The 72,089-nt window shown below is 42.7% G+C and overlaps 1 protein-coding gene across 1 annotated transcript; it reads left to right on the top strand.

The window, feature by feature from the left end:
- Positions 1-20,310: 20,310 nt before the first annotated feature.
- Positions 20,311-66,062, top strand: LOC145392707 (hatching enzyme 1.2). Its single transcript, XM_080267011.1, has 8 exons — positions 20,311-20,417; positions 43,543-43,706; positions 48,894-49,039; positions 51,095-51,194; positions 54,795-54,924; positions 60,253-60,449; positions 65,294-65,393; positions 65,888-66,062. The coding sequence occupies exons 1-8, from the start codon at positions 20,311-20,313 to the stop codon at positions 66,060-66,062; spliced, it is 1,119 nt and encodes a 372-aa protein (XP_080123137.1).
- Positions 66,063-72,089: the final 6,027 nt, after the last annotated feature.

Below are 72,089 nucleotides of genomic sequence, written 5' to 3'. Positions count from 1 at the left end.
GTAGGTTCATCTTCAACCCATTATTTGGTTATACGGTTACTATCCAGCGCTGTAAATAGTTTCCAGGGATATAGGAAACCATTAGGCTAGTCACTCAGTATAGAGCCACCTTAAGTTGAAAGAAGAGCAACAAAAAATGACAGGAAGGATGACAGAAATAGGAAGAGAGGAAGGGCAGACCCAGAAAAAGAATGACAAGGGTGAAAGAAGAGTATGACAGCACTACATCAAGCGCGGGGATAATGGCCGCCACCGCCTACCACCAGAGTTGGATGGTGAATGAGTGAAAAGAAAAAGAACAATGTTTAACATACGAGTAATAACATTATAAAAAAAAAAAAGTGATGTAAAATTATGGTGGCGAGTGAGTGGCTGAAGGGACTTGGTGGGAGTAGAGAATTGACGGGACGAAATACCTGACTTCCCCCCATGAATAAGTGCTGTATTTGGTGACCCTCTTCGGCCCCTGCACATGAGATGTACACTCCACACAGGGGGAAATAAGGCCTCTGTTCAGTCAGTTGTTGGGCATAGTTGAAAAGGGCACGGGGTCGGTTCAGCACACCCAACTTTTTGTATATATAATTATTGGTGGCAAGTAATCTTCATGGAATTAATATTTCTATTCTGCAGTTGTAAATATTGTTGTGAGTGTTGTTACTGTTGTTGTGGATGAAGACAAAACAAAGCTCTTCTCACGCACTGCGGTCACAAACATTTTAAAATTCAGACGCCACACCGATCTGTGCGTGAAGATTAATGTTCTGCCTCCACTGACAAACAAGTCGTTTTTGTAGTCTGCATTTTTTTTTCCCCTGGCTTTCAGCATTGGAAAATCGAGGAGATTGGTCAAGTGCAGATTAAAGTTGGAAGATCGATATTTTGAAATCTAGAAAAATACTTATATCTGTAAAGTTTGAAAACTCATATTGCATGCAAGAAATTATTGATAATTTACTGTGATGTATGTATGCTGAACGTTAAACAGGCATGTGTGAATTTATGAAACGATGTACAACCTACGTGTTTACACGTGAATAATCATTCACTGCCACGGGTCTCTCATAAACTGAATAAAAAATCAGATGGCAGCCAAAATAAAATTCTGTTAAAAAACATCATCGTAGAGAAAGGGATAAGGTTGTGTGATGTATTCAAGCGTTAAACTGCCGGTACTGGAATGTATACACACATGCAAGACATCGTTGATTATTGTACAGACATCCGTTAAATCTTGACGGATATTTACACATGCATTTAGTGATGAAAATAATTTACATCCTCATCATTAAACCTCTAATTGTAATCAAAGAAAAGGGATAAGGCAGGATCCGCACACAAAGGAAAACAGAAAAGTATATGAGCCATTAGACGGCAGGATCAGTACAATGATCCACGTTGTCATTAGGATATATTACCTAAGCCTCCGAATCCCTGATTTATGTGAACCGCATAACCATTCCTACTTTTTTGTTTCATTTTGTTTTTAAATGCTCTTCGCACACATCTTTGAGAGCAATTTCGTCGACTTAAATTCTAAAAATTCGTACAACCCTTCTCATGTGCACATCCATACATTCTTTACTCATCCGTCTATATCTGCCACGGCTCAGAGGGTCAGAGTACACTCTATCAACCAAGAGGTCAGGCTTTCCCCCCACCCATGGGCCATTGATTGACGTCAGGAATGGCATCCAGTCACAAAGTGCTACACGGTCCAACAAAAGTCCTTTGCACAGGGTCAACGCCTGAGTCCACCAGGGAGGGGAGTGCATGGCGTGCACCTGCATCATCTTTACATATCAGTTTCAGTTCCTTACAAGTTTCTTGATGTAAAATTTTGATAACCACTTAAACTTGAATGAATACTAAGCAACGGCTTTCTCCAAAGCTAAATAAAGTCATGTAACTCACTGATCACCAACTTGTGTTCGACGTAGCTGGAGTTTCGCCAAGAGTAGTCTCCGGGGAAGTGAACAGTTGGACTCAAAGACTTTCGTTTTATTTGATACTTTGCACGAGCATTGCAGCTAAGTAATAGCAACGTTGGAGTCAATGAAACAAAAGTGAAAACTATCCAGTAGTTAGCAATGTTTGGGTCACTGGTAAACGGTAGCTGAGAGAGAGAGAGAGAGAGAGAGAGAGAGAGAGAGAGAGAGAGAGAGAGAGAGAGAGAGAGAGAGAGATCATTATTCTGGTAGGGTTGAACCCCTGCAGAGGCTGTCTGAAATCCTCAAATGACACTCACCCTCAGGACTTACTGAGCACAGGCTCCTTTAGACTGGTATTACTGATGATAGTGACTTTTTTTTTTTTTTCATTTGAGTTATGAGGAATTACAAAAGGCATGGGAACTTGGAAAGGTTCACCACTCTCTTCTCTTTATTTTTGCTGTGAGAAGAACTTGTTACGACAGGAAACTAATTGTAGGTTTGTTTGTGAATCTCTGCCCTCGACTCCAGAACACAGGTTTGCCTCATCCCAGAATTATACATCATAGTTTTTGTTTTGTTTTCTTCCCATGGTCGCTTGAGGTCGGTGGCAAGACCTGTTGGGTGAGCAGCAGTAAGTCAGGTGTTGATGCCACAGCGCTGACGGGTGCTGGGGGGAGGCTGGGTGAAGGTGGGTGAGGTGGAGAGGGATGAGAATGGGTGAGAGACTTGTTGATTGGGGTGAAAGTTGATGAGTCAGAATGGAATTTCTAGTCGGTATAAGGACGTTTTCTTACACCACTTTTTTTGCGATTATTGGAAGTAGAAGATCTTTATATTCTCAGGTATGTTTTCCGTGTCTTATAAATATTCGTACAGATTGCATGGTTAAGATACAGTAGACTGCCGTATTAATGTGCTGTACGTAGAAATAAAATGGCAAGGAAGAAGTGTTAGACAGCCTTCTAAGCAGACGAGAATGCTGCCTTTAGTGACGATGGTTGATGATGAATGGGCCTGGGTGATGATGGGTGAAGATGGGTTACACTGTGGATGGTGGATGATAGTCAGGGTAGACGAGAGGGGTCGGGCACAGCTGGATGAGATGCCGTGAAGATGGGTGATTATGAGTGAAGGTGAACGATGAAGAGTGAGTTAGTGATGCTGGGCGAGGCTGGTGAAGGTGGGGAATGGTTGGATGAGGCTGGGTGAACGTGAAGCATGGTGAGTGACTTAATGTTGTTGCGTAAGAATGGGAGGAGGTGGGAGATGTTGGGTGAAGCTTAGTGAGGGTGGTTGATGGCTGGGTGAAAGTGCTGCATGATGGTTGGATGAAGGTGTTTGGCGAGGATGGGTGGTGAAGATGAGTGGTGATAATGAGTGGTGGGCGGCTGGTGAAAATGGGTGATGGATGAAGGTGGGTAAGGATGGTGACAAGTAACAATGATGCTACATAAGACTAAGCAACACATCACAGTAGACAAATTAATATGATAATGTTAGAGATGGTATGCTGGCTGGACCTGTGTAAGGGTCAGTAAAGCCTGAGTGCAGGTTTAAAAGGATGAGAAATAAGGGTGAGGCTTTATAAAGTTGGGGAGGCTTTATAACAGATGCTCTTAACCTCTTTTAACTGCGAAGCACAGAATAGATGTAAGGCAACCTCTACCACTCATAACTTCTGACATTATAATTTACTGCAGATATTGATAACTATTACTAATGATAATATGATGTGCTTATCATGAAAAAAATAGTGGATGACTGGCTTAAAATTATAAAATAATAAAGTAACTCATAATTTCGTGGCTATGCATTTCTTGACCTTTATGGTCAGTTTCAAACACTATATGATGAAGACCATACTGTATTTGCTTGGTTTGCTTCTGTCCTTGTGTCTTTTTTCTTTCAAATACTTGTCAAACTGGAAGTCAGTCCTTCATTTCTTCACCAGATCACTTCAAAACATGGTGTACTTCTCTGGGGAAGTATTGCCGGACACTTCCCTCACTTCATTCAGTTTTTAGTATGGGTTTTTATGGGATCAAATGTCAAATCATACAAACACATATATATATCATGAAATGCTGGAGATGTGGCAACATGTATCTGTAAAATTTACCAACTTTTCCGAGGATGTCTTTTAGTGTTTCAGATGTGTGTGTGTGTGTGTGTGTGTGTGTGTGTGTGTGTGTGTGTGTGTGTGTGTGTGTGTGTGTGTGTGTGTAGATCATCCTGCGATCTTTCGGGATTATTGTCAATCTTCAGTTCAGTTGATGCATACAGTGAGACACTGCTACAACTACTACTTCCACTATTACTGCTACTACTACTACTACTACTACTACTACTACTACTACTCCTACTCCTACTACTACTACTACTACTACTGGTACTGCTGCTACCACTACTACAACACACACACACACACACACACACACACACACACACACACACACACACACACACACACACACACACACACACACACACACACACACACACACACACACACACACACCATCACCTTGTCCCACTTATTCAGTTACAGTCACGGTTGGATCCTCCTGAAGAAGAAGAATCTACTTGTTGAGAGGAAAATCAGTCACTGCCACTAATAAAATCTACCTAGAATCAGTTACGGTGCACCACAGTCCCCTCAGTGCGGCCACGTCTTGACCACAGAAGTAAGTTAGGAAAGTCACTTGACATCACTGCCCACCCACTGGATAGGCATTAACGAGCAAATTGTGGGTCGGCACCCATGAGTTAAAAACCACTGCTTTATAAGGTAGCGTGAGGCTTTATGAAGGAAGGAGAGACTATATGGGAGGATAAGACTTTACAAGGTAGGGACTTGCCTACACCTCTGTGGTGATCCTCCATGTGGTGCGAATGGAGAGTGGGAGAGTGACTAGGAGAGCGTATGACTGTTGAGTGGTTAGGGGAAGAGACAAACTGAGGACGAGATGGGGAAATAAAGAGTGAGATTATGTAAAGGAGGTCGGTTGTCATGGGAAAAGAGCTTGTTACCAAAAGGGAACAGAAACGTGTGGAGATCATTTTGCTGAGGGCGCACCTAATAGCTCTAACAGGACGAGGCGTCAGGCAATAGACACGAAGCATACACCTTAATCTGACTGCGTCTAGAGAGTCTGAATGCGTACTTACAACCCTTCCAGTCCGGTAATTCCATCTTGAGATGCAGGCAAAGTTAGTGGGAGTCAGAATTATGTGGAGACATCGCCATGGCAGAGAAAAGGTAAATGAGGACAGTGTCTTACATTTCAGTGTGATAACTCACTGATAAACTGAACAAAATCGCTTGGCGTTAGTCACATTAAATTGTAATAAGACAGAGCACCCAAAGAATGCAACATCCACGCTCTGCAAGTGACTCAGTGGCCGAATCTTCGACTTCATGCAGTGACGCTGATCTGCGACTGATTGTTTTCAAAATCAGATCACTTCATTCTTGTCTGACCCGCAACCCTTCCACCCAGTGACCTTGACTCGTGGCTTATTGCTCTAGAAATCGCATCACTACGTCAGAGTCTTTCCTCGAACCCTTCCACGAGGTTCTATTTAAGCAGGATAAAAACTGCTTAAGATAACCTTGCCGCATTGCCTTGTCCTTTGACCTATTTTTCCCAAAACAAATGAGTCGACTCTTCGACTGACCCTCAATCCACCCAGCAAGTCTGATCCAAAATTAAAACAGTCTTAGTTATTTCCTTCACACACAGATACATACGAGTCAAGCTTTGGCCTTCCTCTGTGACCTGATTTTGTGACCTTGACCTTTGATAGATTGTTCCCAGATCCGAATCTCATCCTTCTTGCTTTACGCTTAACAATTTCACCAAGTTTAGTCAAAATCTGATGACAATTATTTACGTTAACCTTACGATATAACCTTGATTACACACACACACACACACACACACACACACACACACACACACACACACACACACACACACACGTCGGACCAAAAAAAAAAAAAAAAAATCCTGTGGCACTTTGTATGTACGAGTCCTCAAAATGAAGGAGATAACGGCAAGTAGGAGTGACTGAGACTTTATAAGGCTTGTTAGTGTAAAGCTGAATAGAGACAAATCCACCTGTAGTAACAACAGCACGAACGTGGGTCATAAAGGTTTAAGGAAGCTGATACGGCTGGGTAAGAAAACCAAAGATTACGAAGTACCTAGCGTACACTGGGAAATGTCTGTTGATTGGCTTCCTTGCCTGTAACGTTTCTCTCTCTCTCTCTCTCTCTCTCTCTCTCTCTCTCTCTCTCTCTCTCCTATTCTCCCTTTCAATGCAAAGTTTTTCTTTACTAGTTCATCCAGAAGGCGTAGTTGTGGTTATTACTCTTGCTGCTACCTGAATGGGTCAGTGAAGGCTGTGTCTAACTCCATTTCAAAAGTCTCTCCGTAGCTGAGTAACGTCATACGAGCGTAGCAATTTTCTCGCCTGAACTAAATGAAATCGCCCGCACATAGCAAGAACAAAATGTCAGTTACGTCATCTGAGTGAAGGGTTTAATATCAACATTCTTTGCATTACTCACATACTTGAGAATCACACATGTTAACTCCGTTTGCTAATTGATATCATTTATTTAATTACTGCATGTTGTGTGAAATAGTGTCTCACAAACTCAACCTCCTATGACATCCGCAGGTGAATGCAGTTGCCAGGAAAGGGCCACAGCAGAATACTGAAGCTGTTTCCAGTATGACAGCGTTAACTGATACTGATATTAATGTTCTCAGTCACTCTCAGCCGAATACAGCCTGTAAGGTGCGCTTTGTGAGCGCGTGACGAGCGAACGAGCGTCATGTTATCACAGTTTCCCTCTGATATATTATTTCTTCTTGATGGTATCTAAACAATGACAGTAATACTGGAACGAAACACATTCTCTTACATATCCCCCCACACACACACACACAATCTCCGCTGCCAACCTGCCGAGACGACGAAACTGAAACGATGAAGACTTGGTTATTGATGAGATGATTAAGGCCAAAAATGGGGTGTTTTCCCTCGGTGATTTCACCAACAAAACATAGCAAAAACATTAATGTAATATCATAGGCGGAATGTCCGGTACTTAATTGCTAGAGCTGATTCCAAAAAGCACAGTGTTACGACGGAAAATCATTTTAAGTTTGATTTCGTGATTGAGGCGTTCACCGATTAGAGGCGAACACTCTCTTGGAAAACTCGAGATTCCAAGGGGTTCCTACGCCTTTATGGGTGAGTTTTTAGTTGATAAAATTTATTTAATGAATGTATGACATGCGGAGAGAATTACGGGAGTAAAGTTATTAGCTTCTGCTTAGCGTGACGGGTCGGGTCGGGCCGGGCAGCTCATTTCCAAACTTAAATTTGTTTACGTAGCTCTCTTCGCTCACTCGCTCATAACCATCTGATAGTTAAAAAAAAAAAAAAAACGAACATTTTACATCATTAAATATTCAGTCTCGTAAAATAATTAAATAAAACTTTTGTGTTTACCGTTGTATTTGCTTCTTATAAACAATTTCAGTATTTTGTTCTGTATAATCTGATGACTTCTTTTTTCGAAGTCTATTGTTTTTACTTCATGACAGTTATATTCAACATGTCACCTGCATTATTAACGAAGGGTTAATGAAGGCTACATCTAACCAATCCGGGTTCAAAAACCTCTCGTTAATAAATAGTAGGCACTGCCATCGTAGTAAAGTAGTGCCCCTTTAACACAACATGACCTCTTGTATTCTTTAAGTCTTGCTGCCCCACACGACTGTATCGTGACAGGGAAGGGGTTGGAAGCTAAATACTGTATATTACCCCTTCAGGATCGTGATTTTTTTTTTCTATTTTACCGTTGCCACCAAATGACAATTTCATTCAGCTTGAGAAATAACTCATGAGATAAAGGGGTCTATGAAGCTTATGTTTGACTCTTCCTGATCGACAATCCTTCCGTTTAACTTAGTAAAATCGCTTGGTGGCAGTAAAAACAATAAAAAAGGGATCATCCTAGTAAATGTTTTAATGACCTTCCTTCAAGCTGTTTCCTCTTTACTGAATGAAATCGTCTGGCATTTGTGGGACTCACAAAACGGTGGCGCAATCCAACTCCATTGGTGAGGTGGAATCTAGTACTCTGCATGCAACAAGAGTAAATTAAAGACGACTTTGTTTCTGTCCCCTTCACATGTCTTCTCTAAAAAAAAAAAAAAAAAAAAAAAAAAAATGAAATCGTGTGCCAGTAGGAAAAATAAACTAATGACGTCACTGAATTGAAGGGTTTAATTGAGTGTTTCTGATCTCAGTACGGAATGTTCTTTGTAAATATTCAGTCGTGAGAGTAACGAAAATATACATAGGGGACTTCTGGATGTAGAGGCATTCTAGCTTCATTAACTTCTTCACTACTAAGAGACTCTCCTAAGCTGAATAAAATCGTCCGGTGGTAGCAAGATTGAACGAAGAAAGTCGCCATGGTACTCACGTGAAGGATGTGCAATGTTCTGTGATGGCTGTGCATTGCTTTTGGAACGTGGCTTAACCCTTATCTAATATACTATAGCAGTAGCCGTGTGTGTGTGTGTGTGTGTGTGTGTGTGTGTGTGTGTGTGTCTTTTGGGCAGCCAAAACTACGCATTCAAATCGCACCGAAATTGGCAAAAAAAATCGCTGATTTGAACAAACTTCGTCCCATCACGATTGAAAAACTATTAGTATATTTAATGAGCGATCAAAGTTTGACCAAAAAACACCACTCCCGGGGTGAGTGCGTGAAAATAGGGTTGCGTTCACCGTAGAGTTTTTGATGGCTTTATATGTGCAGTAATATACTATAGCAGCAGCCTTGTGTCTGTGTGTGTGTGTATTTTGGGCAGCCGAAACTACACATTCAAATAGCACCAAAATTGTCACAAAAATCGCAAAAAATTTGCTGATATGAAAAAACTTGGTCACATCACGATTGAAATTTTTTTACTATATTTAATGAGCGATCAAATTTGGACCAAAAAACGCCGCTCCCGGCGCCCGGTCGGTTGCCGTGGCTGAGTGGTTAATATCTCGGACTTGCGTGTGGACAACTTGGGTTCCATTCCCGAAGCTGCAAATAACACGACGAATTGGTTAGCTGCAAAAAATCCAAGTGACAACGTTAGGCTAGAACAGCACATAAACGGACCATCATGGGCCCTTCGATGTCGCCTTGACGGCTGATAGTGATAACGTTAGACTAGAACAGCACATAAACGTGACTCTGATTACCTGAGATGATCGCAACGCTCGCGCAAAGCGTGAGGAATCGAGTGAGAAGCACGAGGAGACGAGTGCGAAGCACGAGAAAGTGAACTCACAACGCGAGAGCCCTCCACAGGAGCAAGTGCGAGAGGGCCCGAGGGGTCCACGAGCTCATGTAATATACTAGAGACCTCCATCACTTCACCCACCTAATACTTGCTTATTGTTCAAACCACCCGTAGACGATTGTATTAAGCTTCAGAAGGACCTCTCTTACTGTTGGCGTAACTGAAGGCTATACTTGACCAGCACCGCCTCAATAGAATATACAATACATTAGCTTAATGGAGACGTTAAGCTTAGTGGGCTCATCCACTCTCTTGCACATCCTCTAACATACCCTCTTACACCCCGTCACCCACGTTCTTGAACACACGCTTACACACCATTGACACACACCCTTACCCTGTCACTCACCTTCTTACACATCCTCTTACTCCCCCTCTCACTCACCCTCTCACTCACCCTCTAACACATCCTCTGGCTCACCCAGTCACCCACCCTTTCACCCGTCTATTCACCCAGTCTGGCCAACACCTGAAGTCCAGTTCTAGCCATTATAAACCATTACTTGCACTCTCGCCCTTGTCCGCAGAAAATATGAAGCTTAGGCCTCTATGGAATGTGAGAATATATTTTATATGTGTCTTGTGCATAATCATGCTTCAGTTTCTGCTTGTGTGTGTGTGTGTGTGTGTGTGTGTGTGTGTGTGTGTGTGTGTGTGTGTGTGTGTGTGTGTGTGTGTGTGTGTGCTGAGTGGTGTGAGGGTGAATGGAGTGATATGAGGGTGTTTAGAGTGGTGTGAATGGTGAGGAGTGGTGTGAGGGTGTGCGGAATGGTGTGAGAGTGTGTGAGATGTGGTGTGAATTGTGTGGAGTGGTGTGAGGGTGTGCGGAGTGGTGTGAGTGGAATCATGTGTTGTGGATTGGTGTAAATATATGTGGAGTGGTGTGAAGTAGTGTACGGTTGTGTGGGATGGTGAGTGGGTGTGTGGAGTGGAGTGAAGGTGAGTTTGGAGAGGTGTGAGAGGATGTGGAATGGTATGAGTGGTGTGGAATGGTGTAAGGGTATGTGGAGTGATGTGGAGTAGTATCAGGGTGTATAGACTGGTGAGAGGATGTGTGGAGTTATTTAAGTAGTGTGGATTGATGTGAGGATGTGTGGAGCGGTGTAAATGGTGTGGAGTGGTGCAGAGTTTGTGGCGTAGTGTGAGGGTGTGTGGAGTAATGTGAATGTGTGGAAGTCGTATGTGAAGTGGTGTGTGGAGCAATGTGCGAAGTGATGTGAGGGTGTGGAGTAAGTGTAGGGTTGTGTATGGAGTGACGCGCGCGCGTGCGTGCGTGTGTGTGTGTGTGTGTGTGTGTGTGTGTGTGTGTGTGTGTGTGATGTGTGGAGTGGTGTGATGAGGTATGAAACGAGGTGATATGGAGTGGTGTGAGGTTGTGCGGAATGGTGTGAGTAGTGTAAAGTGGTGTGAGAGGTGTGCAGTGGTGACAGACGAGGTGGTGTGGAGTTGTGAGAGGATGTTTGCAACGGTGTGAATGATGTGGAGTGGTGTGATGGCATGTGTTTAAGGGTGTGTAATGTGTTGATATGTGGTGTAGTGTGTGGATGTATGGAGTGGAGTGTTGTGTGGGTGTGTGTAGTGTGGGGTGTGGGTGTGTGGAATGTTGTATGGGTGTGTATAGTGTGTGGAGTGGGGTGTAGAATGGTGTGTGGTGTGGTGTGTGGAGTAATGTGTGTAATGATGTGTGGATGTGTGGAGAGCGGTGTGGTGTGGTGTGCAGATGTGTGGAGTGACGTGTGGATGTATGGATCGGGGTATAGAGCGATGTGTGGTTGCGTGGATATGTGAAGCGGTGTGGAGTGGTGTGTGGAGTGATGTGAGGAGTGGTGTGTGGATGAGTGGAGCGGTGTGTGGAGTGATGTATTCAGTGGTGTCTGGAGTGGAATGTGGAGTGGTGTATGGAGTGGTGTGGAGTGGTATGCAAATGTATGGGGTGGCATGTGGAGTGGTGTGAGTGTGTGGAATGGTGTGTGGAGTGGTGCGTGGATATGTGCAGTGGTGCGAGGCGAGGTGGTGTGGATGAGGTAGGTTGTCCGTCTCACTTGCGTCAGAGGGGGAAGACTCAGAAAGGTGGCGGTGTTTGGGTAGGGCGGTCAAGGCTGCCTCTGCTCCTGGCTTACATCTCTTGCCCTTTCTATTTCTTACTTCCCCACCCCGCCCCCCCACCCTTTCTCTCTTTATCCTCTTTACTGTCTCCTACTGTCCCATATCTATATACTCTCTCTCTCCCTTTCTCTCTCTCTCTCTCTCTCTCTCTGGTTATAACTTCAGGTATTAAACTGTGTATGTACAGTACCGTGAACTTTATTCTCTGCAAACTGTTTCCCGTCGTCGAAGCTGCTGTAATCATGCGTTTGTTGTGTTCTCCCGTCGTGTGTTCAGTGTTCACCCCACATGTAACCTGGTTTCTGACCCACGTGTTCCAGTGTTTTACTTTCGTGTAATTGAAAGATCTTTCTCAAGTGGTCTTCCGTCGTGTGTGTGTTAAAGCTTTTTCCTTGTATGCATTTAAAGATCTTCCTCGTGTGTGTTTAAAGATCTTCCCCGTGTGTGTTTAAATATCATGCCTCGTGTGTGTTAAAAATCTTGCCTTGTGTGTGGTCAGAGTTCAGTGCTTTACGCTCCACGTGTTCTGCAGTCCCATGTGAAAGAGAGAGAGAGAGAGAGAGAGAGAGAGTGTGAGTGTGTGTGTGTAAATGTGCTTTGTGTGTTATTATAAGTATGTGTCTAAGGTACTGCATTTATACCCAGTTATGGACACGTTTGACACACGCTTTTTGCTGGCAACTGTGTGTGTGTGTGTGTGTGTGTGTGTGTGTGTGTGTGTGTGTGTGTGTGTGAGGGCAGGCCACCTCGTCCCCTTGCCACCGTGTAAGGTCGTGACGGCAGCCCCTAATCAGCGTCTCCCCGACCCACTTACGTTCCCTCAGCATCGGGGCGCAGTGTGGGAGTTTCGCAAGAGTAACCCTGCTTGGGAAAATTGATGAAAAAACTGTACATATTTAAATTTTGAGTGGTAAATATCGAGTACGAAGGCATAACCAGGACCACTGAACCGAATCACTTGTATTCTCAATTTCAATGCGTAATGGGGCAGTTTGGTAAGATCCTTTAATGCCTTGATGCTCTGGTGAAGGAACTGTAATTATTAGGCCTGAGTGCTTATTACCGAGCCGTTATGACAGATACAACAGTGTGCCATTAAAACCAAGACACTTATTCTGTTGGTTTCAGTGTACAATGTGGCAGGATAACAGGAAACACAACTTCTTTGAAAATCATGAAACTGTTGTGGAAATCTGTATGCGTAGTTTTACAGAATACATGGACAACAAGTAGCCCATCACGTGCATCCTATAAAACCACGGCATTTATCCAGGCAGCCTCCGAGCAGAATGTGAAGGTGATACAAGATCCAATGGTGTCGTGAGGCACTGATGTGATAAAAACCGTATACGTAATATCTGAGTGTTTATTTATACAGCACGGACGCCATAAGTAAGTCACCACACGCACACTTATACCAAGACACATTCAGACTCCATGCAGAATGTAGAAGCTTCGCAAATATCACCAGTGCCTTCAGATTTAGTTGAAAAAATTAAATCTGCACACCAGTGTCCTTAGTGCTTAATTTATTCGAGCACGGAGGCCGCAAGTAAGCCATCACGTACACCATCAAAGCAAGCCTGGACCCATCACGCCTGCACGAATCGCATCTGGTGTGGCAGGTTGCAGGTATGTCAACAAACAAGCCTCCTTCTCTCTTTCTCTTTGTGTGTGTGTGTGTGTGTGTGTGTGTGTGTGTGTGTGTGTGTGTGTGTGTGTGTGTGTGTGGCGACGTTTTTTTGCTGGGATGGGAGAGGGAGTGGTGGTGTTGCGGTTATACCCTCGTGGCACATTTACACCCTGCATCATTCCAGCTTCCCTCCGCTTTCATGTAACCACAGTGACGCCCTTGCACTGTCGGTAGTAAAAGTCCTGTTCCTCTCTCTCTCTCTCTCTCTCTCTCTCTTCCACAGACTCATAAATCAATCTAGTGACTCTGCAGCAATGGTCTGTGGTCACATATCCGTGTCAGTTGCTGCGGTTTCATCAGACAGGTTTTCATAGTCCATGGAGAAAGCAGCACGTGAGGCGATATGACTTTTGCCACCGATTGTACCTCTCCCACACAGGTGTACAGCAAGGAAAAAGTACCGAGGTTTCCGTTGTGCATCTACATTTTGAAACTCAGAACGAAGAGCTTTTCTCCATTATATTGCCTATTTCAGTAACAGTGTATATATATCTTACCGTGTTACTCGTCTAGGTAAATTAAACTGGCATTAACCTACGTTTTTATGCACACAAAATTACCAGATACACTGAAAAATAGGAGGAATTATTTTTCAAAGTCAATTTTATCAAACATAAGGCTCCCATTTTGTTGACTGCAATTGCTTGTTGTCCATACCAGTTTCACCTCGTCCAGCCCACGCCTCGTCCCTCTCCCCACCACCACCACCTGTCTCTCCCTTTCTCTAACATCGTCTCATGTCTCTCTCTTGCCCCTGTGGCCGCCCCCACACTAAGCAGGCCATGTTTAAATCAACTTGACTAATGGTTCTGCATTGTCTTGACTCCAGCCTCGCCGTCCTTTCCTGCCTTCCCATGCCCTCCTGCCTCCTCCCTTTCCCTCCCTCTTCCCCTTCCCATTCAACAACCTCGGCACCTGACGACCATCGAATGGAAAATTAAGTTACAAGCGCCTACATTTGAAAGTACAGAACGTTCTGGAGCTTGCTGTTATTATTATTATTATTATTATTTTTTTAATATTATTATTATTATTATTATTATTTTTTAGTTTTCCAGCGATGTGCGCGGGTCCACCATGCCTTTAATATGTCAGCGATAATCCAGAGTCGGTGCTCAATTTGGCGCGTTTTTGCCATTTCAGCAATATGGTGCCAAATCTGGAGAAAAGCCACTTAAGTAACACCTTTTACTTTCCATAAGCTTTCTAACAATGAGCGTAGGTGCAGTGCTCTACCATCCATCAACATGTTCAAACGATTAGCTGAGTCTTTCACTGTTACAGAGGCACCGAAGTTAAAATTATTTACTCAGCTGAGAGAATTCCCAGCAATCAAAAGGCAATGAACCAGCTTTCAGTATCACGATAAAGGAACAAGATCACAATATTGACTAATAAGCAGACGCTACAAACACTCCCTGTCAACAGTAAAGGAACAAAATTGAATGTCTGTGAGATACTTTGTTACCTCTTGAATTAGCTCGAACGCTTCAGAACAGGCGACATCCAGTTTTTATTATTAATTCAGTGATATCTATGCAAGTGTTTTTACCTGAGGTGTCTGGCTGGTGGTGGTGGTGGTTATCATGGAGTTCGAACCACCAGTATAGAGGAGTGGTTGCTTAGATACGCCCACTCTCCCTTCATTAACAACAGTTGGTTTGGGTCAGAAGTTGGTTGGGGGTTACAGTTCATCATCAACTGCTGACTCCTGCTCTTTGTGGACAATATCGTATGTACGACTTGGTGCAACCCTTCACCTCCCCGTTTGTAGTTTTTTCTGAACGATATTTATTGGTACTGCACTGGAGGCTACATTTACGGACAGATTTTTTTTTTTTTTTTTTTTTTTTTTTTTTTTTTTAACAGTTGCTTCAAGTATGTTTGGGGTCACAGTGGGATAATTCACTGATTTTTCTTTTTTTACTCCCACGTTTTCTTTACTTGCTTCTATTTCCTCATTGCATGTACAGTACACAGAGTTGCCAACGGACAGTTCTGTCAGACCTCGGCAGATAGGCTTGAAAATCGCGACATATACTTCAGAAGTAACCCAAACGTTTTATCTGTTAAAATCTGTCCTTTTATTCTCTCAATGGCCTTAGAAATGCACTGGGATATATCTAGAGGACTTTAGATCCCCTTAAGTCTGTGTAGGCTTACGAACCCTTCAGTGTAAGTGTAGGCCATTATTAAAGGTCTCGACTTGAAGAATGATGCCTTAATATGAGAGCAAGTTGTAAATTTTGAAGATAGGTAACATTTGCTTGTTTAGACGTAATGCATGTCATGACTGCATCAGACATAAAAATTATATATATATATATATATATATATATATATATATATATATATATATATATATATATATAGAGAGAGAGAGAGAGAGAGAGAGAGAGAGAGAGAGAGAGAGAGAGAGAGAGAGAGAGAGAGATAACAAATATCAGCGTTTGCACATTTGTACTTTACGTAACCTTTAAAGTATATCATTTAGTTAATATCTGATATGCTGTGCAGGTGCAAAAAAACTTACTTTAAGAGAAGAGGCCACGTATCCTAAATAAGTACCGTAATATAACAATGAATTAATAACTGGCACCGCGGTCCAAGGACTTTTCAAAAGTATCCTCAAATGAGGCAAGTCGCGGCAGTATATTTTTAGGCCACGGCACGGTGTTCAAAGGTGGTCCAGTTGGGCGGGTATACCGTGGTGATGGCAACATGGCATGTGTACACGGTAAAATTCATAAGGTATTTATTTACACTGCGAAACAAGCGATTACCGCCTCGTTACACGTGCACATGCTAAAAAAAAAAAAAAAAAAAAAGTTAATTTACACTACTAAGCAATGTTCCTTGATCTGCCCTACCCTTTATGCGGAATAAATGGCGAGTTTCTTTCTTATTCATGTTTTAGTGAGATCCAAGAGCAGCCTTCTGTGTTCTCTGCCTAATTGAAATGTGTGGATGAGAGTTTGAATGTTATAACGGCATAGCCAGCCTCTGACTCCATGACACAACGGGACCTCAAGAAACCAAGGCCACCAGACCATGTGTAATGTCCCTGCTGCGGTAAATGGCACTGCTGGTTACTGTTAAACTTAATGACAGTGTTACTAAATTGTACTTTTCCCTCAGGCATACCAGTTCTTCTGAAAGTTAGTGTTCACTCCGAATTCATCGTGTCTCGTTGTAAAGATGATTATTCTAGAGCGTCTCGTCTTCAATTAACGTTATTTTAATCGTGCTAGAGTAGCGAGAGTAGGTGTTATGTTGTGTGTGTGTGTGTGTGTGTGTGTGTGTGTGTGTGTGTGTGTGTGTGTGTGTGTGTGTGTGTGTGTGTGTGTGTGTGTGAGAGTGTGTGTGTGTGTGTGTGTGTGTAAGCAAATAGCTCAAGCAATTTTAATTGAATTTTAACCAAACTTGGAGGAAGGGTTAAGGGTCAGCCAATGAGTAATCCTAATATTTTGTTAGAAAAACTCAAGGTCACGGGGCAAAGTCAGCATTGGTCTGCTAAAATTAACTTAAACAGTTCTTATACAATATAGACCAAACTTGGGAGAAGAGTTGAGGATGAGGCAGGAATGAAATGATTCAGTTTTGAGAACAATCAGTAAAAGGTCAAGGGCGCAGGGCAGGTCCATAGTTTGAACCATGTGTGTGTCAAAAAAAAAAAAAAAAAAAAAAAAAAAAAACACGCTCGAACTTTTCTTCCAGTTTTATCCAGACTTGTCGGAAGTGTTGAGGATCAGCCAAGGAATAAGCCTAATGTCACAGGACAAAATCATCTTTAAAAATTTTTATCCGCTTATACTAAACTTTGTGGATGGGTTGACGACAGCACAAGAAGAAAAGGATCAGATTTTGTTAAGTCAGTCAAAGGTGAAGGTCACAGGGAAGGTCAAAATCCAAGGTCACAGGACAAGGTCAGCCCAGACAGTTTTGATCCAAGCTGAACCAAACTTGGTGGGAGGGTTAAGGAGGGTCAGGCAAGAATGAGATTTAATGATGCGAATAATCAAAGTTCCAGGTCACACAAAGTTAGGAAAAAGTGGCCCAACTGAATTAACATAAGCAATTTTCATCCAATTAAGACCGAACCTGGGGGAAGGACTGAGGATAATGTAAGAATGATGTAAATCAGTTTTGAGAACAATCAATCGAAGGTCAAGGCTACAGGGCAGGATCAAAGTTCGAACCGTGTGTGTGTTTGTTAACAAAATAACTGAAGCAGTTTTGATCAGATCTTGCCCAAACTTGGTGGAAATGCTGACGATCAGCCAAGGAGTAAACATATATTTCAGAACAATAGGTAAAAGGTCAAGGTCACAGGACAAAATCAACTTTAACAGCTTTGTCAAATTGAGATTAAACTTTGTAGAAGGGTTGAGGATAGGGCAAGAGTAAAAGAATTTTATTTTTATAGCACTCAGTTAAAGGTCGTGATCACAGGGGAAAGGTCAAAGACTGACGCCACAGGACATAGTCGACTGAAACAGTTTCTGTCTGATGTGAAGCAAACCTGGTGGATATAACTTGAGGATTGCACAAGATCTCTCTCTCTCTCTCTCTCTCTCTCTCTCTCTCTCTCTCTCACACACACACACACACACACACACACACACTAGAACAATAGGTCGAAGGTCAGATTAGCTTGAGGAGTTTTTCCCGATGTAACCTAAACTTTGTGGAAGACTTCAGGTTAAAACGAGAATAAAGATATTCGAATTTGAGAACAATCAGGCAAAGGTTAAGGTCACAGGGAAAGGTTAAGGTCATCTTAAACCGTTTTGATCTTATATGATTCAAAGTTGGTGGAAGGGTTAAGGGTTAGGCAAAAAAATAAAGTCACTCGATTTTGAAGGTAATGTTTTGAAAGCCAAGGTCACAGGGCAAAGTCAAATATACGGCTCTTAAACTTGTTGGTGGCTGCGGGTATTGCACCGTCTGAGCGTTCCTTCATTTTACGTCTTGTCATTTTGTTTCTGCTGCTACCGTTTTCTCATCATTGTTGTTTCCTACCACTCCTCATGTCTCCAGCTGACTACCTACCATGACACCTTCCTTTATTTTATCACAACTGATTCAGTTTATTTATTCCTTACTTTTCCTACTAACTTTTTTCATTTATTTGCCTTTACCTGTTACTTCCCTCACCTGCTTTCTTAATTAGCCGCGTTTTTCTTCCTGTATTGTGTCAGTACCCCGCTTCTTTCTGTATTTACTTCATGAGAATCCCTTTCCTTGCCACCTCTGGAGTGCAGGGGTCCGGGGCTTGGTTACTATATTAAAAAGTAAGAGACCGACCTGCGCCTTTGTTAGCGTTTAATGTGGTAGAAAAACCTGATATCTGTAGGACACAACTGCAGAGCTTAATCCACAGTGTTCAGACCCAAGAGCTCTACCAACTGCACCATTAGTCATAAAACCGTGATGGGCATATTCTATTCCATGTGTTCGACTGTGTATGTAAAATGGACAGCCTATTGCCAGAGGTTCAGCAAACCTGCTGCCTGTCACACATTTGTGTAGCACTTGGGCACAACATATGGTTTTATAGACTGACGTGTGTTTGCATCCTGCCGTTTTGGGTATACATACTTTGATACACACAAACGTAGTCGTTACAACTCTTAAGTTTTACGCGTATCACTTTTGCCAATATACAGTCCTCTTCATTTGTTGTGCTTCACCAGCATGGGGGGTTAATTTTGGCTGCCACTTTCCTTTCAAGATCTAGTCCTACAATGGCCTCATATTTGTTGTTATATTATGTACTTATATTTGTTTATGCTCAGCTACTTGATCACAATAGTTCTCCACTCCTACTCACTGTTCTGCATGTATACTACACCTACTCAAACTCAATTGCCTCAGGTACAATAATAGCGTTGTTGGTCAAGTACTGATGCTACACAACAAATTCAGTGACATCGCCCACACTGAACCCACCCGTAATCATTTTCCCCTCGGCCTCTCGCGGCAACTGCACTCGTGCCGGAACTCAGCGCCAGAGAGAGTAATTCCTGCTTACGTTGTGGCGAGGACAGGTTCAACAGGCTTCATGCTCGTGCTGTTGTGGGCTTAGGAGCTTCCCTTGCCTTGTTTCCATACTAGTTTATTCTTACATGACGTTCGTTCACCCCCAGATTATGACTGCGTCTTTTTATTCCGTTACCTCAGAAATTTGGTTGCTGGGCTATGTATTCTCTCTCTCTCTCTCTCTCTCTCTCTCTCTCTCTCTCTCTCTCTCTCTCTCTCTCTCTCCAGGCACTTTCATCGCGTGCTAGGAGAGACCGTTCTACCTGGAGAGATTAAATACAGCCATCCTTAACCTTTTCCCTGCCAGGGTGTAGCAAAAACACAACACTGTATAATCGGTCTGAAGGGGTAAGAAGCGCCTCTGTCTCTGGACAGATTGAAAAGAAACTCCGCGAACCCCTTCATTTCGATGACGATTATTATATCCATACTTGCTGGCACTAGACGATTTTATTCAACCGAAGGAGAACCCGTCGTGATGAAGGTTACTGATCTCATGTGTGTGTTATCTATGCAAATCATGTCAGTGTAAAGAAGATTATGTGACAGCAAATAATATCATTAGGCACTATGCAAATTAGACAGTCAAGTCAGAGGCATGAGTGGGTGGCCAGGTAAACCTATCATAAAACTGGTCCCAGGGTGCTCATATAGAAGACCCTCACCAGTGTACCTCACACCAGCCAGGCGCGGCAGGGTCCACCAGCTATCAGCAAATTATACCCATTTGTTTTTCCTCAGACGCCTTTTTTTGCAAAACGTTTGTCTCCTTAGCCAATTATTCAGCTCTAAGATTATCCTTTGTTACTAATGTTTCTTCTTCTTTTTTTGTTTTTTTATCTCTCCCCGTTAATTTCGTTCCCGCACCAACAGAGGCGGCCCAATGCTTATCTCTACAGTAACGGTGTCTCTCCTGCACACACTCGTTCATGAGTTTCTATACTTTCTTGAAGAATGAGATCCAGGTCCAATGGTAGGAATTTTAGGAAACAGAACTTTTCCACAGTGGTAGACCTCTCTCTGGGGGAGGTTTCAGGCAGGATGGGACTCCCGAGAACCACCCCCACGGGGACGGCGGTTCCCAGGTGTCCCATCCAATATCGTTAGGTACACCCGTTTTTTACCTAGGAACACGAATTTTTGCACAATGGTAGAACTTCACTCGCATCAGGTCATAAACATAGTGGGATCCCCGAATACCGCCCCCAACAGTGGGGGTGGACGGCCCTCGATGGTCTCGGCCAAAGTCGATATGTACGGTCGAAGTTTTTAACAGAAAAAACAAAAAAACTTTGTATATTGATAGATGTTCACTCCGGCCACATTTTGGGAAGAGTAGAACACCCGAGGGTCTCCCTGCATGCCGAAGGGAGCAGCCCCTGGGGTCTCAGCAAAGCCATCTTGCACAGCCATGGTTATTAACCAAGGAACACGATATTTTGCATATTGGCAGGCGTTTACCCAGACCACGTTTTAGGCAGGGTGCGACCCCCGATGATCACCCCCGGAGGGCGGGGAGAGGGATGAAATCCCCCCCCCCCACTTTTTAAAACTAAGACTGTGATTTTTTTTTTTTTTTTTTTTCAGAAAAGCAGATTTTTACACAACCACGTTTTAGGCAGGGTGAGACCCTCAAAATTCACCCCCCCTCCCCCCGCCACCCCGGAAGAGGGCGTCCCCCGAGTGTCCTGGCCAAGCCATTGTGCACGGTCAGGTTTTTAGCCTAAGAACACGAAATTTCGCATACTGGTAGACGCTTCCCCAGGCACGTTTTAGGTAGGCTAGGAACCCCTATGTTCACCCCCATAGGGAGGACTGTCTCGAGGAGGGACAACGCCATAGTATTTACGTGAACATACCAATTTTTGCACTGTGCTGCGGGTGACTTTACACTCCCTCTTCTGTCTTTCTTTCCTTCATTCTTTCCTCTTCCTTCTGCCTGTGGGTGACTCTACACTGAATGACAAGCCAAATGGTTTCCTGTACACCAGGAAACTATTTTCTACGCTGGGTGGTAACCATATAACCAAATTTTGGCACCTGGTGGTTTAATGGGTAATTATTGCGCTCCAGTCGGATTGAGCAGGTGAAGGTTTATATCCAAGGGGTGGTTGGGGTTGATTGCTCATGTAATGCCGCTCAGGGATGAGTGAGGCTGGTCACTCTCATCTTAAATGTCGGGACCAACTGCCTAGCCCCGGGCTCCTACGCTCCTCACTGGGGCAATGTAGGATTGGACGATGAATGGATGGATAGACGACCTTCACACAGACCAGACTTTACTGAGGGTGGAACCCCCGGGGTATGCCCCTGCACCCCTTCCGTACATAATACTGTCTATGTTTCTTTCCGTTACAGTGTTGCAGGGTTGGGTGCAGCTATCAAAGACTTTCTTTGTCTTGTTTGTCTATCCACTGCGACTCCATAACCAGTTAATCATTCTTATGGTAGCTCCTCTCCTTTTTCAGGGTTTTCGTTTTACTACTTTATCATTGCGAAGACACGTGACAATGAATACCACCTACGCACACCACAGACTTCCTGGCTGATCAGACGAGGCGTTAGTCCAGGGGCTGATCTCTCACCTCCCTCACTCTTTCGTTTGTAATGGTGTGGTATATTGCAACCGTCACCACCCACCCCTTGCGTCGCAAGCAGCCTCGAAGAGACTGTATTTGCTTCTTCTTTTTCGGTTTGAGTCATGTCTCCAGATGCCTCAAAAACCAAGGTCTTCCATCTCTCAGCTCAGCATAGTTTTCCATATGACTATACATTTTCGCTCAACAACACACAGCTCAGTCCATAATCTTCTCTTAACATTTTTAACGTGTCCTTCCTGTTGCACTATTCGTCCCTGTCTGGTCGTACCTACAGCAGAAATGAAGCAGGGACCTGGATGCAAAGTGACGATTGTTTGTTGTGGTCTAGGACTAATTCCTTGTCAGTCTCCTTTCCCCTATGCTTTGTGCTGGTGGGATCACATGACTTCCCTAGCAAAAACAGCATTGAGGTTAGATGCGTTAACTGACTCCCTACATTCTCTCTCTCTCTCTCTCCAACGGCCCAGCGAGTTCTCCGGGTCAAAATGTCAGATGATATCTCTGAGGCAACGCTTGGAATTATAATGCAGCGAGTGATTCAGTGAAAAGTAATTGTTTTTCCTGACAGTATCTTTCCTCTGGCTAGGTCAGCCATTCAGATCCATTTTAGATCAATAATGGTGTGTGGGGAGGGGGGCTGTTTGATGCAGCTGTGCGTTGTCTTATCATCATCATCATCATCATCATCATCATCCCAGCCTTATTTCACACTAATCTGCAGAGTGGGATGGATGCAGAAATATGAACAAAAAGAAGAAAAATCGGAGACCAAGCAACAGAGTGGCAAGTGAAAAGAGTCAAACATAATCTCTCTCAGTTAGGTCCCCGATTTCCTCAGCTCTGCCACTTCAGAAATTTGTTCATAAACGCAGCTCAGTCTAACGGTTAAAACCAGTCTAACTTAGAGTAGTTAGCCAGTCACATTAGCTATCCCAGCGTGGCAGATGAATCAACTCTAGTGAAGCCAGTCCTGATGTAAACGAACGTAAAGGCTAAAACAACCTAACAACGTAAAACACCCAGCTCACCTTAACCAAACCCAGCCAGACTTGACGTAAACCCCACAAAACAAGAACAGCAATAATAATAATAATAATTGTAATAATAATAATAATAATAATAATAATAATAATAATCCATCCATCCATCATCCAATCCTACATTGCCCCAGAGCGTAGGAGCCCGGGGCTAGGCAGTTGGTCCCGACATTTAAGATGAGAGTGACCAGCCTCACTCATTCCTGAGTGGCATTACATGAGCAATCAACCCCAACCACCCCTTGGATATAAACCTTCACCGGCTCAATCCGACTGGAGTGGAATAATTACCCACTAAGCCACCAGGCGCCATAATAATAATAATAATAATAATATCAACAACAGCAATAATAATAATAATAATAATAATAATAATAATTATTATTATTATTATTATTATAATTATAAAATAATAATAATAATAATAATAATAATAATAAAATAATAACAATAGTAATAAGAAGAAAATAGAAAATAATACAGAATCCACAAACTTGCACTATAGAAGGATACAATAGCTGGTGTTTGCCATTATTACAAGAGGAATAATCTAGGGAAGGAACACGCCCCTTCTAACTATAGACACTCACTGTCATGCGTGTAGGGTTGTCACGATATTGTATTTTAATAGTAATTTCTGTGGTAATAATAACCAACTCTTAACCAATGGCAGTATAACAGCAACATCTGGTGTTATTCATGTGTAGTTGGACATTCGTTCTCCGTAACTCTCCTTCGTAGTTAGAAAACGAAAAATCACTTATTCACAATATAATGCTCCTTCGCTGTCATTATCTAGTTGTGAGTATCACGGGAGGTGTACTCAGTATTTCAGGAAATTGTGATAAACATTATAGGGTTATTCTTAGGCTGAGTGAAAAACGTGAGGTCAGTTTTCGTCCAATTTTCAGTCGCTCGAGGGCTGCAGTTACTAATGACCTTAAAGGGTGAAATATGAGGGGGGACATTTTCACCCACGACGACATATCAGTAACTGTAGCTCCGTAATGGTTTACAGCCAGATCCACGTTAATACACTATTTATTACTTAAAATTTGCCAAGAATAAAATTAACCTTAAGCATCTCATCCATGTCTTTGGCCGCCCTGTCTAGGTGTTCGTACAGTTAGGGAGTCGGCTGACTACCCAGTTTGTCTGAAGATTATTAAAAATTATCGAAACATAACGAGAGCTTCATCTCAAGTAATGCATATCTCGGATGGTTGGACTTCGTGATGTACTTAACCAAGTCTGGCAAGATACATTCCCCCCCACCCCCTTACCGTACCAGTAAAAGGAATACATTTCTGCGGCTGTGAAACAATAAAGCGACATTCCAGCACAGGTGACTTTTTTTTTTTTCTGGGGGGGGGGGGTTAGTTAGGAAGACTTCATTAGGCTCTGATGTATAAAGACACGTCCAGGGTTCAGGTTTGATGTAGAGATTCAAAACATTAGATTATTGATGACCAGTTAATCAGGTCCTCATTAAATGTTGACACTGATCTGATAGGGTCAAGAAACCAGTGGCTCCACCAACTGCCTGTCAGTGTTCCAGTGACAGTTGTGAGTGAGGCAGGTGTCACCGTTCTGTGGTTCCGTGCTGTCCTTCCTGTTCTGTACATGGGTTAGTGACGACGCTGCATCTACTATACTGTACTTTGAGACTTCCACGCAACGGTTAACCATTTCGATAACAAATAATTCCCTTAAGTTGTATAAAAGCGTCTGAGGGTAACAGGAATATAATAATTGCCTTTTCTAATTTATTTCTGGTAAACCCTATACGACACTATTCAGCTTAAGTAAAACGTACCCGGCGTGTGGGGCTTCTAACTCTTTCACTACCAGAGGTTATTCCGGCTGAGCTGAAACCCCGCTGCAGCAAGAGTACAATTTTTAAAATGCATTTTTGTATAGAAAGGGGATATTGGAGATCAGTTCTGAACCTTTTCCTACCACATATCTCTCCTAAGAAATTAAACTGCCTGGATTTATCTGTACATACATTAACTCTGTACGTGCATCAGAGGACCTTCGCTTGAAGAGGAGCCATGGTCAAAATTAATCTTTCCTTAAGTTAGCTTAGAGCAAGTCAGGGATGTCTGTAGTGACAACGATGTATTTACATGGAAATATTGTAGTAATGTTAGTAGTGTGGTAGTTGGGGACGCTCAGCATCCACTCACCCGATGTGGTGCAGCTCTAGGGTGTCTGGCCTTTCCTCTCCTCCATCCTTCTTTCCTTCCATCCTCTTCTGTTTTTCTCACCTTCATTCTTTCCTCGTCCTTTTGCCTACGGGTGACTACACACCCTCTTCTGTCTTTCTTTCCTTCATTATTTCTCTTCCTTTTGCCTGTGGGTGACTCTACACTGAGTGACAAGCCAAATGGTTTCCTGTACACCAGGAAACCATTTACTACGCTGGGTGGTAACCATATAACCAAATTTGGCGCCTGGTGGCTTAGTGGGTAATTATGGCGCTGCAATCGGATTGAGCCAGTGAAGGTTTATATCCAAGGGGTAATTTGGGTTTATTGCTCACGTAATGCCACTCAGGGATGAGTGAGGCTGGTCACTCATCTTAAATGTCAGGACCAACTTGTCTAGCCCCGGGCTCCTACGCTCCTCATGGGGCAACGTACGACTGGATGGTGAAGATGAAGATTACTTTAGAGTTTATATAAGGTGGCGGCAGATGGCGCACGTGGGGTTTACGAGTATTAGTTTGCAAGTTAGGGACAATCTGGTGTGGAGGGGAGTCTTGGAAGACAAAGTTGTCATATATGATTTACGGCTGATTTATGAGGGGTTAGGCACCAGAGTCAATATTATTTTGGTTGAGAATCACTTATTGTTAACCCAGTCTGTATGATGACCTTGCTGCAGTTTATTCTTGCCATTTTCGGACGGCTTTACAATTTCCGTGGATCATATTTCGAAGTGTTTGCATTGACTCCTCCACTGTGAACGGTTCTGTTAACTACGAAAAATATAAACATCCACAACAATTGCCTTGGGGTGGGGGGGCAAGTTGTTTAGATTTGTCCACCTATCAATATAGAATCGACCAGGGCTCAGAATGTACAGCCCGCAATAGGATGGGAGGGGGGGGGGGGAAGTGTGTGTGTTTAGATTCTTCCACCTTCAAAGAGGAGTGGACACACTTCTGTTACATAGCCTATGATTTCATCATCCTTTGTATAATTCTAACGTACAGTATGCTGCATGTTTGATCACGAGCGTGTTCTGCCTCACTCCCCCTTCTCTCCCTTATAGTAGAGTAAGTCGTTCTTTCTGTTTGTTCAGAGCAGGATTGTCAACTCTTTGTCCCCTATGGCTTCATTTGCGCGTCCTTCTTACAAGTTGTATCAAGCTCTGCCGGCCCCTATATAATGAGCTCAGTCTCTGCATTAATTGCCACTTAGATCTACTCCTCATTTTGCTAACATCTCTGTCCTCCCCTGTACAGTTGTTATTATTTTTGTGAGTGCCCAGGAAGTCTCCAGCCATCTAGCAGCTGTGTAATTTGAGTATAAGTGTTATTACATTTTTTTCCTTGTACTGTATAGCATGAGGTGTTGATTCGTAGGCCTAGTGAGGTTTTTGTGATTCATGTGTTTTTATGTCATTTTTGATATTTTGTATCTGTAATAATATATCTTGCATTCACTGAGCATTATCCGGTTTTCTCATTTTATCAGGGCTGACTTAGATAAATTTACTCTTGCTAATTTCGTGTTAACAGAGGCTATTGCAGATAACCATATATTTAACCTGTTTTTTGCCATTACCTTATCCTTATGAGCCCTGAATGTTTAGTTGTTAGTTTGAGCATTAAACTTTAACTTGTAATTTTACCTAACTCTTTTGTTTTGAACCTGGAACTTTGCGGGACAGTTTTCTCTGTTCCGTAACATAAATTTGGCGACCTCTTATCAGGATATTCAGGATATTATCATAAGGATATTGCTTGATATTTTGTGACTGTGATTTATTCATGATGTCTACTATTACTACGCTTGATAAAGCCAAAGATTTTTTGTCAAATGTGCAAACAGTGTGTGATGTAGAAAACAGAACAAAGAATGAACTTAAGCTTGTTGCTCAACAATTGGGAATTGTTGTTCGCTCTCATCATTCTAAAGATCAAATTGTCGATATTATCAATGAAAGCTTGTTTAATGTAACTCCTCCAAATGAGCAAACGCAGATTGAATTAGCTAAGTTACAGCTAGCCCTGCAGGAGGCCTGTGCTAAGGAGGCTGAGTTTCAGGCACGTTCTCAGGAGGCACAAAATGAACTTGCTAGGATTCAGGCAGACCATGAGTATCGCATGAAACAAGGTGGAACTGGATCATCTAGCTCTGATGATTTTGATGTGGCTAAAAATGTTAAACTTGTCCCTCCTTTTAATGAATCTGATTTAACAAAGTATTTTCAGTTGTTTGAGAGGGTAGCTACAGGTTTTAATCGGCCCAAAAAGTATTGGCCAGTACTCCTTCAAACTGTTCTCACCAGTAAAGCTCAAGTAACTTATGCATCTTTGCCTCAGGATCAATCTGATAATTATGATGTAGTTAAGAGCTTGATTCTTAAGGCCTATGAGCTTGTTCCTGAAGCCTATAGAGTAAAATTTAGGACAACTTATAAGCAAGATAAGCAATCCCATGTTGAGTATGCAAAAATCAAAGATCTGTTAGAGCAGTGGTTAAATTCTAAGAATGTGGATTCTGATTTTGGTAAATTTAAGCAGATGATTTTGCTGGAGGACTTCAAAAGGTGTATTAATAATGATGTAAGCCTATATCTTGATGAGAAAAGAATAGATAATTTGTCTGATGCTGCAGTTTTAGCTGATGAATATGTTCTCACTCACAAGAGATATTCTAAACAAAAAAGGAAAGCTGAGAGTAAGTACGTTGCCTCTACTCAGAGTACAGGTAACAGGAAAGAGAATAAAGATGATGTTTCTCAGGCAGTAAATACCAGCTTCACCTCTAGGTTTCAGAAAAGTACTTATTGTAGTAAGCTTGGTCATACTACGGAGAAATGTTTCAGGAGAAAGCGTGATGTGAACAAAAAGTCTTTAAATATTCAGTCAATTGGTCTAGTGTCCACCCTTGAGAGTTCCCAGAATTCTTTAACTGAGTTAACTGAACCTGCTTTGAGGGGTAAATTAAATTCTCATGATGAAGCTCCTCTTTTGAGCAGTAACATGGGTGACACTTTCAAGAGTTCATGTGCTAATTTCCTGTCTGATGGTTTTGTCAGTCCTCTGGACAGTAATGACAGGAAATCAGTTAAAATAGCTCGTGATACAGGTGCTTGCCAATCCCTTATGCTGACCAGTGTTCTAGGCTCTAATGTTAATTCCTCTGATGAAACTGTAATCTTACAAGGTGTAGGGAATAATTACTTCTCTGTCCCTCTGTGCAGAGTGAATTTAGTCTGGTTTTGTTAATGGTTCTGTTATGGTTGGGTTGGTTGAGACACTTCCAATGTCAGGTGTAACTTTCTTACTGGGAAATGATATTGGTGGAAGTCAAGTGTGTCCAGCTCCTCAGTTGTCTAGTGAGCCAGTGGCTGCGACCCAGGATTGTGATGTCCCTGATGTGTTCCCTGCATGTGCTGTCACTAGGGCTAAGTCTAAAGTTACTGGTGATTTAGAGGATAATGATGATGATGATGTTATCCTAGCTGACACTTTTCTTGCTAATTTGGACCACTCACCAGATGAGGCAGTACCCCGTAGTGTTGATAATTTGTCTCGTCAAGAGTTGGTTGAGTTCCAGGTTGCTGATCCTGAGTTGAAAGGTCTAGCTAACTCTGCTTGCAGTGAGGAAGAGTCAGCTGGTGCTTCTACTTGTTATTATATAAAGTCAGTACTTATGAGAAAGTGGAGACCCCCAACAGCATCAGCCGACTGTGAATGGGAGGTTGTACATCAAGTTGTCATCCCTCGTGTTTGTAGGCAGGATATCATTAGAGTGGCTCATGATTCCAGTTTGGCAGGACACCTTGGAGTAAGGAAGACTATGGCACGCATTTTGAAACACTTCTACTGGCCAGGTATCTTCAGAGATGTTTCCTGGTATTGTAAGTCTTGTCACACCTGTCAAGTTGTGGGGAAGTGTAATCAGACCGAAAAGGTTGCACCTCTAGTTCCCATTCCTCCTTTTGAGGCGCCTTTCACCCGTGTGTTAGTGGATATTGTGGGCCCTCTTCCTAAGACTTCTTCAGGATTTTCTTATGTGTTGACCCTGATTGATATGGCTACTCGTTATCCTGAAGCCATTCCACTTAGAAATATCTCAGCAAAGAACGTGGTTAAGGAAATGCTAGGGTTCTTCACAAAGTTTGGTCTGCCCAAGGAGGTACAGTCAGACTGGGGAAGTAATTTCATGTCAAATGTTTTCAAGCAGTCTCTGAAAGAGTTGGGCATCACCCAGATCACGTCTTCAGCTTACCATCCCCAGACCCAAGGAGCGTTGGAGAGATATCATCAAACACTCGAATCGATGCTCAAGAAATACTGTTTGGAACATCAGAAAGACTGGGATAAAGGATCATCCATTCGTTGTATTTGCCGCAAGAGAATCTCCAAATGAATCATTGGACTTCTCACCCTGTGAACTACTGTTTGGCCATGAAGAGGACCCCTTAAGCTACTCAAGGAATGCTGGCTGTCGGAGGAAGATGATGTCAACCTGCTGGAGTATGTGATGAAGTTCAAAGAACGGCTGTCCACTGCTTTACCGCTGGCGAGAGAGAATTTAGGAGCTGCTCAGGAGAAGATGAAGACTTGGTGTGATAAGAAGTCCAGGTTACGCCACTTTCAGCCAGGAGATCAGGTTTTGATTCTGCTACCAGTTCATGGGCAACCTCCTCAAGCCAAGTTTAGTGGTCCTTATTTCGTGGAGAAGAAACTCAGTGATGTCAACTGTGTCATCGCCACACCAGATCGTAGAAAGAACAAGCAACTTTGTCACATCAACATGCTAAAGTTATATCACAGGCGGGACGAAAATAACCCAGTCTGCACTGTAGCTGCTCCACCCGAGTCTGCAAGTGAAGTTCTCCCATGCAGTATGAGCCTGAGTGATAGTTTGGGGAAGAATCCTGATATCATGAATGATCTCCAGACTAAGCTTTCTCATCTAGCTCCCGAGGAAAGGCAGGAGTTTTCGGCATTACTGCAGGAGTACCCGCAAGTGTTCCTTGCCACTCCAGGAAGAACCACTGTGTTGATGCATGATGTCGATGTTGGAGACGCAAAGCCAATTAAACTGCCTCCTTACCGTGTGAACCCAGTGAAAGTTCCTCTCATCCAGAAGGAGCTTGGCTACCTGTTGGACCACAAGATGATTGAGCCCTGTCAGAGCGAGTGGAGTTCTGCTGTCACTCTAGTCCCAAAGCCAGGTGGGTCACAGCGGCTTTGCATCGACTACAGACGTGTTAATCAGGTAACCAAAACAGACACTTACCCTCTCCCTCGCTTGGAAGATTGCATAGACAAGATCGGAAAGGCTAGGTACATAAGTAAGTTTGATTTTTTAAAGGGATACTGGCAAGTACCTATGACTGAACGTGCTAGGGAGATCTCATGTTTTATAACACTAGGAAAGACTTTTGCATATTCTGTAATACCTTATGGCATGAAGAATGCACCAGCCACATTTCAGAAGCTCATGAATGTTGTAACAGAGGGTTTGGCAGGGTGTGTTGTTTATATTGATGATGTATTAATCTTCAGTGACAACTGGAAAGATCACCTATGCCATGTCAGTAAATTTCTTGAGCGTTTGGTTCAGGCTAATCTTGTAGCTAATTTATCAAAGTGCGAGTTTGGTCAAGCTAAAGTTCAGTACCTTGGGTACGTAATTGGTGATGGACACGTTGCACCACCAGCAGCTAAGGTTCAGGTTATAAGTGATCTTCCGAGACCTAAAAGTAGGAAAGAGCTACAAAGATTTTTGGGAATGGTAGGTTATTACAGGAGATTTGTTCTTAACTTTTCAATTCTTGTATCACCACTTACAGACCTACTGAAAAAGGGAGTTAAATTTGTCTGGACCGATAACTGTGAATCCTCTTTCAGCAAACTTAAAGCTATCCTATTAAGTCAGCCAGTGCTCGCTACTCCAAATTTTGCTAAGCCTTTTAAGATGGCTGTTGATGCAAGTGATACAGGAGCTGGGGCTGTTTTGCTGCAAGAGGATGATCAGGGTATTGAACACCCTGTATCTTATTACAGTAAGAAGTTCACTCCACCTCAAAAGAACTACTCAACTATTGAGAAAGAGCTTTTGGCCTTGATTTTGGGTTTACAGCATTTTTCATTTTATTTGTGTTCTGGTTTTGACCCCATAGTCATTTATACCGATCATAACCCACTGAAATTCCTTAGTAAGTTTAAAGATAAAAATCAGAGATTGACAAGATGGAGTCTACTTCTTCAGGAGTACTCATTACACATACAACATGTCAAGGAGAAAGAAAATGTTATTGCAGATTGCTTATCTAGACTTTAGACAGATTGTTTTAGAGTAATAAGAAATTTCCTTTGTAAATTTTTTTTCTTTGTGGGGAGGTGTTACATAGCCTATGATTTCATCATCCTTTGTATAATTCTAACTTACAGTATGCTGCATGTTTGATCACGAGCGTGTTCTGCCTCACTCCCCCTTCTCTCCCTTATGGTGGAGTAAGTCGTTCTTTCTGTTGTTCAGAGCAGGATTGTCAACTCTTTGTCCCCTATGGCTTCATTTGCGCGTCCTTCTTACAAGTTGTATCAAGCTCTGCCGGCCCCTATATAATGAGCTCAGTCTCTGCATTAATTGCCACTTAGATCTACTCCTCATTTTGCTCACATCTCTGTCCTCCCCTGTACAGTTTTTATTATTTTTGTGAGTGCCCAGGAAGTCTCCAGCCATCTAGCAGCTGTGTAATTTGAGTATAAGTGTTATTACATTTTTTTCCTTGTACTGTATAGCATGAGGTGTTGATTCGTAGGCCTAGTGAGGTTTTTGTGATTCATGTGTTTTTATGTCAGTCATTTTTGATAATATTTTGTATCTGTAATAATATATCTTGCATTCACTGGGCATTATCCGGTTTTCTCATTTTATCAGGGCTGACTTAGATAAATTTACTCTTGCTAATTTCGTGTTAACAGAGGCTATTGCAGATAACCATATATTTAACCTGTTTTTTGCCATTACCTTATCCTTATGAGTCCTGAATGTTTAGTTGTTAGTTTGAGCATTAAACTTTAACTTGTAATTTTACCTAACTCTTTTGTTTTGAACCTGGAACTTTGCGGGACAGTTTTCTGTTCCGTAACACTTCTTTGAAGATGGACAACCCTAATCACACACACACTTGCCCCCCCCCCCTCCTATTGCGGGGGGCATTGTTGATCGTTCGTTGAAAGATTTCCTGCACATATAGTGCAGGCCGGGCCATACATTAGCCCGGTCAGTGGTGTATGGGCTGATTAAAAAAGAGTAAGTGGGGAGGACAGGACCTGGGGAATGCCCAGCACACACGTCCTGTCTCCTGACTGGTGTGTGTGTGTGTGTGTGTGTGTGCGCGCGGGGGGGGGGAGGCAAGAGGTCTTGACTTTTATTAACACTTCGACTGCGGTGTCAGAGGTACTTACATGAGGCATTTACTTGGTTCTTGTTTTAATGTTTTGTTTCTTCGATCGGAAAGTCAGATACACGAGTAATTTGGTGTAATTGATTTATAGTTTTTGGCAATGACATCTGATACGGTATCTAAACTTTTCACTGCCAGAGGTGCTTCCTCATGGAGAAGACGGAGAAGAGGTAATAAATTTCTTTGAAAACTGCTTTTGTGTAAACACGAAGGAACAACCAACACCGCAGACACCATTTCAGAAAAGAAGACAAATCATTTGTTAGAAAACTGCTCTGAAGAAGGAAGAAGATTTATTAAGGAACTGCCTGGCAGCGTAACAAGAAGAGGGTAAAGATATCAACAACCTCTTCAGTGCGATGAAGTCCTATGTTTTATACTCGTTACCGCCTGATGATTTTATTCTTACTACCGCCATACTGTGCCATTTATCTAAGAAACACCCTTGCAGGCAACTGGCGTGAACTGATGACCATTAATCCTTTCGGTACGGTGACAACTTTTATTCTCACTCCTCGTACCACCAAACGATGATTATATTCCTCTTATGGAAGAGCCATCACAATGAAAGGGTTAACAGAAAAAATATTTTTCTGGATACATCCACCAAACACAAACAGGAATTATCAATGCTGGGGACCTGCTACAATATTTACAAAGTTTGCCAGGTGTATAAGACTGCTGTTAGACTTTCAGCTTCACTCGTACGCCTGCCAAACACTTCGCTGGGAAACGAGTGAACATTACAATGAATAAGTAGGACCAGATGGTGAACCCTGACAATGTTTCACTACAATGATTTTTTCTTGTTAGAAAAAAAAAAAAAAAAAACTGGTTAGGATCTTTTATACGTAAGGCCCTGACAAAGAAACATGAGGGTCAACCGAGACGGTGGACGCCGCACTAAGCACAGAGGTCCTTATACAGGCAAGAGCATTAGGAGCAGGTTTACAACTGCCAGCAATCAAGTCACCCCCGGTAAATGTCAACTCAGACGCTTGTGATCAATATTAAACAGTCGTTGGCTCCGTCTCTACATTTTTGCGTGTCCCCCATTATTTCGTTTTCTCGTATTTCTCTTCATCATAATCTTCTCCTCTTCTTCTTCTTTCTGCTTTGCAACAACGGCGTTTGTCTTACGATGTTTTGACACACTTTCAAAATGACACTTGAGACAGACACCAGATTCTCTCTCTCTCTCTCTCTCTCTCTCTCTCTCTCTCTCTCTCTCTCTCTCTCTCCATCATACTTTTACAGGCCTGAATCATGTTCACTGTGTCAGGTCTTGTTTTAATGCTTATTACGCTTGTTTTCGAATGCTCGATTATGAATACTTGGTTCACACAGCTTCGTATGATCAGCATGTGTGTGTGTGTGTGTGTGTGTGCTTGACACTTCTGTGTATCGTATTCTAGTAAGCTTAGGAAGCTTTCTCTTCGTTGCCAGTTTATTTCTGCACCTGACGCTTTCATGTTCTCTGATGTCCAAAAGAATACAACCCTTTGTTTCTAGCTAACGACACACACACACACACACACACACACACACACACACACACACACACACACACACACACACACACACACATGGCCTGCTCTCGTCATGCTACTTGGATTCTGTTTGTGTGTGTCTTATACAGCAGGGATTATTCAGGTATTTGGGGGGATAACAGAGTGGGAGGGAGCTAAACTACAGGAAACTCCACCAATAATGTGGTCATAGGCCGTGGTGGGAGGGAGAAAATGGGAACACTAAAAAGTCCGTTAGTCAAGACTCAAAATCTGTCCTCGCTATGAAGTAGAAACGATGACTTGTAAACAATTTTCTTAATAAATGTTTGTTCGAAATCATTCCTAAAATTTTTTAGCAGTATAAAAGTCTAATCTTTAAAAAAAAGTACTTTCGCTTACTGGTAAATGATGTTATTACATAATGAACACAGTGAATTTAATTTCAAGATAACTTTCTTACACTTATCTCTAAAATCTTTCTTTAAGGTGTTTGTTCTCAGTACAAAATTAGACATTTAATAATCCCCTGCCGCTATTTCAGATACCAAAATAAGGTGGTAGCGTCAGCTTTAAGGGCTATAGGCTTTATATGTTGAATTCACATTCCATAATGTTCCTGGTGTAGGCAAATGATGTGCTGTATATGGATGTAGCGTATTCAGTAGGGTTATCTCTGAGCTCGCTCCAATCTTTGCGTTTCGACATTTAGGGCGGACGACTTTATTTTTTCATTCATTCATTCATCATCCAATCCTTCGTTGCCCCATCAGGAGCGTAGGAGCCCAGGGCTAGGCAAGTTGGTCCTGACATTTAAGATAAGAGTGACCAGCCTCACTCATCCCTGAGTGGCATTAAGTGAGCAATAAGCCCCAGTCACCCCTTGGATATAAATTTTCACCTGCTCAGTCCGACTGGAGCCCCGTAATTACCCACTAAACCACCAGGCGCCAAAATTTGGTTATATGGTTACCACCCAGCGTAGTAAATGGTTTCCTGGTGTACAGGAGACCATTTGGCTTGTCACTCAGCGTAGTCACCCACAGGTAGAAGGAAGAGGAAAGAATGAAGGAAGGAAAGACAGAAGAGGGGGTGTAGAAACACCGGTAGGCCGAAGGACGAGGAAGGAATGTTGGAAAGAAAGACAGAAAAGTATGGAAGTAAAGAAGGATGGAGGAGAGGAAAGGGCAGACACCCGATAGAAGCACTACGTCGAGTACCTCTTTATTTTATTCTTGGCAGTGTCGGATCTAGAGAGAAAACTGCGTGGGGATTGGACTTCAAGCAGAAATACGAGTGTGTAAGATTTTATGGCCTGATGCTAAATGACCATGAAAGATGAAGACATTATTGTCAATACTACTAGTAGTCATAGTCTCATTTTTATTGCTTTCTTAGTAATTTCATTATTATTTTGTGGGGCACACGGCCAGGTGCCTTCCTGCCACAAAATCCACCATTGGCTCATGGCTCTAGTAAACACTTGACCCAAAGCTTTACCCAGCGGTGATGCAATGCACTGGTTCACTCTGGGCGTTAAAGAAGGCACGGTCAGGTATGCTCTAGATCAGTAGTTATCAACTCGAGGGGCAGTGGCTTGAACAAGTGTGTATATATATATATATATATATATATATATATATATATATATATATATATATATATATATATATATATATATATATATATATATATATATACACACACGTGTGTGTGTGTCGATTTCGTATGCATCTATCTGCTTTTTGCGTAGGCCTCTGTTTTATCTGATGACAGTTCGTTGTCCTCTGTCTTTACGGTACGGGTGCGATCAGTAATCCCCTTACGTGTTTGCGAGGCTCCGGATTAATGAAGACACTGCAGCCCTGAACCCTCATGACTAATACTGGGTAGGGAATCACCAACATATTTTTTATCGATTGGCTCTTGTACTTCACACTTCCTTTTGCAGGAAGGACAGGGAGGGCGGAGAATCTTTCCGTGTCTTTCTTCCTGCAATAACAAAGCTCAGTCACGAGAGGAAAAATCAGAGTTATTCATTTATGTACTTTTTGTTAGTGTGGTTATTGCTGGAAGGACAGAGAATACAGAAGGCGGAATTTTCTCAAGTCCTAGTTCTTCCTACATATCAGACTCTTGAATTAATGGGGTTGATGCATGGTAAGTGTCTCTGAATCCGTGCTCTTGTAGTTCTGGGGACAGTTTGGACACGATGTAAAGGATTTATTGACCACAGATACATTCCTTCTTTCTACTTTTCATTTTTCATTCGTGCTTGCGTTTTATGTACCACTGAAAAATTTCCGTCGTGTTCCACCCCTTTAACTTCTCCATTTTCCTATCGTGACCAATATTCCTAAAGTGTTAATCGCCAGAGAGGAAACTGATGGACGTACCTTAAATGCTAATCAGACGTATTATCTTCTTGCCTCTTGTTTCTTACCTTCCTCTGTTTTCTATGGCTGGCTTTAATGTTCCCAGTCCATGTCTTTCTTTTTTTGCATCATTCTGTGTTTCATTGTACCTGCCACTGTGTTCTGTATCTGCCTTTTTTTTCCCTTTACCTATCTGTGTGTTGCTCCGGCCAGTATATCTTGTTCACCTGCCACTGTTTTCTGTGTCTGGCTGGCTGTCTTCTGTACTTCCTTCCGTTTTCTCTCCATGGTTCTCTGTCCTCTGCCGTCATTCACTCTAGGCTACATGGCTCTAGTTTTGTGTTAAGTCTGTTTTCTATACCTGATTCTGTTTTCTATGTCTGTATGTTTTGCGTATATACCTCCCTTATCTGAATTTTCCTCTGTCTTCTCTCACTTTCCTCACATCCTCACCACATTATTATTATTATTCTTTTTATCAAAATGCTAGACAGGTTAAAATTAGATTACCCATAATCCGGACAACATATGAGAGAGAGAGAGAGAGAGAGAGAGAGAGAGAGAAACAAAAGAAAATTGAACACTAATGAGAAACTGGATAGCCTGTTCCTCTTATCTCTCTTAGTACGTTGACGTCATTTGTAGTTTATTATTACGATATCCAGACAGTTTTATTCAGTTTAAGGGAGGCATCACTAACAACAGGGGCTGGAGAGAGTCGTAAAAAAACTTCACAACTCTGGTAAATTCGTCTGGTGTCAGCTGGAGCATGATCATCGCAGCGAATGATTAAAGATAATTCGATTGTGAATTTTCTATATGAATTGTTTATTTATTAGTCAGTACAAGCCCAACATCCTAGGGAACGTTATCGTTGAAGGCCGAATGGGAGCGAGGATAATAAATCACGGAGTTAACCACGGGGATAACCGAGCTGGATGAAGGAAAAACTCTACGGGAAGGTCTTTGCAGCATCAAAGAAAACGGAGAGGGGAAACTACATCAAACTATTCGTGCCACCTTCATCTTATTCTTTTATACCCTTTGGTTACTTACTGTACTTCTCATTCCCTTTCATCTAACTGTATGCCACCCACTGTTTGCATTTTTTTATTTTAACCACTGCATCATGGTGACGTCCTTATTATCGTATTTTAGCTACTAAATTACTAAACAAACTTATTCAGCTTGGGAGACCACTGTAATTGTCTATGGTTCAATGAAGCCTACATTTAACTCCTCCTATTTTAAAATTTTATCTCAAGACGAAAAAAAATCGTCTGCTGGGTAGAAAGAATAAAACTTTACAGACGTTCTCTAGGCTTGCCAAGCCTCCCGGATTCCTGTGTAATCTCCTATCTCCAGAAATGGATTCCTAATCTCCCGGAATCTTAAAAAAATATATATTTTGTTTTCAGTAAAATGCGGTAACAGTGTAGCATATTAATAAAATATGTAATTTTTCTAAACATAATATACTGTAATACGAACCGTGACAGAACAGACAGAAATCAGGGATGGATCCAGGGGAAGGATGGGGGGATGCATCCCCCCCCCGCCGGCCATGCATCATTGAATAAAGAGGCAATTTCAACATTGAAATATCAGTATGTCGCGTCAAGTCTTTGGTTGAATCAGCGAATCAGAACCCCCCACCGAATATTCTTGGATCCACCCCTGACAGAAATGGACGAGGTAAGTGTACATGTTCTGCACAGGATAGTGGTGGAGACGGATCAGCTGCTGAACCCTAGTCCAATCCCGTCGTCAGTTATGAAACATACCCCTGCCAGGCGTGACGTGTCACGGATGATAGCAGTCCAAAGTTTGCTGATGCAATCCTCAAATCATTTTTTTTTTTTTTTAATGGAATATGAGTGCTGAAACCCATCTTACATTCTTTCTCCCCTGAAAAATGTAGACATGGTATTCATAGTGTAAAGAAAGTTGTCCTTTGACACTGATTTTTCTATAATTTACTTCTACTCTTACACCTTCAAATAAAAGCATCTTTATTTTAAGAATGAGTTTATTTATTCCCGTTTAGTTTTTATAGTAAATAGTTTGTTTTACCTTAGTATATAAAGTATATAAGCCAGCCTGAAGTGATCAGCGAGTGATCACGATATTTCAGTCGCAGTACACTAACAAGAAAGAAGAAAAATTGCAGCTGCACATGGGATGCATCCCTATTTTGTGGTGTTTGTGTACGATATCCCGGATTTGTAGTTCAGATAGTTGGTAAGCCTACCTCTGGATGAACGTGATTTATGTATTATGTATACGTTCCTGAAGGACCTTGGAAGTGTTCCAAAGTAATTGGACGTATATTATATATATATATATATATATATATATATATATATATATATATATATATATATATATATATATATATATATTGTGTGTGTGTGTGTGTGTGTACACACACACACACACACAATATATATATATATATATATATATATATATATATATATATATATATATATATTGTGTGTGTGTGTGTGTGTTTGTGTGTATTTATTTATTTATATATTTATTCACACACATTACCACCACCACCAATTTACAGTCATTACCAATCGAGTCCCTGACGCAAACAAAAATGAACTGTCTGGGGGGAGGGGCTGTAGTTGGGGCCCCCACACAAAAGAGGCCCCCACAAGCCAGACTGAGTACTGATCTTAGAATTGTCATGCCCCTCAAAAAGAATGAACAGCAAACTGTACTGTATAGATTACGTGTAGAGTAAAACTGCGGTGAGTATCTATCGAGAAAAAGGTGTACTTACTGAGCAAAATTCTTGACTGAACCTGTCAGAGAAGATTCCAGATTCATCTCTGAAATACCATAATTATTTGTGGACGGCGCAGAGCCGTGGTCCCTAACGCAAGGATTTTTATCATACCACAGGACCCCCAGCCTTTTGCCACACATCTTTGGTGCTGGTCCTATTAGAAGGCCTGCAGGAGTTGCTGTACCGCAGGGCTCCTACAGTTCTTGAACTGACAACAGTCGTGAATATCTCTGTTTTCGTTGAGAGGACAAGAAATTCAGACAGCGGAATCTTCCTGTGAATCTTGTTCTTGAAATATCAAAGCTTATACTACGATGGCGAATTCATCATGAAATTTCACCGTCAGGCACTTATTAGGCGAGGGCTGGCAATATTTGGTTCCTGGTCTTATTTGCGGCATCCCTTCCTGTACGTGGAAGGGACCAATGATCAACGTCATTAATTTTCAACCCCAGTGTCTAGTTTGTTTCGCATGTGGATGGATGAGGAGGTGTAGCATGGGGGGGATTGTGTGAGTGGGAGTCTGGCAGTGTCAGTTTGTCTCTGTTTATTGTCCGGCACTCCGCCCTTTGAGGGGTTACCTAGAAAACAGAAAGTCCAAACAGATACCATAATCATTTGTGGACGGAGCAGAGCCGTGGCCCCCAACGCAGGGATTTTCCTCATGCCACAGGGCCTGCAGCCTTTTGCCTCACATCTTTGGTGCTGGACCTACTAGAAGGCCCCCCCTTTTCAACTCATTCTCATGCGCTCCAGCGGTTCCCCTTCTACATATCTCTTTTCCCTATACCATGCCATTCTTATACCCCTTCCGGCCAGTCTCGCATCCTCTATTCGTTCCTTTAATTCGTGTATTGCTTCAGCCACACGTATGTTTTTTGTTCAGTACAACTCCTGACGATTATCTTCTGTTCAGAGAAATCCTGACAGCTAAATGGTTAACGTCATGTTTGGTGTTGTACAGCACTCACAGAACCGGGCAAAGGGTTATTTTCTTAATTGTTCATGAGTAGCAGTACTGGTACCGGTGGTAGTAGTAGTAGTAGCAGCAGTAACAATACTGGTAGTTGTAGTCCCAGGTTCAACTGAAACGTGGACTAAGTGGACTACAGCTGAAATTACTCTCTTCCTTCAGCCACCATCCTCCTCTTGAGGAATAGGGACGATGTTGAGGGATATTAATTTTCCATGTCCGGGCAATGAGGCCGCCCTGCATTATCAATTTTACTGTTATGAAGGCGTCCTTCTCCATTACAGTAAAAGGAAATAGTGTGGGAGTGGATTCGAACCTCTGTCCCTTTAAATACATTCGGTTGTCCGAAGATAATCTCACTTCAGTGCCCCGAATGTGTGTGTGTGTGTGTGTGTGTGTGTGTGTGTGTGTGTAGGGGGGGGTAAAAGATCACTGTAGCACACAGTCTTACTAGCCAGAACATGCGCAGATGCGGTCAAGAATCCTTTTCCATGTCTGGTGTTCCGAATTAATGAACAGAGTTAATACATGCCTTGCACCCCGTTTCAGTATTACTGGATAGAGTAACAACACTTCATTAGATCTGGCAATTTACAGTACCGTAATGGCACTATTGAAGGCAACTTTAGCACTTGCGAAACGTTAGCGCATTTGCCTTGTCCATGAGATGAGGTGAAATTATTATCCTTCCCTCGAGATGCTGAACGACAGTGTGATGAAAACAGCATTGCAGGGTGAAGCACGTGCAGAGTACCCGGGTGTTACTGGTGGATAGCACGGCAAGCGAGACATGAATCAGAACTGAAGGAAATGATCACTGCAATAATAGTGTTACGTCCTCGTCCCACACTGCCACAGGCTCCAACAGCAGTGCTTCAGTATGGGAAGGACGTCGCCCAGTGAATCGTTCTTCGTCGGGTCAGTCTTTTAGTGTACACAAGATTATTCAGGCGTCGTAATAACAGGCTTCTCACAGTCGTTGTGTTTATTCTCCAAGTAAATACTCTGTCTGCTCCACAACTCCAGAGCTACATTAACTTCACAAGGCCACAAGTAAAACGATACTGAAACTCCTCTATTCTGCCCCCCATTCTTTTATAACCTTGCTCGAAACTCGAATGTTCTAGTACATGCTCCTAGCAGCAACAGTTTTCTGTCAGAGACATCCAAAATATTCCAGAGCTTTCTTACATTATGCAGCACTCTAAGTGCTTTAGTATGCAAACTGAAATAAAATCTGAATATTACATAATCATCCAAATAAAACACAATTAAGAGAATACGAATAAATATTAATGCGTAACTTTACAAAATACCTCCTCTCACAACAGCAGGCTATCTGGCAACTCTGACTCGTAACTGAAAGCACGAGAACCTCTGGGAACCTTCCAGTACCACCCAGCTAACATTCCTGCTTCTCAACACTACTCCCTCCCTAATCTTCTTGTCGTCCAAACTACTGTAAATATTTAGTTATACACAAAATAGTCCTCCATCTTATCAAGTCTTCTCCTAAGCCGCTTCCGACGACGTCCCTGCTTCTCCACACAGTCCGCTCCTCCTGAAATGATTGGTCCTCTTCCTGATTCACTTCTTCCCTACGGAAACTGTCACCATCCTCTTGGACTTCAGCTCCTTGATCCTCCTCAACATCATCGGCTGCGGGTGTGCACGATTCCTAAAGGACATCCCAACTATACTGTCCTGGCCCATGGTACTGCCACAGACGATTCACGTGTACCATCTTTGGGCGAGAATTCCTGCCTCCCCGAATCCGGTATGTTACATCTGACAGGCGGTCCAACTCAGTGTAAGGTCCGTCCCACGGTCTCTGCAGCTTCGGTGACTGTCCCTTCTCCTGAGGATTGTATAACCAGACTTTATCACCATTCTTGAAGCTCACCTCACTTGCCTTGGCATCATACTTACGCTTCATCACTTCACCCGAAAACTTCAGAGCTCTTCAAACTTGGTTATGTACCTCAGCCAGTCTTTCCTGAAGATGCTATGCACAGCTAAGTCATGCGATGCGATAAGATGGTTAGTTTTGAATTAGAAAAATTATTTGGTGCTCACGAAAAAGAAAATAATGAATTAGTTCGCCGTGTAATGAGCATTAGCATAGTTTGAACAACATTCTCCTTGGGTGAAAAGGCTGTTAAATATGAAACTTAATGCAGAAATGTCGGCCTGGATCAGCTTTCATTAATTTCTTTATTTATTTACGTATTTGTTTAAATGATTATTTATTATCACATGAGATAACTATTTAATTCTTCCTACCACCAGACGCTAATACCCAGTTTAGGAATGGCGTCCCGTCCTCCAGGGATTAAAGTGTAGAAGCTGTCGGTGTCCTGTGCCTCCTGGTGTATTACTGTATACGAATGTTCATGTACACAGCTGGCCCACTTTGCAAATGTCGTACCCAGTGTGTCCTCTGCCAATAACATCTAGTCTTTTAAACGCAGAGTGAACAAGTACTGTACCTCAGTATTAATGGACCTTGATGCTGACTTTATTTAATGTAGTTTTTATTAATTTCATAAATTTTCCAGGATTTAACTCCTTTGCTTACACTTTTATCAGTAAAAAGAAAAAAAATCTAACTTGATCAAGCTTAACCTGACCAATCTAATTTACTTTGATCTAATCTAAGCAAGCTTGGGTTGACCCATCTACGGTAATGGCCTGAAGACGTGCCATCCCCCTACCCCCCCTCCCCCGGGCCAAGAATGCTTTTGTATTCTAATGGTTATGTACAGTATGGTGGGAGAGACGGCAGGCCATTGTTGTGTTGTGGCAGCCTGTCTTTGTTGTTGATATGGATAATGGTGTGTGTGTGTGTGTGTGTGTGTGTGTGTGTGTGTGTGTGTGAGAGAGAGAGAGAGAGAGAGAGAGAGAGAGAGAGAGCGTGTTTGTGTGTTTTATTAGATAGTATGTGTTTGTGGGTAATTCTAATAGTGACAGTAGCTGAGGGTTTATTTACTCAGTGCACCCAGTGGCTACGCAGGTCCTTAACCCCTGGACGACGAAACGTATTCCTGTAGCGAGTATAATGGCCACGTGTACAGAAGGCCAGATTGAACTGCACAAGTCGTCACCCGCCTTGTAGGGGTTAGTCTAGTTTTACCCCGCAGAGTTTCCAGCTCTCACGAATCAACCATCACGAACCCCATCATCTTTGAATGTTGCCTTGTGGTACACTTGACAGGGGCAGAGCCTACTCCCCCACACCAACAGCTTGGCTGAGGGAGAACTCCAAACTCAGCTTATTTTGACTCCTAGTCCGATGCATTTCGTCCCACAATGTGTGTGTGCGTGTGTGTGTGTGTGTGAGGTGAGGGGGGAAAGGTATTCAGCTCCTGTGTGCTAGTATATGGTACCCATCTATGACTACTTTCACCTTCTCTTGTGTTGCAGGAGTATGTGCGGGCGTGCGGGGGTGCTGGTGGTGCTGGTGGGCGTAGTGTGTGCTTTGCCCCGCATCCTACCGCCCACTCCCACCCCACCCTCCGCCCACAGTGGGAAGGGAAATGTAGAAGAGGAGATCAACTTTTCAGGCCTTCAACACGTCTTCGGGAGCGGTGAGATCTTTGATCTGTTCACTCATATACATGATGCGTTTTTGTTTGTGTTCTGCATTATTATTATTATTATTATTATTATTATTATTATTATTATTACTTCCCACATCCTTGTGAGATGTTTTTTTGTTTTTGTCAATATTCTTATTACTGCTTCCTTTTAAAATTAAATGGCCATAACTCGGAGGCTTTTTGGCCCAGAGCCTTCAAACGCTGTCAGGTTAATCTCCCAGCTGACAGCTTCTTCTGGCCAAATATGACGGCAGTCCATCAACCAGATCACCGGATATTATTCAGAATTATTCAGAATGTTAAAAAAAAAAAAAAAAAAAAAAAAAGATTCCGGAACGCTGTCTCAGAAACTGCTTAAGCCAGCAAACTGAATTTTTACGGTAACATAGCCTTAAGGTGGCCGCAGTGCTGAAAGGAGTATGACTTTAATTGGTTAATTATTCTCTGAGATCGCCTGGGGTAAAAAATTGGGACTTTTCCTGGTGTTCCGGATGTCACCTAATTTTCTATGAAGGATTAAAGCTAGAGCCACCGAAGCTGGTGGAGTTATGGACTGTGATGATCTAAGGTGACATGCACAAGATCAAGATCCCTTTATAGTTCGGGTTCTACTGTAGTAGGCAATAGCTGTGGGAAGGTTTTCTTTATCAAAATTGTCCTTGGGCAAATTTACGGTGTTCTAGTTATTATTATTATTATCATTATTATTATTATTATTATTATTAGTGGTAGGTGGGGAGCTCACCATCCACTCACTCGATGTAGTGCTACTCTCGGATGTCTGCCCTCTCCTCTCCTCCATCCTTCTTTCCTTCCATCCTCTTATGTCTTTCTTTCCTTCCTTCATTTGTTCCTTGTCATTCTGCCTACGAGTGACTTTACACTCCCTCTTCTGTCTTTCCTTCCTTCATTCTTTCCTCTTCCTTCTGCCTATTGGTGACTCTACACTGTGTGACAAGCCAAATGGTTTCCTGTACACCAGGAAACCATTTACTACGCTGGGTGGTAACCATACAACAAAATTTTGGCACCTGGTGGTGTAGTGGGTAATTATTGCGCTCCAACCGGATTGAGCCTGTGAAGGTTTATATCCAAGGGATGGTTGGGGTTGATTGGTCATGTAGTGCCACTCAGGGATGAGTGAGGCTGGTCACTCTCATCGTAAATGTCGGGACCAATTGCCTAGCCCCGGGCTCTTACGCTCCTCATGGGGCAATGTAGGATTGGATGATGGATGGATGGATTATTATTATTATTATTATTATCATCATTATCATCATCATCATCATAAATACTTTTATTATCATCACAATTTTTTGCCCACTTTCCCCTTCATTTTCTGAACTCTTCGCTTCATTTCGTCTTTTTAGTTTGCTTTCTCATTTTCTTCCTTGTCTTACTTAGTTTTCAGTGTAATTCTCTTTCATCTCACATTCCATATTTTTTCCCCTCTTTTACTTTACTTCACTCCTTGTATCGACGTAATGACGTGTCCCCCTCATACCCAGCCCGCGCTCCCTACCACACAACAATAAAGAAGAGGGAAGAACACAGAGTACACATAAAACACAGACAGCACGAAGCTTAACGATCAATAATGAGGATAAGTGCCCTGGCAAAGCTGATTATACCAGAGATGTAGTCAATGTATATGAAGAAAGAAGAGAAGAAAATGGAGGCTCTGTCGCATCTACCACACCCTCTGGCACACACACACACACACACAAAAAAAAGTGGGGGGAAAGGAAAAAGAAAACAGAAAGAAAAAAACTTAATTCTTATAATGAACAACATTAAAAAAAAAATTCATTGGAGATACAGAAGCAGGAAACACTGTAGCATGGTCTGTTTTACCTCTACAACGGTAACTATCAGTGCTTTGCCACACCCTTTACTGCCTCGGAGGACCCGTGCCGATGGATGGCCCGAGGCTAACAACGCTATCACTCACACACACACACACACACACACACACACACACACACACACACACACACACACACACACACACACACACACACACACACACACACACACACACACACACACACACACACACACACACACACACACACACACACACACACAGAGAGCTCTTCTAAACTGGGTGAGGGTAAAGGCCATTTGTCTCGTCAACTTCCCCTTACAGACTCCCGTCAAACTCTCTCATCTCCGCACTGTTGCATCCTTATCTTTCTCCTGTTGCTACGTCATTGATCACTGTTCTTTGGACTGTCTGTTTGCAGTCTTCCTGCATTACGGCGCTTGTAGCACCCGTCTGGCGGCGTAACATTACCCATTTTATGTCCAGCTCTAATGCAAGAGCTAACCGATAGTCTCAGTTTTTCATGTGTGCAACAGGTCAACTCTGAATCTATATTCTTCAGTCCTGTTTTTCCCTCTGTTTATGGCCCTCATTCTTTTAAATGCAATGTGTCCAGATATCTAGAAATGAACTAATCTTGAATTTGGCTCTCTTCTGTTTTGTTTTGTTTTTCATTGAAAAGATCAACTTTGCAGGCTTCTAGCCTGTGATCATTATTTTTCTTTGCATAAAAAGAATAATGAAAATGTATGAGTTGGCCTTACTCAACGACCTTGAAATTTAGCCAATTGTTTCAAAACTAAATCTGTTCATCTTTGACCAACACTTAGCCCTTCCACCAAGTTTGGTCATAGTCGAATTAAAATTGTTTGAACTATAAGGTCTAATGTCTGACTTTGCCCCGTGACCTTGGCCTTTGGTTGACTGTGTTCAGAACTCAGTTGCTGCATCCTTGCCATACCATAAACCTTCCCATCACGTTTGGTCTAAACTGAATAAAAACTGTTTCAGTAAACCTTTTCTGCAACCTTCATCTTTGATCTGTTGTTCTAACAAACAATAGTTCAATCTCTTGGCTGACCGTATACTCTTCCACCAAGGTTGGTCTAAACCAAATCAAGTTTTGTTTGAGTTATACGGTTCACACATGCACGCGTCCGCGTCACAACCCCGCGCTTGTGCACAGGTATAACAACAATAATGCCTCTGCTTCATGCCCGCCAGAGAGGTTAAAGAGCCTTCCTTTTGGGTTTTCCCATCCCACTGGACGTTGAAAATTAGTTTAGAAAAGTGAAAATAAGAATATTTAGGATCATCATCATCATCATCATCATCATTACTACTAACATTTTGGTATGGTACATTTTCTCACCGATACACACGACCGTCTTATCTATCAGTATTTGGCTGGAGGCGTGATGGTGGTGGCAACCTTGGGTGAACTCGGGACTGGGTGTTGGGGAACAGCACAAAATTAGCAACAACATTACGTGTAGAGAGATAACACGCAGTGATGTGGTGAACAGCTGTAAAAGGCTAGACTACCCAGGAGCATCAGGAGATGTAAATTAGAATGATAGTGGGAAAAAATACTGAGTAATGAAAGTGGAGGAAAAAATGTAGAGAGTAAGCAGTGATGCAGGTGGCTGACTGTGAACGCCTGGTGTGCCTGGCTGCGTCACAGTGGACTTTGATGGAAGGCTGCGGCTATCTTGAACAGGCCAGGAACGATTAGATACTTTTTTAAGGAGCCACACAGCTGAATAATTCATGTGACCTAGGCCACATTCACCAACTCCTTCCCACCCTCCCTCACCCTCATCCCCTCCTTCTTCACCCCAAGCCCTCTATCTTCATCCCGCTCCCTCCTGTCTCACTTCATTCCCTCCTGCTCACCCTTATCCCTTCCTGCCTCACCCCACCCTCTCCTGCCTCACCTCACCTTGTAAGGTCTCACCTCACCCTCTCCTTCCTCTTTCCTGCCTCATTCTGATGTCTATCTACCCTGTCTAACCCTCACCTACCTCACACTCTCCTTCACTCAACCTTCCCCTCCCAATCATCCCTGCCTCACCCTTTCATCCACCTGCCTCACTATCCTGCCTTTCCGTTTGGTCTCGCCTTCGTTGCCTTCCATTCACCCTTCTGTCCTCATTTACCCTCGTAGTGTTCTGGCCTAGCTCACCCTCTCTTGCCTCACCCTCACCTCTTCTCTGCAATACCATCACTTTTTCTTTGCCTCACTCTGCCACCAGCTCCTGCCTCACTCTGATGCCTTCTTAACCTACCACACTCTCTGCCTCACCCACACTCATCTACTCTCATTTGGTCCAGCCTCATCCTTCTTCCGGTTCTACTCACACTCTTCTCTGTCTCCCCTCAGTCCTTCCTTCCTTCCTTCCTTTCCTACTTTCTTTGTTTCTTCCTTCCTTCCTTCCTTCCTTCCTTCCTTCCTTCCTTCCTTCCTTCCTTCCTTCCTTCCTTCCTTCCTTCTCCCTTCCCCCTTTCAACCTCACCGGTATGCTTTTCTACTCTCTTCTCGTCTCTCCCAATTCTTCCTCAAGTTCAGACGCCAAAATCTTGTTCTTAGAATGATTTTTGATATGAAGAGATTTTGATTATGGCTGTCTGTTGTTCAGCTGTCTCTGGAGGATACAGTATTCGTGTCCTTTGGGCCTGACCAAAAGAACGCCACATCGATCCCATGCTGGGGCAGGAAACAGCATGAAGGTTTTTTATATTGTTGCAGCATTCTTAACGATACGATTCACTGACGCCAGAAAACACTTAAGCTAATACCATCCCACCAGCCGTGAATGGGACAGCCCTAGCATGTGCATTAACATAAGTATTAGACGGTGGATATTAGAGCTGCAAATGGTGACAAGTGATTGACACCAACTGTTGCACGCAGAAAGGCTGCCCTCAGAGAACAGACTGTCTGGTCTATGCCAAGAGTCCGATACAGTGTGTTAATCTTTTATTATATCTTCATATCCCACATTTACTGTAATTTTTATTTTATAGAGGTATACGTTTCTTTTGCTCATTTTATATACATACATACATACATACATATATATATAGATAGATAGATATATAGATACATACATACATACATATATATTATTTATGCACTGATCGTAGTATATATATATATATATATATAGATAGATAGATATATAGATACATACATACATACATATATATTATTTATGCACTGATCGTAGTATATATATATATATATATATGCACTGATCGTACATAAAGTAAAGACCATTATTCTTGTACATTCACGCTTTACTCCCTCTCCTCTCCTTGCCCCGCCCTTACCATGGTCCTCTCCCCAGATGTGGACTCCCTGGCCCCACCTGAGGGCCACGCTGGTGCTGCTGTGGACGCTGCTGATTCTGGTGCGGCGCTGCGGAGTGACCTGCAGGACCCCGAGGTGACCCCTGGCTTCTTCCAGGGGGACATGGTGGGCCTGACGCCAGAGGTGAGGCGGGAGGGCCACTCCATCTTTCCTCATTACTACGACCACCACCGGTTCAGATGCAGTATGTCGACTTGACGCGACATGAAAGGACTTTGATTTTTTTTTTAACCTTTGTCAGTGATAGGGTCACATCCATCGGACACTGCCTTTGATCATATATGACATCAGAACATATCTTCAATCAATACCCCCCCCCCTTTTTCCCCGAGGACATCTTATTTATTTCTGGTTCCTCTCAGACAATTTTATTCAGCTTACGGGAGACCTGTTGGGCAGAAGGGGTTAGGAACAGTCTTCAGTGGCCCCTTCATCCTGAGGAAGTATTTTTTTTATATTTTATTCTGGCAATCGCCAGACCATTTTATTCGTCTTGAAAACCTCTCAGGGTAAAGGAGTTAAGCACTTAATTTGTCAGAATTATGGATAAACAGGATAGGTGCACATGCGGTCCAACCACCGATTTTCACCATCCTTTCACCGATTAATTTTTATCTCTTGAGTTGAGTGAATTTTACTGACGTCTTTTCCAGTTAGTAAAGTATTAATCTGTATTAGAGAAACCGGTGCCATACCCGACCATCCAGCCTGCATCACTACCAGTGTGCTGTGGCGCCTCCTGCCTCACCCACCACATGACGCTGACCCTCGCTGGGAGGTTGGGGTATTCTAGCTAGACAATTGATGGTTATTTTTCAAGATGGATGGTCCTGAATTCTGAGTAGAAGCCGAAGTATCTCTGACTAAGTGTGTTGAAGAGCTCCAGATAATGGACCTAATCCAGTGTAGGTGAAAAGCGATAAGTTAGCTTTAGGCTTTACACCACGTTCTATGAACAGTTCAGCAGAGTTGAAACGCCACCACGATTGTCCTTATGTCCACTCCGGCGAGTTGCATCACACTGTGTGAAGAGTGTGGTGGGTGAGTGAAGCCTACACAGACCAGTATGGGAAAAAAAAAAAGTGATTATTAAATCAGCTATAATTTATAATCATCCTAATGCAGCCCAACGTATAAACTTGTGGTAGATATTAAAGGCATGGCTCCTCGATACCCGGGAACAATAATGAGAGGTAAAAGGAATGCCAGACACAGCCATTTTCCATTGTGTCATAAGAGTTACAAAGTCGTCTGTAACACAAGTTTTGGGCTGAAAGGTCACCACATCCACGCCAGTACAAGGAGAGAGTGTGTCCTGACGCCAGCTGACGCCCATCTTAGTGTGGTACAGAAACAGGAAGGCAATATGTGGATAACGTTCTGGCTACACCTTGGGATAACTGTGTCCATATTCTTTCATGATACATTAATCATTGCATGGTGTTGATGTTCCTAAGTCGAGATGAAGGAAGCAAGACATATGGCGTTAACTAACATCAAAATCTTCAAGTGAGGAAACACGCTATCCCTTCCAAGTCTCCTTCATGCTCATACGGATAAGACAAAGGAAACAGTTGAAGAACGGTGAACGCTAGAGTCCTTTTAACTGTAAATATATCAGAGTTATCATAAGTGCTTGACCAAGATGTAAGAAATATAAAAGGAGAACCAGAGACGCCACCTGTAGCTAATGTAACAGCACAAGACTCACCGGCACCAGCTTCCGTATCTTCATTCATTGTTGTTGTCATTCTAGTTACTCCATCCCGTCATTATGTTATGGATTAATTATACACACCTACTGAAAGGAAAATGAAGCTGAGAGTGTGGTTAATGACCCTTGAAAGAGAAGTTCAGCGTATGGGTAAAATCGTCCGTGACAGAATGTGAACAAAGACGACCCTAAATAAATAAATACATACATACATAAATAAAGTAGTCCTTGTTTTCAATTGGTTTTGGAGATTTTGTAACGCCTCTTCCCCATCGATTTAGTTACACATCATAACACTGCTCTTGTATGGTACTGATGTAAGCTGCTTCGGTATGAAGCTACTATACATATCATAAAAGAGAAAGTAAGGTGTGCGATGGTAATAAATCACTAACGAAAATATGCTACGAAGCCTCCAATGGCACCTAAAATCGGGCCACTTATGTTACCTACTCTCCCATCAGAATTTGGAGATGAACACCCGGGTGGCGCTCAAGTGGGAGGTGTTTCCTGAGCGTAAGTGGACCAACGCCACCGTGCCCTACCACATCAGTTCACTATACGGTGGGTGCAGGACGGTACGTGCTGGGTGTTGGTACCGTGGTTAGTCAATGCCCTAAGAAATGAAGACGAATATTGTTCTTTATAATTAAGGGCTGGAAAACAACTATCACAAACATGGAGGTGGCAGGGAGTTGTGTAGCGTTAAGTATTCAGTTAAATTAGACACACAAAAATTAAATTAAACGTTGCAGCATCTAACGTTTTCTTTACTTTTTGATAGTAGTCAGTGGTGTCTCTCTCGCCTTAACAATTCCCATTTAATTCGGGGGGGGGGGGATTTTTGTCGTGGTTTATTGTTTCTACATTTTTTTTTTATATAATTTTATTCTACATATACCAACTTTACTAGTCTAGGGGTAGAGGAAGCTACACAACCTCTTCAGTTCAGAAAATCTCTCCTATATTGACATTATTATTGTTATTACCGATGTAATTGTTATTATTACTACTCTATTTCCGGAGTTTTTTTTTTTTTTTTCTGTGGCTTCGTTACGTCCCCATATTTTGTCCCGGCAAGGATGCTGCACCGCACCAGTTCCCTTCCTTCCCATATACAGGATACAGGTGGCTTTACATTGAGTGACAAGCCAAATGGTTTCCTGCAAGCCAAGAAGCCATTTACAACACTGGGTGGTAACCATATAACCAAACCATACGTGCTCCCTACGTGTCAAGTGGATTGGTGGAGGGTTAGTGCCCCTCCCTGTAAAACAAATAACTCAGAGTCAAATGGCCACCCCTTACGGGATTATGGCGTCTGGCAATAGATAGATTCTTCTCGTTTTTCATACTAACGCTTGTTCCCATGGCATTACGACTTTATCTGTGGGCCTGTTGCCATGGATCGCACTGTTCATGTACAGTATCCTGCTAGGGCTGTACCTCGAGACTCCTTTCTCAGATGTTGGATTTATATCTGGAAGGCGATTTGAGAGAGAGAGAGAGAGAGAGAGAGAGAGAGAGAGAGAGAGAGAGGGACTGACTCCCGAAAAGGGCTTGGAATCTTCAGATGGCTAAACTACCATCTCAGTAAGGACACGTGTTCAATCCGGCATCAAACGCTGTTACGGTGGAGGGTAGGATAGACTCAGATGTGTCATGTAGCCAATTGGTCTATAATTCTTTCCATATGAGTTACAGGCTCAAGCAAATACATGTTTGTATTTACCTATACGAAACAAACTTCTGGAAATTCACGCATTTCTTGCAAATGTTGCTTTTCAAGTTACTGATGGTCTGTGAGACAATTTTTACTCCTTATTATTTAAGTAACTGAGTAGAAAAGATTTTGCATTAATTAATGCTAATAAGCAATTCCAGCAAATCACTATTTTTGCATATATTAACGTATTTAGTATAGACCTGTGTGTGAACAATATCCCGGTAGAACAGAGCAGATTCAAACCTCCCTGCCTCTCCACACTAGACACATCACTCCAGATAAAGGCCTCGTGATGTCATGCAGCCAGACGTGTACTCAGGCTTGGTTTTAGGTGCAGGCGGTACTATACCTCATACCAATTAATCCGGCCAGGCATGTATGGCAACACTGTTCCTGCCGAGATTCTGATTGGCTGGAGGTGTTTGTTCGATTTCGTTGTTGCTAAAACTGATACTCTTTTTTAATATCAGATATGATACTGAGTTTGTCGACAGTACAATCGTCAAAAGCAATAAGAAATCCGTTATATACTTATCAACAATGAAATTTTCGTAGGAAGATAGAGATATGAGTCAACAAAGTATTTTAACAGTCCAAGTCAAGGTCAGCATTCGAACAATTCCTTTAAATCTCCGACACTCCGTAATATAACAGAAAATTAAGGAAACCTGCTTAATCTAAGCGTTGGTATAACACACATTTAAATTTTAAGATCAGTCCGCACCCTTAAATCGTGCCACAACTCTGAATAATTAAAAATTCTAATGAAAAGACGAGTTCTGCGGGGAGGGAGGTTTGAAAAAATCGCGAGAAATCAAAGTAGGCTAAAGGAAAACTGTTTCATTATATATCCTCTATTATCACAGTACGGACTGATCTTAAAATTTAAATGTGTTATACCAACGCTTAGATTAAGCAGGTTTCCTTAATTTTCTGTTATATTAACGGAGTGTCGGAGATTTAAAGGAATTGTTCGAATGCTGACCTTGACTTGGACTGTTATAATACTTTGTTGACTCATATCTCTATCTTCCTACGAAAATTTCATTGTTGATAATTATATAACGGATTTCTTATTGCTTTTGACGATTGTATTGTCGACAAACTCAGTATCACATCTGATAACAAAAAGAGTATCGGTTTAAGCAACAACGAAATCGAACAAACACCTCCAGCCAATCAGAATCTCGGCAGGAACAGTGTTGCCATACATGCCTGGCCAGATTAATTGGTATGAGGTATAGTGACCCTCAGTCTTAGAGAGTCCCAAATTAAATGAATAAATAAATCATCACAAATTCCGTTCAGATCAAAGTGAAGGTGAATAGTAATAATGTAAAATAAACCATCTCGCTTGTCATATAGGCCTTGCCAGGAACTAAGGTCATTGGGAAAATAACTATGGACTGTTAATGGAAAATTATACTGAAATAAGATGCAAGTCGCTCCCGAGTCCATAGTTTTAAGCAATACTTGAAATGTACAGTGCTTGCTATCTGAAAAACTTTTTGGATACTCTAGCGATTTCGGGGGGATTACTCTAGCAGGATTTTAGTATACCTTTAATACCTACATAAATGGTGTATAAGCACTATTATAACGGATGACTTAATATTGTTGTAATCCTAAGGGGATTCAATGCCACAAGGCAAAGCGCAGGCTGGGTACTTTGTGTGTGTGTGTGTGGGGGGGGGCAAATATAATCCCGCCTCAGGCCCCTAGAAGGCTAGAACGGGCACTGTGTGCACTTACTGCTCGAAGCAGAGGCATGTAGCAGGTACAGTACTGCGTGTGCTGATCCAGTGGTTCCCAGCTTGTATTATAACGCTACAAAGTAGGTGTTGGGCCATTTAAATGGCCGGTAAAGCCTAAACGGGCAAAGGGGGAGAGAGTGCATAAGAAAAAAAAAAATCCAGTCAGTGGTTATATAGAGTAACATTCAAGAAGTACTGATAAGCTCTACGAAAAATGTATTACCTTTCCAAATACTGATATCAGTTATCTATAAAAATTCACACTTCTCCCTTTATAAAATATATTGATTTCGTTTATTTCATTAAAAGAAAATGCTGTGCCATCTACTTCCGTTTTCTGAAAAGCTGGTGTTATGGTGTTATCAGATTATTCATTCGTTGACTTAATGTTACAACTGTTTTCACCAACTGTAGTTTCATCACTGGGGTAATGTTATAGGCAGTACACGATATGAGGTATATGAAATGCATCAAGTTGTTAGCGGAACAGATTCTTGTGTGGAAATAGCGTGTTGTACCATAACTGATGATGCAGGTGCCAATAATCATCATCTTGAAATGGGTCGCCTCCCAGAGCTGATGTCGGCTGAGAACCACAATGTTAATTAGACGTCAAGGCTTTGTGGGCGTTACATGTATACTGGTAGAAGCCTGTAAGTGTTGTAATGATGTGCTGTGTTGCAGGGACGAGTGAGCGAGTGATGATCGAAACTGCCATATCAACACTGCGATTCCTGACCTGCATCAAGTTCGTGAACTGGGATAGAGTTACGCCAGACTACCTGTTCATCTATCCCGTCAAACACCCCAAGGGGTCAGTGACTCAAACACAACACACCTCACCCACCAAGCTGTCTGCTTCCTTTTTGCCCACCCTTTCTGCCTTTACTACTACTACTACTACTGCTACTACTACTACTACTACTACTACTACTAATAATAATAATAATAATAATAATAATAATAAGAAAATAATTATACACCCGCATATCGCTGAACAAGAGCAGGTGTTATTTTTTGGGATGTGTGTGTGTGTGTGTGTGTGTGTGTGTGTGTGTGTGTGTGTGTGTGTGTGTGTGTGTGTGTGTGTGTGTGTGTGTGTGTGTGTGTGTGTGTGTGTGTGTGTGTGTGTGTGTGTGTGTGTGTGTGTGTGTGTGTGTGTGTGCTAAATCATTAAACTTGGCGGAAGGATGGAGGGACAGCTCAAATAGAAACCTATTGTACGTGAGAACCATAGGTCAAAGGTCAAGGGTACAGGGCTAGGTCAAACGTTGACCAAACAAATCAAATGAAACAATTTCACCCAGGGTCGACCAAACCTTGGAAAATTATTGGCGGTAAGGTTGTAAAGGAGGTGCAAGGTAGGGCAGTGGATGTGGGGGTGGCTCTAATGAATGAAGGTGAGATGTGGAAGATTCCGCTGTTGCTGTTTGCTGATGATACAGTATTGTTGAGTGAAGATGAATGGGAGTTGCAAGGTTTGGTGAATGAATCTGGGATAGTGTGTAGGAAGAGGAATCTGAAAGTTAATATAAACAAGAGTAAAGTTATGGTGTTTGAGAGGAATGAAGTCACAGAGTGTGCAGTGAGGTTGGATGGTGAGGATATGGAGAATGTGAGTGCATTCAAGTACTTGGGTCGTGTGATGAGTAAGGATGGAACTTTGGGGGATGAATTGCATGAAAGGGTACAGCAGGGAAGGAAGGTTGTTGGTACACTGAAAGCAGTGATGAGAAATAGGGGGGTGAGTATGGAAGTTAAGAAGTCACTGCATGATAGTACTGTGATCCTTACCCCGACATATGGAAGCGAGGCGTGGACCTTGCAAGAGGGGAACAAGTCAAGAGTGAGAGCAGTGGAAATGAGTTACTTGAGAGAAGCATGTGGAGTGACGTGGGGGGACAGCTTGACGAATGAAGAAGTGAAGGAACGTTGTGGGGTGGATGTGGATGTGGTTGAGAAGATAAAGAGAAATACACTGAGGTGGTTTGGACATGTGGAGAGAATGGAGAATGAAAGACTGACTATAGTAGCCGCAGCGAGAAATGAACGCTGTGGTGGGGCAGCCGGGATGACCGGGGATTCCCCCACTGTAGCCATATCTACATGTCACCGACCATCGGCCACCGCTGCAGCCCCGCTCCATGATCCTTACCCTGTGTCTCTGGCTTTTCTCTTTCTCTCTCGGTTTCTATATAAACTGGTGTATTTCCGAAACTAATTATGAAATTATTATGACTTTTGTTCCACACCACCAATGAGGTAAAAATCAAGGAGAGTTTTCTGTATAAAGGTTTCCCCCCCCTCCTAAATGTGGCATATGAGCAGGGGAGTGCGGCCTTGCCGATACCTCCGCCTGACCTATAATTATACACTCGCCAGAACTGACCTGCCCTCAGACAAGGGGGGGGAAACCTTTATACAGAAAACTCTCCTTGATTTTTACCTCAGTGGTGGTGTGGAACAAAAGTCATAATAATTTCATAATTAGTTTCGGAAATACACCAGTTTATATAGAAACCGAAAGAGAAAGAGAAAGCCAGAGACACAGGGTAAGGATCATGGAGCGGGGCTGCAGCGGTGGCCGATGGTCGGTGACATCCTACCTCTATGGTCGGTGACATGTGGATATGGCTACAGTGGGGGAATCCCCGGATGACCGGCTGCCCCACCACAGCGTTCATTTCTCGCTGCGGCTACTATAAGAGGATGTATGTAGGTGAGGTGGAGGGAGGGAGAGGGAGGGGTAGACCGAGGATGAGGTGGAGAGATGGAGTTGAGAGGTATATGAGGGAGGGGGGAGTGAGCTGGGGGGAGAGTAGTCAAATGGTGGGTGGCAGAGCGACTTGGAGGCGTTTTGTTTGCGGCCACCCTTTGCGGGATTAGGGCGTCGGGCTATAGATAGATAGGTAGATAGATGGTATGAAGGACACCAGTTTTGAGAACAATCAAAGATCAAGGTCACAGGGCAAAGTTACTAGTGTTTGTTAACAGAGTAACTCAACAATTTTCATCTGATTGTAGACAAACTTGGTGGAAGGGTTGAGGTTTGGCCAAGGGATAATCTTTATTATATTTATTTAAGTTTAGGTCACTAGGTATAAGGTCAAGGGCAAAGGGCAAGGTTAAGTTAAAGAGTTTCTAAGAGATGTACACCAAACTTTGGGAAAAGGCCGAGAATAATCTGTCGAGGGTCAAGGTTACAAGGCGAGTTAAATATTCGGCCCGTAGATCAGTTGGTGGAGCCAGGGGTTGCGTTGCCTGAGTGTTCCTTCTATTAGTGTTATTATTACTAGTGTTGCTATTCTTCTTCTTCTTCTTCTTATTCTTATTCTTATTCTTATTATTATTAGTAGTATTATTTTATTATTATTATTATTTTTTTTCTTCTAGTTGTTGTTTCAAAGCATCACTACTTTTCCTTTCTCCTGTGCTCCCCTGCCCCACCTGTGCTGGGTCATGCAGTCAGATATTACAGTACAGCGCACAAGTTAGTATGAAGGACAATCATGGAGTTACTCAAAAAGAGATGCCAAGGTGTCACCAGGAAGTTACAGTATTAACAAGATGCAAAAGTAACGCCTGAGGCACATGAAATATATACTGTACTGTATCTTGTTTGCACCTTTCTTCGTCCTCTCGAGCCGCGCCACCCCTCCTCACTTGAACGCAGGTAATCACTCCATATCAGGGTTGAACAACTGCGGAGATACCCTTACATTTCGATGAATGTTCAGCCTCATCAACCAAAGCCACGAGACGGAGAAGTTACGGTGATCCAGCAGGCCGCAGCGGAATTAGCTGGATTGACAACTGTGGTATAGCTGCCCTCTGCTGTCCTGGCTACCACGATCTGTGTAGGGGTATGACCACACCACTTTCTCCCCTCACTTCCTGTTCCTACAGTAACAGCCAGAGACACGGGCAATATTTATTCCTTTCTAGAGGAGTTCTTGATATCTCATTGATAGAAATCAGCAAGTGAGTGACAGTCTCTGATTTTTTACTTCAGTAGTTCCAGTACATGCAGCAGTTACAACCTCTAATGTCGTTCACCCACTTCACACCCTGACTGCAGGAGTTTTTATTGCAGTGACTATTCAAGCATGCTTGTTGCAGTCCTTGTGCACACCAGCACTGCTGTTCAGATAACCAAAGAGATGTACACAAGATGCAACCACGCTATTCCACAGCCCTAGACTTTGACATGCTTTTGAGTCGTGAGACAGACTTTTCACCCCAACTCTTCTACAGCGGAGCTCACTGGTACTTTGCCAGCTTGCAGACACACATCTGATGGCAAGGGTTAAGAGTTACTCAGACTCTTGACTGCCTGTTTTATCATCATTATCAGCATATTTTCCATCATACTCTCACTGGGGACATGCAAAAGAGGAAGAAGGACCCTAAAGTACAGTCCCCTCCCTCCTGTGCTCTGGGTAGTACGAGTTACCTTGCAAAACAAGTTCCTCTCGGTCGGATGCTACATCTCTATGCCAATTCAAAGAACGGAATTTCCAGCCCCCTGCCCCCATTCATGTCCCTTTTAATTCCCTACGTGACAAACACACAGTACAAGAGAATAATTTACCTTTCTTGCTTCATATCAACTCGTAACCGTAAGAGAGACGGATGGTATTCTGTGTTATATTCAGGTATTATTTTGTGTGAAGTTTTTATTCAAAGACGTCAAGTATTTTATTCGATGCTATTAATTTTGTTGTTTGCTACATCAAAGCTCAAATACCTGAAGAGGAAAATTTCACTCTTAGTAATAGTAAGAAGTTTTGGGAGTAAAGCATAGGCTTGAAATAAAAAATCAGTACAGAAAGGGCTAGACTACTCTGAACGACGTACGGACAATAGTACATATGCATGCAGAAAGATCTTATTATATATATAAAGAAATATATCCCATTCAGTATATGTAGTCTAAACTTTGCTAAATCGTGTGATGATTAGCAATATTGAAATATTAACAGCATCATTTTACTAAAGGAGTTTATATCTAGTTTCATGATACTGCATCCACCCATCATCCCATCCTTATGTTCCAAAATAGAGATCCAGAAACAGGAACAGGCAAGCACAGAGCCTGGAATTACACCAACAGAGTGCCTAAGCAATGCAACACACTCCCATGTGCTCGACATTCAGATCTCCCTAATTCTCAGCTCCACCTTACAGGCCTAACGTTTCATACACACACACACACACACACACACACACACACACACACACACACACACACACACACACACACACACACACACACACACACACACACACACACAAATGTCCTTCATAATATATCACTTCGATGAAGAGTAAGAGTAGTGTCTTACAGGTCTTTCATTTGGTTGATTAATTGATTTGTTGACTGACTGACTGACACATGAATTGAATGACTGACAGATTGAGTGACATACGGACAGATCTCAGAGTTAAAGTAAATCGGTGAGTCTGATGATGAAGAAATGAAGATCACTCATTTTTGTTCAGTAAATAATTGAGTTTTGCGACGAATAATTACAGTACAGTCAGTATGATAGAGGTGTCAATAAATGCATAGTGTTGCTGTTCACGACTACGTTTAATGTACTGCAGATGTTGCAGATAGACACACAAGTCACTAAATTTTCCTAAGTAAATTAGTGAGTTTTTGGGGGGAGTAAGTTTAGTGTGTTGCAGGTGCTGGTGGTACGTGGGTGAGTCAGTGTAGTGTGTTGCAGGTGCTGGTGGTACGTGGGTGAGTCAGTGAAGCGTATTGCAGGTGCTGGTGGTACGTGGGTGAGTCAGTGTGGTGTGTTGCAGGTGCTGGTGGTACGTGGGTGAGTCAGTGAAGCGTATTGCAGGTGCTGGTGGTACGTGGGTGAGTCAGTGTGGTGTGTTGCAGGTGCTGGTGGTACGTGGGTGAGTCAGTGAAGCGTATTGCAGGTGCTGGTGGTACGTGGGTGAGTCAGTGTGGTGTGTTGCAGGTGCTGGTGGTACGTGGGTGAGTCAGTGAAGCGTATTGCAGGTGCTGGTGGTACGTGGGTGAGTCAGTGTGGTGTGTTGCAGGTGCTGGTGGTACGTGGGTGAGTCAGTGAAGCGTATTGCAGGTGCTGGTGGTACGTGGTTGAGTCAGTGTGGTGTGTTGCAGGTGCTGGTCGTACGTGGGTCGTCGCGGTGGGCAGCAGTTGTTGTCGCTGCAGCAACCCAGCTCCCACTCCAAGGGGTGCTTCAGCTCCCTCGGCAAGCCCATACACGAGCTGCTTCACGCCCTTGGCATCTTCCACGAGCAGGCCAGACCCGACAGGGATGAACACGTCACCATCATCACCGAAAATATTGTCCCTTGTAAGTTACCGGAGCATAGTGTCCCATACCAACATATACTAACACTCACAGGAGCATAGTAACACACACAGGCACACAGAAAAGTGCACACACACACACACACACACACACACACACACACACAGTTTAAGAGACTTAAGCTATGAAGAAAGACTCGAAAAATTAAACCTACCAACATAGCACGAGAGAGGGAAAAGAGGAGACATGATTATGTATTATAAATGCATCACAGGATAAGAGAAAATGGACGTAAATGAATATATAACCAATGGGGACGCAACATAAAGGGGACACTTTAGAAACTGGACAAAGAGAGAGGTGATAAGGGCGTTAAGGAAATTCAGTTTCCCAAATAGAGCAGTTGATCAGTGGAATGTACTACCGAATGAAATAGTGTGTGCCAAAACAATTCATAAATTCAAAGATATGTATGATGAAAATGGTTCAAAACACGGGACAGTACGAGCTTGACTCATTCATGTAAAGACAAAACTAGGTAAGAACACACACACACACACACACACACACACACACACACACACACACACACACACACACACACACTATCATACAAGTATTCAGTACCACGTACGCACACAGTAATGCAGAACACGTAAGTACACACACACACACATGTACACAATATGACCCAGGCACACATTATCCCATACTCGCACAGTACACAGTATCGCACACACATATAGTACATTGTAACACACATGCAGTATGCACACACAGTGACACACGTACACAATATCACACACGGACCTGTAACAACTAATGGAGCGGTGGAGGCAGGGTAATAACAGAAAATTAATATGGATAAGGGAGTGCTGGAGACAGAGATGATCAGAATGTTACGGAATAAAGAAAACGTAGTGGGGGATACCAGTGCAGATTATCTTTGTAACTGCCGAGAAAGGCCTGGTGACACGGGTTAGACAGAAAGATGAGATAGAAAGGCTGAGAGAAATATTAAGAGTAGATTCATGATGAGGAGAAAGCATGGAAAAAAGAGACAGAGGAAATTAGTAGGGTGAGACGAGGCAGATGGGAGTAAAATTTAGGACGGAAAGCATGGTAGAAAGAAATATTGTGTATCGTTGAACTGAAGGCTAAGTGTGAGGAAATGATAATAAGGAATGACTTAAACGAGAAAGATAGAAACTAAAGTCACCACAGAAATAGGCTAGAGAGAGAGAGAGAGAGTATGAGGGTCTTTTGTTGGTAATATTTTGGACGCTCTCTCTCTCTCTTTCTCTGTCTCCTCCCACAGCCCCTCTCCGTCTCACCTTTTCCCTCCCTATCTCTCCTCTCCTCACCTACCACTCCAGTATGATACCTACTCACTCATTCTCTCGTCATAATCTGCAGTTCCTCCTTCAATGTTCTCTCCTCTTCATATTTCCTTTCCTTCCTCCCTCCCTTCCTCCCTCTACTCTCTTTCTTCCCCCCTCTCTGTCTGTCCTCCCATCCTCTCTCACACTCGACTTCCTGTCCATTACCTCTTATAGTTCCTCCTTAATACTCTTTCCCTCCCTATGTCTCCCTCCCTCCTTTCGTCTCTCCTTCCCCACTTCACCCCCTCTCCTCTCCCACCACTCTAGTCCCTTTATAAAGAACTCTGCGCAACGTCACACTAGACTAAAAGTGGCTAACATGCGAGCAGCTTTTGTGAGGCAAAACGGCTAGCAGAGTCGAGAGTCCGTCACACTCGTGTGTTTTTGTGAGCCCAAACTAAGTGTCGTCTTCTTTGGCGCCTTGTGGTCATTTGTAAACAAACCACCACGGCGTACCCACTCCCTTTTCCTCAGTTTCTGTAACCGCTTCACGTACTTTAGCAACCCCAGAGCCACAAAGCAGTCTACTAGAGTTTTCCTTGCTGCAGGATCCACATCGAAATCTGATTTCTACTTGTTGTTTGGAGACAAAACAGACAGCCTCCGCGGCTGGTCACCCGAGTGTCCGAATATTTATTTCGTGTTACAAGAAAAAAATTAAAATGAATAAAAACCACAAAAATTAAATTGTACTTACTTAACAACTTTTGTTAAAGTTTCCTTCTGTGAATAACAGAATATTTTCTCTCCAATAACAATATTAATATAGTCTCATTTGAGTTCTAATCTCACCAACAAGCTGTGAGCGAGAATTGTTATCCATTTCGCCTCGCAAACGAAATCTCGCTCCCCGTGAGTCAGTTTGGCCAGCGGGTCGCAAAACTGCTAGAATGTTAACCACTTTTGTCCCAGTGTAGTTCCTCCTGTGCTGTCTTTTCCTCTCCAGCTTCTTCGCTCCCTCTCCCCTCCCTCCCTCACTCTCCCTTCCCCCTATCCCTCTACTCGACTACCTCTGTCATATTTATTACTCCTCCTCTTTTTTTTTTTCTTTGTATTATTTTTCCCTTTCCTTATCCTTTTACCTCCCTCTCACCCTCTGTGCTTCTTCCCTCCCCTCCTCCTCTCCCTCTCCTTCCTACATCCTTCTTATAACCGTGTCTTTTATATTCTCCTTCCTTTTTGTCCCACTCTTTCTCTCCTGTCCCTCTACCTCCCTCATGCTTCTTACCTCCTGCCTCCATCCACAGCCACATTATCATCAGATCGATGACGGATATTTTTTAATGGTCTTTTCTCCTCTTTTTATTTTGTTTCTTGCTGTCTCCATACGATTTCATTCACCGTTTCATTGCCTCTCTTTTCTTCACTTTTCCTTCCTTGTTTTTTTCTCTTCACTTCCACTACTCTTCCTCTCTCCTTCACCGTCATCGGAAGTGCAGTCAGCTTCCCCTGACAGACTCGTCCCGTTTCTTCTGGTGCTCCTTATCCATATCTCTCCTACAGCTTTACTTTTATTATCCTGTTTTCTGCTCACATGGCTCTGTTGCTGTTTGCTCCTCGATAAAGCTGAACTGATCGCTCAGATTTTTGCCTGTAACCCTTTTGCGGATGATTCCGATGCTGTTTCTCCATTTCCTTCCCTCTTTGACTTTTTCATGGCTTACATTAAGATATCTTCAAAATACGTGCGTCCTGCCTTACTATGCTTCAGGGCTGTTCATCCATATGTCCTGATGGGCCACTCTTGTTGCTCTCAAAAACTGTGTTTCCGTGCTAATACTTTGCTTCGGCAACACTTTTCGTGTTTCTCTGTAAACTTATGTTTCCTTCAAACTTGAAGATTAATACTGCCCGTATAGGTTCCATGGGGGTCTTTCACTGGTAATTTCTTGCCTTCGTTTTGGTCGTCTTCATATCGGAATATCGATTAAACCATTGTTGTTGTGCTAGACTTTTCAAAAGCCTTCAGCAAAGTTTGATTTAAAATTGTCCAGTCTTTGATATTCAAGCTACACTCTTATGATGTCAGTCCTCTCGTCAATGTCTGCATCTTAAGTTTCCCTTCTAGATGTTCTGTAGTTGCTGCTGTAGGCGGCCAATTTCACTAAAGCTATCTATTGTGGAGGTCTCAAGGTTCTGTACTTTCATCCAGTCTTCCTCCTACGCAGCAACGACCTCCTGAGATGTCACTGATGAAACGCCTAACTCCTGAACGGTACATATTATCTAAATGAAATCCTGTTGGTGTTAGTGGCCCAGAATCTCAATTCTATCATCTCTCAGTTCACCACAACTTTCCATAATGCCATACCTTGACCTTCAGCGGTATAACTCAGTCCTTCATCGTCTCCTAATATCCTCAGTGTCTCTGTTTCTTGTGATTTATTTTGGAAAGATATCAGTACTTCTCTTGATAAATCACCTCCAGAGATTACAATAGTGTGCTGAGCCGACTGCTGAAGCATCTTGAAATACTGTGAATCAATCCCAATACTGGTACCTTTTTGCTCAACTAACTCTGAATGGGACAACTTTTGTAGACTTATAGCTTTAGGTTATTTCCTCGCTAAAATCTCTCTCTCTCTCTCTCTCTCTCTCTCTCTTTCTTCCGAATCAACACTAACCTCCTCCACTTCAAGTAGCCTATACAGTTTCAGAAAATTACCTCCCTCCGTGCTTCCCTCCCCCCGTCCGTTCCTCTCTCTTCTTCCTCCCTGTCTCCTTCCTTCCCTTCCTTTCCTACCCCTTCTTCATTACCTCCGTCTCTCCCTACCGTTCCTTCCCCTTCCCCCTCCCTGTCTCTGTCCCTCCCAACCTTTCCTTCCCTTTCTCTCTCCCTCCCTACCTTTCCTCCCTTTTCCCCCTCTCTGTCTCCATCCCTCCCTTCCTCTCCATAGCCTTCTCTCTCATTGTCTCCCTCCCTTCTTCCTTACTTTTCCTTCTCCTTTTCATTCCCTGTCTCGCTCCCTCCCTCCTTCCCTTTCCTTCCCTTTTCTCTCCCTGTCTCCCTCCCTCTCTTCCTTCACTTACCCTTCTTCGTTCCCCTCTCTCTCCCTTCCTACCTTTCCTTCCCCTTCTCCTTCATTGTCTCCCTCCTTTTCTACATTCCCTTCCCTTTCTCTCTCCCTGTTTCGCTCCCTCCCTACCATTCCTTGCTCCTTTTCCCCTCTGTAACTCCCTCTCTTCCTACCTCCCTTTTTTTCCGTGTATTTTCCCCCTTCTCTCCCTTACTGCATCAGCTTTCCTCCCATTCTTTCTTTTGCTTCTCTCCATATTTCCTTCTTTCCCTACCTCTCTCCTTCTTCTTACCATCTTCCCTGTTGTTCCCTCTCAGCTTTCCTCCATACCTTTATTATTACCTCCAGCCTTCCACCCAGCCCTGTCTCCTTCCCACTTCTTCCCCCACCCACCTGTTTCCTCTCTCTTCTTCATTCACTCATACTTTCCTCCCTGCCTCCCTCTCTCACTTTCCTCACCTCACCTCCCTGCGTCTGCCTCTTACAGATTACATCCACAACTTCAACAAGCTCAGCGCTGACAACACCACCTTCCCCTACCCCTACGATTACTCCTCCGTCATGCACTACGGCAGCGACTTCTTCAGGTGAGAGAGAGAGAGAGAGAGAGAGAGAGAGTGTGTGAGAGAGAGAGAGAGAGAGAGAGTGATTCAGATTGTAACTCTTGTGTAGTATGCTTCGCATATATGCTGAAATGTCATTACATACACGTTGTACTATATTGTATATACCGTACAGTATATACCCTGTATATCTGTCTGTCTATTTATCTATTTATCTATCTATCTATCTATCTATCTATCTATATTCCTCTCTTAATGACTAAGAGTAGCACACAGACACAGAGACACACACACACACACACACATCACTGTAGCACTACACATACACATTCCTACCGCTGTGCACTCCATGCTAAACCTACCAACCAACCCACACCCTATCAAGGCACCTAGCCGCCTCATTCTTAGCTGGGGAAAAGGGTAAAAATGCTGATGCTGATGATGCTGAAGCTGATGATGATGACTAGCCCTACAAACTTCCCCACACCAACCAACTCACACTGTGCCTCGCCTTCCAGCTACTACCGTGGTCTGCCTACCATCGTCCCCAAGAAGGCCGGTGCCACGATAGGTCAGCGTGTGATGCTCAGTAAGCTGGACTGCATCAAGCTGAACGACGTCTATGGCTGCCTGGACGACCCGGACGACAGGCTGAAATACACCACTTTCTGCAACTTTATGGGCATCGAGTAAGGGGGTTATCTGGGCCCCTTGGCGGTGTGTGTCACTTGTTTAGAGGCTTTATATGGCTTCCAGGAGCTTTGTGTCTCCAATGGCTTTCAGAGGTTTTACTCTGGTTTTGGAGGTCTGTAGGTCGGTTTGCGTGAACTACCTCAACGAGTCTATTAATGTCAGTCTTAAATACATCTTCTTCTTGCAATTCTGCGGGGTCAGAGGAAGGTTGTTATGAAGTATGTGATAGTTTTAGCTGAGGTGAAGGGTGTGAGTCGATTTTCAGGGATTTGTATGCTCTCCTGAGGGCTTTAAGTGCATTTTTAAGGTCTTTGTGTAGTTCTCCAAGGGCTTTGAGTATTTTACGGGTTTTATCATTCCTATGGGCATTTTTGAGCTCCTGGGGATTTTATTTGGGCGTTAAGGTCTTTATCTGATCTCCTGAAAACTTTTATGCATTTCAGGGGTTTGGGTTCATGGGGATTTGTTTGGGTTCCTTTGGGTTTTAGTGGTTTATTTGAGTTCCTTTGGGTTTATTTGGGTTTTAGATGCCTGATTTAGGTTCCTTGGGGTTTTATTCGGTTTTAGAGGCTTTTTTGGGGTTTTAGGAGCTTTATTTGGGTTCCATGGGGTTTGTTTGTGTGCCAAGAGATTTATATGGGCTCCTTTGGGTTTATGAAGGAAACTGGGGCTTTATATGTCATTATTATAGTTCATGTTGACTTCGAGAGTTTTAGGTAAATTTCTAGAAAGATTATATCTCTCCTAGGGGCTTTACCTGAGCTCCTGGTTGAATTTTGATTTCCAGGGTCTGTCATTGGGCTTCCAGAGATGTTGGGTTCCAGAGTCCTGGGTCTGTCATTGGGTTTCCAGGGGCTTTAAGTTGGTTTCCAGGGTCTTTAAATTGGTTTCCAGGTCTTTATGTCAGTTTCCAGAGGCTTTAGGTTGATTTCCAGAGATTTAGAAGGGTTTCCAGGGTCTAAGTTGGTTTCCAGGGTCTTTCAGTTGGTTTCCAGGGTCTTTAAGTTGGTTTCCAAGATCTTTAAGTTGGTTTCAGGGTCTTTAAATTGGTTTCAGGGTCTTTAAATTGGTTTCAGGGTCTTTAAATTGGTTTCAGGGTCTTCAAGACGGTTTCAGGGTCTTTAAGTTGGATTCAGGGTCTTCAAGTTGGTTTCCAAGGTCTTTAAGTTGATTTTGAGGGGCTTTAAATTAGTTTCCAGGGTCTATAAATTGGTTTCCAGGGGCTTCAACTTGGTTCCCAGGGGCTTTCCAGGGGGTTTGTGTTGATCCTTCGAGCCGTTTATTATGATGTCGCCTTCTATGTTTTATTGTTACTGCCACCCATCGATTTTACTCGGATCAGGTGGGGCATAACACCCTGAAGGGGTTAATGGAGATGTACAGTATATGTTTTTTCTCTCTCAGGTGCCTCTCCTAAGCTGAATAAAATCGTCTGGAGGCAACAAGAATAAAACAACAAGAAACTTCGTGGTACTGAAGAGATGACCTGTGCCATGTAAATAAACCGATTGATAGATTTCTTTTGGTTCCTTGGGTTATCTTTACGCAAAGTCTACAAAACGATAAGCTCTTTGTACAGTCTATTAGGTTACTCCCACACACTTTTTAAGCTTAGGAGAACACCTGGGTAATTAGGTGTTAATGAGGTTTATATAAAACCACCTCAGTTCGAGAAGTCTAAGATAAAAGAGACTTCATCGTACTGAAATTCTGAACTCTGGGGTCGGGTGTCGGGTGGTATATAGATAAATAGACTAGTTGACTTATTTTGGTTCCTTAGGCTTTATTTATGCATCTGGCCTACTCAGCCCAAGGACGTCATTTGTATAGGCTCCTAATGTTTTAATTTAGCTTTGGAGAGAGTTTTGCATTTCAGGGGTTACCTATAGCCCTACGTAATCCTCTAAATACAATAGTATAGCAAGAATAAGAAAAAAGCGTCCTGTGGCTGACGTGGTGGGGTGTACACTGCAGGCCAGTCCCACACACTACATATTGACACGGGTACTTATATTATATGGGTTTTGTTCCGTGGGGCTTAGGTGGCTCCCTGATGCCTCTCCCTTATCAGTTTACTTCTGCAGGTGCAACGTTGATCTTCCCTCGCCTCATACCTGTACATGTTGCGCCCATGGCAAACCTTTGGCTCCAGTGAGTTTGTGTGGGTCAAATAAAAATCGCCCATCGTTAAGAGGAATAAAATACGAAGTTCTTAATGCTCGACGAAAGTACCCTGATATTCATGTTTTGTTTTTTTTCTATTTTGGATGTCATACGTTTTTTTTAGAACAATAAAAACATGTGACTTTAACCGCAAAAAAAAAAAAAAAAAAAAAAAAAGCAAGTAATTCGTAGCGAGACAAAAGTATAAACAATACGGCACATACAAAGACCAACACCAACGCACAGTAGTCGCTTGTAGGACAGAATATGACCTTGACTTTTGTCTAAATATTTTCAAAACCGAATCACTTCACCCTTGCCTTACCCTTAACCCTTCCAAGTTGGATCTAAATCAGACCAAAATTGTTTGAGTTAGTGTTGACCTGTTCCTGTGACCTTAACCTTTGACTGATCGATCTCAAAGCGAATGACTTCAGTTTCATATAAACTGTTTAAATCGTATTGTTCACACACACACACACACACACACACACACACACACACACACACACACACACACACACACACACACACACACACACCGCTTGCCGGCTTAGTGGTAACGCTCACTCTTAGACGGGGGCTCGTGCCTTGCTCGGGATGCGAAGAGTTTCACTGACGAAGCGGGTGGTCACTGTTCTTGAGCAAGAGGACGGATGTGTGCGTGTGTGAAGGTCAAGGCTTTGCTCTTAGATTGGACTATATAAGCTCTCAAATCTCTTCCGGGAGGGTAAAATGCTGGTGATCACAACCATCACGTGATCCTGACCGACCCTGTGAATTACACACACACACACACACACACACACACACACACACACACACACACACACACACACACACACACACACACACACACACACACACACACACACACACACACACACACACACACACACACACACACACACAGGACTCAATACACCCCTGTACTGTCACGGGCGTAATAAATGATACTCAAGGTAAGATTTAAGTGTGAATATAAAAGAGAACACTGAGGCGTAATATCCAAATAAATTGCTAAGGAAGAGATGCTACGGAACTTCCTTTGCCCACGAGAATACGGCCTGAAATGTGATTATGGCGGTTATTTGTTGTTGATGTTGTTGTTGTTGTTGTTGTTGGGTGTCGAGTGAATAAATACAATGTTTCTCAGCCTGCCATGTTTTATTGCACCCTGATGTATTCATTCTTCACTATTATCATACATCGTATTTATTTATCTATTCTCTCCGACAAGAAGAGTATGTTTTCATCCCTGTTTGTATGTTTGTCTGTTAGCAGGATTGCGCAAAAACTACAAGAGAGATTTAGGCCAAATTTGGTGGACAGATAGCCCATGTCCCAGGGAACAGGGAACAATCGATTAACTTTTGGGACCGATCCGAATCGCCTTAGAGATTCTGGATCCGGAGAACACACTGTGCGAAACCGTAATCATTGAGAAAACATAACCCATTATGATGAGAGGTTTGAAAATTACGTTATCCTTGTCGGAGAGATCCGTTCAACTGAGTGTCCCTCTAGTTTATTCATTTATTTAACCCTTGGACCGTCAACGGTTTGGCTATGCTGAATATAATCATCAGCCGTTAGCCGGAGTAATTACCGAAACTGTACAAACACATCTGCGTTTAGGGTTGCGACCTGGTGAAGATAGATTTTGATCCTTTAATTTGCTTGAATGTTAGTGGTTACTTAGCCACGGCTTGGGCTTAGAAGGTACATTACGGTAGTGTTTCCAGTCAGTTTAAAGGAATTACTAACTATATCTATGCCTAAGTGTACTACAGATCAAATTAGAAAATGCTAATACACTGAATCTTCATGCAGAAAAATACTTATAAAATGAAGTGTGAACAAGTGTGTTACGTCAGGGGGAAAAATGCAAAGAAATACATCACTTATTCTCACCTGACACAAGTGGGCCATGACATCAACTGGAATGCTGAGCAGCGATTGGGTGAAGTGAGGTTTACGGAGACACAGAGGCAAATTTATGAAATAATGATAAGAATGGGGATGATGATGATAATAATAATAATAATGATAATAATAATGATAATAGTAGTTGTAGTAGCAGTAGTAGTAGTAGTAGTGGTAGTAGTAGTAGTAGTAGCTGTAGAAGTAATGAGAATAATCTATCTATCTATATACCTAGGCTGCTTCCCCCAAGGAAAGGGAGGTAGCCGAGACAGGACGACACACTCCCCATTTACTCATCTATTCAAACACTTTCATTCGCATCTTAGCTCCAAAGGGGAGAACGGACAGATCCTCACCGCACCACACCGCACAAGGGTCAACTGCGCAATGCAATCAGTGACATCCGCAGCAAGGCCCGACAGCAGAACTGGTTTACCCCTGCCACATCATAACAGACCCATCCCCTTACCCGCACCTGACCTGACTAGCTGATCAGACCAAATGCGAGAGAATATCCCCTCATGGCTGCGTCATCACTTATTCATTCACAATTTCTCTCCATTTATTTCTGTCACGCACAGCCACTCTTCCTTGCTCAACAGACATCCCTCTCGCATCCAGCGCTCTCTTCACACTGTCTATCCATCCTATTCGTGGTCTTCCTCTCAGCCTTACACCTCTCACATCAGATCTAGTTATCTTTTTAACCAATCGATCATTATCCATTCTCTCCATATGTCCAAACCATCGCAACACCCTCTGCTCAACTCTACCAGCCATCTCCCGAACAACTCCAGTTCTCCTTCGCACTTCATCATTTCGCACTCGATTCATACGCGTCACTCCACACATACTCCTCAGACACCTCATCTCCATTACATTCAAACTTTTCCTCTCTGCTACACCCATATTCCATGTTTCAGCCCCATATAACGCAGTCGGTACCACAACACCCTCATACAGCCTTCTCTTTACATCCATTCTAAGCAAACGACATCTAAACACTTTTTTCATCCCTCCCAGCACCTTTCCTACTTCATTTATTCTAAACTTCACTTCTGCATCTATTCTTCCATCCACAGCAACATGTGACCCTAGATATTTAAAACACTCTACCTCCTCACGCAACTCGCCATTCAAAACTATTCATCCCCCTACCATCTACCAACCTCGTACACTTCATCACTTTACTCTTATTCTCATTTACTTTCAATAATAATGATAATAATAATAATAATAATAATAATAATAATAATAATAATAATAATTAATAATAATAATAATAATAATAATAATAATAATAATAATAATAACAAAAGGCATTACCGTTCCTGCAGTAATGTCAAGCAGAGAATTAACCTGACAATCGACTTGTCTGGTCAAGATTATAGACGAAACAAGGAATAATCTTGTTCAAGAAAGAAAAGGTCAGTAGAAGGATTAACTTATGCAAATATGAGCCATTTTAACTTCATTAACATAATCGTATCTAGGATTTTCAAGATGGGGTGGGCAAGGGATGGTCAGGCCTAATTATGGGGTGGCCGAAGGAGAACTCTTAAGGGAGGTTCGGGGGCAGCCGTCGGGATGTTTGCTGTGGCCAGGTATATGGAGCCTTCTGGCTATGCCCCTATCCTTCAGTATGATAGAGACTTGGATGCCTTATACATGCTACCTACAGGCGACTACCTTCAGCTTAAGTAAGGAATCTCACATTCAAGGAGATAATGATGGTTGTATCTAACATTCAGTTTGAAAAGTTTCCTATGAAGCTAAACGATAACGTATGGCGGTAGAAATGACGTCCTCATCGTAATGGAATTAACCGTCTTTTCTGTCACACCCATCCACCTCCACTGCCATTATTGTCATTCTAACCCCTTTCCAATGAGACTTATCCCAGAAACTGTATAAAATCGTCTGGTCGCGGCTACATGA

Source organism: Coenobita brevimanus, chromosome 23 (genome assembly GCF_032717465.1).
Source record: "Coenobita brevimanus isolate Jiangsu-jjx chromosome 23, ASM3271746v2, whole genome shotgun sequence".
Classification (NCBI taxonomy): domain Eukaryota; kingdom Metazoa; phylum Arthropoda; class Malacostraca; order Decapoda; family Coenobitidae; genus Coenobita; species Coenobita brevimanus.
This window is presented reverse-complemented; position numbering and strand designations above follow the sequence as displayed.

Coding starts and splice junctions, on each gene's coding strand:
- LOC145392707 (XM_080267011.1), top strand. CDS start 20,311: ATGGTAGAACTTCACTCGCATCAGGTCATAAACATAGTGGGATCCCCG. Junction 51,195..54,794: donor CCACATCAGTTCACTATACG/GTGGGTGCAGGA, acceptor GCTGTGTTGCAG/GGACGAGTGAGCGAGTGATG. Junction 54,925..60,252: donor CCCGTCAAACACCCCAAGGG/GTCAGTGACTCA, acceptor GGTGTGTTGCAG/GTGCTGGTCGTACGTGGGTC.